Below are 58,038 nucleotides of genomic sequence, written 5' to 3'. Positions count from 1 at the left end.
CAACCCGGCCTTGCCCCTTGCTTTCACAGATACTCACCACTTGAGCTGGATTGCTAACCCTTCTCTAAGCTCACAAGAGGCAGAATTTTTACCCTCCGAAAACAAAGGAGACAAAAACAAGAACAAAACCAAACTGAGATGACACATGTAGCAGGCTGGGCAAGGGCTTGCATTCAGTCATTTTCACTAGTGTGCTAATCCCGATACTCCGGTAAAAAAGAGTCCCTGGAGTGAAAGAAGGAACATGTAGTCTTTCCCCTAGAGAATCCTAAGGGAATTTTTCTGCCTCTTTAGAGTTTTGAAATCAGCATACCAACCTCAGGCACAAAGTAGTTTTTACCATCTTCTCTGAAGTGTTGCTGACAGGGCAAGTGTTCTCAGGGGAAGGAGGCTGGCTGGTGGTGGAGGGAGAGGATGGGGTGCCATCTCCATTTCTGCAAAATCTTGTCAGGCTTCAGCTATCTGGTGCGCTCTCTCAGGAGGAGTCATCAATCTTGTTTCCTTGGCACTTGTCATCTGTCATCAACTTCTCTTCTGTTGGCCATGCCTAAATGTGTGGGTCTGAATGAGTGTACCATTCCAACAATCCTGTCCAATTCCAGAGCCAGGAGACATGATGGGAGCCTTGCCAAGAGTGTTGTTTGCCTCAAGTGATGTTGTTGGCCACTTTCAAACCTTTGATCTTTATTCCATGCTGTAGTGTCACATCTGCAGGCTTTACAGTGGCAATACCACCAAGGGTATCAGCTTCTGCTCGATACAGGACTGTCTGCATTGTCACTTTACCCCAGGAGCAGGCATCAGTTGGAGTATGATGCCCACAACTAGCTGAAAAACATCATATGCATTTGCCAGGGTGTGCCTGTTGAGTCCTAGATTGTGCAAGTGCAGCAAGATAGAAACTTGGCTGTACCAGAACATTAAGGTGGAACAGTAGCATCTGTTCACTTTGACCCCAGGAGTAGTATCATCCTTCACATTTCTCTCTCCCTGTCTTGTTCCTCCCATGGAGCACAGCAGCAACAGGCACTGTCATGCCCTGAGGCAAGAGCAGCCCCTTGCAAACTGGCTAGCCAGAACTTGACTACCCTACTGTGATTGCCCCTATGGATGGGGCAAGTTAGCATATCCCTCTGAGGCAAGAGATCATCTTGGGCAGCAGTTGGACTCCAGTCCTGGATGCTTAGACAGGGGCATAATCAGACAAGAGGTTGAAGCTGGCTCCCTCTGTCTTCATAAGAGCTGGAAAACTACATCAGGATCATTGCCAGTCACTGTGGTGTGAGAAGCTCATCTACCATTCACTAAGATTCTGCTGGTTAAAGTTTTCTTGCACTGTCTTTCCTCAGGATTTCTCTTTAGATCTCCTCTATGCGTCACATTTTGCAAATGGAGAGTCTTTGCTCGCTTTTGAGTGCTCAGATGTGCAGATAAATTTTCCTGGTTTGGGGGTGAGAAGATCAAGGCATCTCTCTTAAGCATCTTGGTATGTATGCCTGGAAATTGAATCCAGTCCCTTTTACAGTTAATCATTGTCTGGCAAAAAGGCTTATATAAAAAGTTGGTTGGTGATGCAGAACTTAATACTGCAGTCACAGATTTATACCAGTGGTGAGAAGCATGCAGCAATGCTATTTTTGCAAACTAGATTGTTAGTTTTGAACTTGCGGAACTTTTGCTTATGCTGTTCTTTGCCTGCACTCGAGAGGCTCATCCTGTAGGTTTAAGGACAGAAGGCCACATGCAGGCTCTGGTTTTGGTTTAGGCTCCTAGTGAAAGAAGCTAGTACTAGGAGAAGATCACTCTAAGTGGTTACAATATTGTCACAGTGACTTATGCTTTTCATGTATTCTAAGCAATTGAACAAGGAGAAATAGATTTCTGACTAATGGGTAAAATGATATGGTGCATCCCATTTCCTTCTTCCTCTCCTACTTCAGCACAATCTGCTATTCACATTCTTGTAACTTTTGAAGACAGATATAGTTAGTGAGGGGTAGTGAAAAAATTGGCTTTAATCTTTGTTCTAGTCTTTGTCTTATAAGGCTATTCTGTGTGACTCTTGGGGGAAATGTGCTCCCAGAAAATTCAGTATAAGTCATTTGAGCAATATCATTTGAGATTCCTATTTTTTGACCAACACTTAGAATGACAAATGGATTTCCACAGTTCACCAATAAAGTATGGTATCAGAGTGATCTTTCATCCCTGAAAGCTCAGAAGTGCTGATATGTATTAACACAGAGGGAATATATATATACAAATATTAGAAAGAACTCCAATCTGCCAAACAACTTCTTGCCTGCTGTTGAAAGGAGAAAGTGGCACCCCTTGTATCTATCAGTTGTTCCCCAACAGATACTCCAGCTAGGAAAGGGAGATACTCCTCATCTCCTTTTCCTCCAGCATTAATTGACCAGGGAAAGAAATGAGCCATGCCCTCCTTCCTTTGCATTCCTTTTTCTGGGAAAAATGATCTGTGGTGGGGAGACAGATGTAGCAGGCACACAACTATCAAAGCCTCACAGACAGAAGTAGGAATACTCTACAGATCTGAAAAGAGCAATTCATGACTGTGTCATTTCATGTGTCATGCTTGTTTTGTTCAGCTGTGAATGACAGTGAAGAGACGGCTTCATTTCACACTTGAACCTCCTCTGCTGCAGATGGAAGTGTGCAACCGCCTTCTAAAGTCCTGGTCCATAACATGCATCACTTACTTCTGCCTGCAGATGGTACTTACTGTACTTACATTTCACCATCTTTCTTCTTTCCTGGGTGGCCAGGGAAAAGAAATATTAAAACAGTGAAAGCCTGGAGAAGAGTAAGAGAGAATGCATTAGGCAGAAAGCGATCAAAGGTGTTTAGAAGACAAGTGATCAGAGCCATTTTCTTTAAGGTCATCCTGTATCACTATGCCTCTACTGTGGATTGGCCTATCCACTCTATACAGGTGACGTGCAGGGTCTAAAGACATTCTCTTCTCTAGGTCAAATCTCTGCAATGAGACATTTCCAGCTATATGTAGACCACAGGCAGACAACAGACTGATGTTGAACTGAAGAATACAAAATTCCCAGTGAGATTCCAGAAATTCCTTTGGTATCCTGTTCAAGTGCTTCAATATCCTATTAAAAACTTTCCTGTTATTATTTTCTGCAAAACAAGTCCACTTATTCTTGTCCTTTTCCCAGCAGAGTCTAGGAATAAGTAATCACCATTCCATTCTAATATGTTTAATAAGTTTCTTCTAGAAAAGAGAGGAAACCAGAAAAAAGTCAGTCTCCTCCTGTCTTTTGCCAGACATCACTATTTCTAAAACTCTGATCACTCTTGTTGCCCTACTTGTGTTCCCTTTTCGGGGTCTTTTTTACTTGAAGTATTGCATTTAAGACTAGGCACTGCTTCAGTTAGCTAGTAGCCTCTTGTCCGAAACCAGGACTCTCACATGACAAGATGGGCTGAATGATCTTTGTCCATGAAACCTCAGTTCTTCAGCGGAAAAGCAGATAAAACAGGAGCAATAAAGCAGTTTAATTATGTTTCCCTGGAGGAAATGTGAGCCGGGGAACATGAAGATTCCAAAAATCTAATCAATACAGAAATTAATTGCTCAGATCTACCTTTAATAAAGGGTTATAAAGTTATCCAAAGGATACTTTGCAGACTTCCAAAACATCCGTTTCTGCTACACTCAAATTTTTGGAGAGAAGGCAAAGTACATGTTTGTCCCAAAGCAGAGCTCAACTCTGCATGTCATTTCTCTCCCTTCAGAATAACTTAACCACAATTTTTTCCATAAAAAGGCTCTTCAGGATAAGATATAGCACCCTCTTTAGAATTAGACAGCCCCAATCTGCTCATTGCTCTGTGTTAATTTCTGTTCATTCATTATATTAGTGGCTAGTACACCAAAGAGTGACAAGATTAATTAAAACAGCCTGGCAAAACTATCTAGGGTAGGGGAGCTGCAGTAGAATATCCTGAGCCATATTTCAGTGAAGAGCTCTACAGATTGTGCCAATGGCAGCCGTCATGGTCAGGAAATTTTCTTGCCTTAGCAGTGCCAGTCTTGTGCAATAGCACTCCCCAAAGCTTTAAGGATGACAAGTCTCAGCAGGAAGAAAAAATGAAGCAATGGTGATTTCTGGTGGTGTTCTGCAGCAGTTTGGAAGCTTTCCACATTCAAGACTTCATTTCCCAGTATGGAGAAAGACTGTGGCTGGAACTGGCACTGGTAGTCTTACCTTCACTAATGATGTTTGGGAGGGGGGAAGCAGGAGAGGGATGCATTCACTGTGCATTGCAAAAGGTGGACCTGTAAGATTTTTACCATTATCTTATCCCCTGTTTTCAAAATGTAGCTACACCATGAGATCTGTCTCTAGGCAGACTGCAAATATACATTAATCAGCTATTAAAACCTGCAGACTTCTACCAGCATCTCTAAGTGTGTCTTGCCCCTCAGCTGACCTCTAACTTCTTCGGGTGTTTTGGTAGTTTTCCTCTACAGCATCTGCTGTCTTTCCTAACCTCTTCACAAATGCTTGTGCCATGTAGAAACTGAAGTCTTACGTAGCAAAGAGCTCTTTCCCCTTCCACTAGCTGACTTCTTGCTTGTGATCATCTCTGGAGCAAGGACAGATGGCTCCAATCTTTGCCTAGGAAAAGGAGTGGATTGTTCCTCTGCCAGTCCCAGTGCAGGTCTCCTCCCACTCCAGTGAGACAACAAAATGAGGAATCATCTCAAGCAATCCCTCTCACATGCCAACTGGAACACTGTCGTTTCTGAGTCACCACTGGGGCTTTAAGTATTCTCTTCACATGCCTCTTATCCACTTACCCTGGCAGACAGTGTGGGAAGAATGCAAGTAGTGTCATTCCAGAAGTCACCCCCCTGCTGTCCTGAGAGAGGTGATCTATGATTCTGTGAAAAAGACACAATAAAATTTATGTAAAAATTAGAATACTCTGTCTGTGTAAGTCAAATGTTTCTGTCACTACAATAAAATATTTGCAAAATCATGTCTTTTCATTTCAGTTAAGTATAGCTTGGTATTCCTTTGTGTTATCATTTGAGGAACCCACAACGATTTATTGTCGTTTAGACAATTATTCTATCACCCAATGATGCCTCCCCACATGAGAAGGGGAATCGGGAAAAAACAAGGAAACCCAAGGGTGGAAATATAAACAGATTTAATAGAATACGACTAAATAATTAACATTAATAATACTAAAGAACCAGTATTGATCCTGATACCAATATAAAATATACAAGGATTATACTCACCCAATTCTATCAGTAGGAAACTGTGCACTCCCAGCAGTGGACAGCAAATGTGGGACACTGCCAGCGCTGTGGCTTCGGGAGGAAGGGAAGGGCTCAGGGGTCCAGCACTGGGACAAGGAGTTCTCAGGATCACAGCCATCAAGGGGGAGAACTTCTTAGCAAACTTTCTAATTTATATTGAATGGGACATTCACAGTATGAAATAATCCTGTTGGCCAGCTTGGGTCAAGTGCCCAGGTCTTGCTGCTCCTCGTCCCCGCACCTGGCAAGGCTTGAAAACACTGAGACCTTGAAACCCATGTGCCATAGCTGGCTCTAAAGTAAATATTTTCACAAATTCAGACACTAGTCTTCTAAAAGTGCAGTTTTCCCAAGCATTAAAAGAGAAATTAGTCCTGTGTCACTCAAACCAGAACACCTTGTTTTCTTAAGGAAAAATTAGGTACTAATTAACTTCCTGTCAAAATATAGAATTTCTACCCATTTTCTACCCATACTGTCTGGGTTTTCCTCAGTCCCCCAGAATCTGATGAGACAGGTCAAACCAATTCTTTGATTACTCAGCCTGCTTATTTTTCTGTCCAAGTTCAAAGTCAATGAAGCCTGGCTGTCTTTGCACTCAGAAGGAATGGAGATGACGAGACAGAGATATGTAGGGTATTCCTGTGACAAGTGTGTCAGCCTTTCCCTTAGTACATTTCTCCTGTGGTTTTTGTGGTATCCAGTATGATACACATTATTCTCATTGCTGAGTGCATTCATTTCATCTGATGCCTGATGTCTGTCTCTTGTTTATTAGTTGCACTGTTGACACACTCCATAAACCTAAAAGCAAGGAATTTATCATGAAAACATAGGTATTACCAACAACACAACAGTAAATCTGTGTACAGTGGTCAAAGAGTCAAATATTCCCAGCGGGTTTTTTTGCAATAGCTTTGCTGCTCTATCAAAAAGGGTGGAAAAGAGAGTGGAGCCTGGTGGTATTGCAGAGATGAGTCCTTCACAGTCTTTCCTCCAGAAATCACTCCAAGTCCCCAGCGCAAAAGAGAAGCTCCTTAGCTACGTCTGTAGGTTTGATACCCCTGTGCATCTCACAAACCTCTTGGGTGCAGGAATGGCTCTCAGGCCTCAGGGACAGACATCTTCTGCAAAAATCGTATCAAGGAAGAAAGTCCAGAGACAGTAGTTTCAGAAGTGGACACTGGGGATGCCAGCAGAGCAGTGAAGCTACAGGGATATCTGGTGGAAGGGAGAACTTGGACAATCCTGTGAGGTATATTGTTTATGTAGGGTTTGAACATCCTGACCCCAGTTTTCTTGGTGGAACAGGAAGTGCTCTCATGCTTCCTGCTTAGACAATTGGTATGTTCTTTGGGTGAGGGTACTGACACATGGCAAGCGAAGTAAGGCAGTGCAGAGCTGATTTGGACCTGCCTCTAGTGGTCATGGCTGTAACATTTCTAGGACAGAGCTGATCTGTCATTAGCATTGGTGCTTTAATAAAGCACGGAGCTCAGACTCACAAATCCTGCAGGACCGCTGACTGTTGGCATGGACTATGTTTCCCACAACTGCGGGTTCTCAGGAAGGTTTGTCAACTTGGGCACGATGTCAGCCTCAAACCACCTCTGGGTACTTATGAGGGTCTGCACGCTGACAAGTAAGCTTCCTGGACAGTGGGGCACCTGGGAGCAGGAGGGAGATACCTAAGGAGTTCTCCTGGTGACAGCATGGGTCCAGTGGGACAGCCACTGATCCTGAGCTAATGGGCTCCAGCTGAACAGACCTGATTATGCCATTGGGCATCTGCACCTGATATACTCACCAGCATGTTTCAGCTGTAGGGCATTTTTCTGAAGCTACTACATGTTGTGAGACAAAAGCTGACACAGGCTTTGTCCCCACCTCTTACCTTCCTTATCTACTCTACCGATCGCTGTGTTCCCCATAGTTCCCTTATTCTGCTATCACAGTAACCCTGGAGTACTTCACGTCCAGGAAGTGCTGCATGCTGTCTGCCTGGTTGAGCAGTGAGCTAGTAAGCCTTCCTGGACTCCAAAGCAGTGGATATCGGCATAAGATGCTCAGAAAGCATTGGGACTTTGCCAGAGGTAACCAGCCCAGATTGACTCAAGCTTATAGATGTTGATCAGATTACTTAATGTAGCCCAGAAACAGCTTGGCTATTCTGCTGACAAGGGCAGTGCAAAATTGGTGGAAAGCGGTAACTTTACTGGCTAGCAGGAGTGCTCCAGACTTATCCAGACAGGCAGTGATCTTTAGTTACTTGTTTACATTCTGTTTCTTCAGTAATACAATAAATATCAAGTAACTCTTCTGGAACTTGAGATAGGGATCTGTCGCATTTTTCCGTCTTGGCACAAATACTCTTTATTAAACACAAAAATTGGGGGAGGAGGGGGAGCTGAAACCAGAAAACTTATCATAGATGATGCTTCTGTTAGAGTGAAGGAAACTGATAATATTTGTAGATTTGACTTCATTGTAGTTTGCACAAGTGCCCAGATAGCAGTAGTCCACAGGTTCCTCTTTTCTGCCCATTGCAGTCTTCAGATTTTCCTCAAAGTGACTTGAAGCAGAGAACAGTTTATTACTTATTTAGTTTAATCTACTATAAAATACATGGCTTATTACTTCTTACTCTTTGAACAGCCTCACTCATGTTTAGAAAAGTCCTTGGTGTTTTTGTATATTGCAAATATATTGGCAAATGCAAAAGTTATTTCTGTGCTTAGCTTATGTCCTCTGTGGGTTTGGCTGTGCCATTTCTAACAAGATCCCAGTGGTTGGAGAGCACAGAAGGGGCTCACTTGAGGTGGCCACCTGCAATGGGGGGACAAGCCCCTCTCGGGCCTCCTCTCTCTGGCAGAAAGGCCGTGTGAGCAGCTGACCAGAGTGGTGTGCATCTCAGCTGATGCCCATTAGTGGCTTTTGGTTTACAGCTATCCCATTAAAACAAAGGTCTTGTGGCAGTAGGGCTATATTGGTATTTATTGATTGAGGGCCAAGAGATATGTGCCTATGCGGCTTTGATGCTTGAGAGGAAGGAGCCCCAGGCAAGCCAGACAAGAGAGAGGGAGAAAAAAATTAAAATGTGGATCCTGTTCACCATTCATTTCTCTGCTAAGAAAATAGACTTGTGGTACCTTTGGACCTGTAATGTCCCAAAAGAGTCCAAGAAGCTGGGGAGGCAGAGGAGGGAGTGGGCTGCCAGGACTGCAGTGGCCGGGGCGGGCAGCAGAGCTGTAGGCAGCGGCGGTGGCTGCTCTACTGGCCAGCGCCGAGATCACTACCTGGAGCGGGAGCACTGCCATGGCCTAAATACCAACCCCTGGAGCACCCGGATGCATCCAGGCCAGAAGGATAAGCTGGGAGCGGGTGCAGCTACTGGCTGGGGCAGGGTGGCTGTTCTACCAGCCGCACAGTGCTGGGAGTCAGGATTGGGTCAGGACAGCTATTGGGTCAGCAGATGGCTATTTTTCCTATTAGTTAAGCAGGTTTTCCAAGTTTATATGTTGATGTATTTTTTTCTCTTCTGTGGCCCCTCTCCTGGGGTCAGAAAATGTGTACGTCTAGAGCCCTTTTGTTTAGCTCTCAGCTTGGGGGCGGGAAAAAGTTACTCAGGGCTGAGCTCTCAGGGTATAATTTAATTTCCTGGGTCTGGGGCTAGTGATTTAAACTGATGTAATTTAGGAGTTTTTTAGCAAGAGCACCTAGAAGCTGAATTGGCGGAAATGATATGGTAAGTTACAGGTATGTTTTCTTTGAAAATGAGTAACAAATGTGAATGCCACCAAGAACCAGGAACTTCAGTTATTTTGTGTGTACTTTAGTGTTATCTGCGCTGATCAGTCTCCCCAGTCTTTGGTTGTCTTTGTTTTCATTTTCGCATGAACACAATGATGGTGCTTTTAGACTGAGGTATTTCAGGCACTATGTCTTACGCAATTTGCTCTTAAACAGCTGAGACATGGGTGCCTATCTGTGTATGACAAGGATTAGTTTATTGCTTATTTAATAGAGATCTTGAAAACTTGTTTATATCTGTTTACATACAATTTCTTCAACAATTCGGATTGCCTAAGGCTACGGCATGTTCCCCGTGCTTATGTGCAGTGTGTAACCCCCATGTGGCCTCAGGCAAATGGAGTGGTTAAAAGATTTATGCACTGTGTGGATAAACAAAATCTGGGAGAATTTCCCTGAGGCTTTGCCTGGATTGGCAAAATGGTGTGATTTTAAAACATGGTAGTACCTGGCATTTCTCAAATAAGCTGGTTTGATGAGGAAAAACCTGTATGAGAGAACCAGGGTTTTTAAAGAAAAACCCCTCTTAGGTATAGTATATGTTCACAGCTTGCCCTCTCTAACTTTTTATAAGACAGAGACTACTATCACTGAAATACAACCCTTTTTCCTAGTGCAGATGTAACCTGAGAAAATAAATACCTTGAAGACTTTCAAGAATTTCTCTGACCGGAGGATCCAAAGGACACGCCAGACTGAGACGGAGATTTGGGGAATTTCTCTTTCCGGTGGAAGGAACAAAGAGGAGGCTGGCAAAATCCCCTGAGGGTTTGGATCCTGCCCTGACCCTTATCGAGGATTTCCTGGAGCCCGGTATCAATGGGAAAAACTTCCACAGGCTGAAAAATGTGAGGATTTCACCTGCAATGTGATCCCCTTCTTCTGGTTTTGTGTTGAAGCCACAAAACTCTTATTATTTTTTTTTGGGGGGTTTGGGGATTGGAATGGGGACGGATGTCGCCAAGGGGTTCGGAAAGACTTGCTCACTCTAACTCAGCTTTTAAGCAAAGTACAAGGGGCTATATATAGGCCATATGTAATTATAATTTCTCTAGGAAAGTGATTGATTTTTCTTTCAGTATAAACCAGTCCCTCACTGGCACAGGCCAACACGAAATAAAGATGTTGGCTTAGCTTCCAACAGCCAGTGAGGAAATTAATTGTAAAACAGCACTGCCCGTTACACCAGGCCAGCATTCCTCTGGGCCCCAGACCACCAGGAGAAGTCATGGGCGCCGGCCATTTTCCTCACATCTCCGCTGCAGGCCCCCGGCCCCTGCGGGGAAAGTGCCTCCGGGTGGAGGTGGGCGACGACAGAGGGGGCCACCGCCGACCCCCACCCCACCATCCCGCTCGCTGAGCGCCGCCGGGTGCCGGGGGATGGCCCGGGGGGACTTCCATAGCTCCCTCCTCGGGAGACGATCTGCGAGGCGGGCGCAACCAGCCGCCTGAAAGCAGCAGGTTTGCCGCTGGGCCCCTGCAGCCTCCCGGCACTTCCCGTCAGACCGGCGGGCCCGAGGATCCTCCAGCTCCTCGGGGAGGAGCCGCTTTCCCCACTGGGAAGCCAGCCGAGGAGAGCCCCGACGCCGGGCCGCCCGCGGCCCGCGGCTGCCGCCCGCTGGAGGGAGCGGGCAGGGCCCGGGGAGGAGGCGCGGGGCGGGGAGGGGGGGCGGCCTGGGGTGTCCCGTCGCCCCGCTTGTCCCCCCGGGCCTCGTGTTTCGCCTTCGGCCAGCCGCTGGCTCTGAAGCAAGCCCAGAACTGACTTGTCGCACCCCGCTAGGGTGGCACCTGCTCTCGGCGGGGGGCATCGAGACGAGAAGCGGCCCCAGTTACGGGTGGCGGTTCTCCTCCCGGCGGCTGACCGACTGCCCATCGCCGTTAGGACTGGTAAGTCTCAGGCTTACGCTGCTACAGCACTTTTCCCTCACTATTAAAAAGCCCTTCGACAATCTTTTTTTTTTATTCCTGAGAAGAATTCTTATGCAGTCAGATCACGCCGCTTAAGCGAATTCTTGTTTATAAGCCCCAAAGGCTGCTCTCATTAAGACAGCTGGTGTAAGGAAACCTCTCAGACCCGTCACTCAGAACCCTCTGTGGCTCGTATCCACACCTCACCTGCTCAGTTTTAACATCGGTGTACAGCCTAGGTCCAACAATATTTTGGTGTTGGATTCCCTGGGGCTACCTAGGGAGGTATCACTTCTATCTCTTACCACCATCACTCCTTTATATTTCCCTTTAATCCTCTTTGCGGGTACATGCCCTCAGGAGCCCAGGTCCGGTGCCTGCCCCGGTGATCCAGAAATGCCACTCGCTCCCTTTCTCACTCGAGTCTTTCCCTTCTTCAGGCACAGCCTCTGCACATCAGTTCTAAACAAACAGTTTTGTGTTCTCGTCTGCATTGAGATGCTCTCGTGAACAAGCCCATCTCACAGAACAAGCCAGGCCATATCATATCTCTGCCTTGCCTTATCACTACTCTTTTGGCAAACTCGGTGCTAACTGCAAATGAGAGCGATGACTTGCACATTTCCTTCAAGATCATTCTTGTTACCAATGCCCGTGGAATGTCTCTAGAGAAAGCTTTGACCAACAACTGCTTTTCAAGCGGTTTTATGCCTGTCAGTTAAACAGGTTTTGGGCTGTTTAATTTGGATCATTTCTTTTTCATAAATTGTGTTAGACTGAAACAAAGAGTTTATCATTGTTCATGTGTTTTTTATCAGTGCAGTTACCTTTTTATCACAATTCTGACTTTGTCTAAGAACAAAACCAGATGCATTTGATAAGGAGTTGTTTGTGGGTTTCTTTTCTATAGAAAGGTTGCTAGTTGCATTCAGATTTCCCTACATGACCCTTTCCTCAACTGGTGATCATGAGTACTCCTCCAGGTTTCTGAATTTTCCCAGTCTTCTGAAATGTGTATCAGTTGAGTAGTAACAGTCAATCATAATTTCTGGGACTCTTGGTACAAGTTTCCTGCACATTTTAATAAAGAAACCCCAACTCCCCAAACACGGTCTTTGCCACTAGTAGAAATCTGGTGTTCTCTTTCTGTAGAACCTTTCATGAGGTTCTTTGTCATCCTCATATGAAAAATCAACTGTCACCTATAAGCCGATATCTTGCTGCTTTCTAAATACAGAAGAGACTATTGATTTTAACATTTGCCTTTTTTTGTATCAATAACAGTTTACCATTGGCAAATAGTAACAGGAGTATATACTTAGTAGTAGTATATGCTGCCTTTTCTTTTTCTTTCAGATTTCCTGAAAGTATTTGTTGTCTTCTGATCAAGTGCACTGGAAGAGATTTGCTGATACTTTTCTGTATTGATTAAAACCTAGCCTTGTGTTGATGTAAGATAAACCAACTCAATGAGGTATTCTAACCCTTATCTGATTTGAACCAGTCTTAAGACCTATGAGTTTCTAACTCAAGGTTCTACACAGGATCTATAGGGCAGCAAGCTAAAATAGCAGGAATTGGCTTCAGAACAAATAAAGGAAGGTACATGAGCTAGCAATGTGTACTCACAGCCCAAAAGCACAACTGTATCCTGGGCTGTATAAAAAGAAGCGTGGCCAGCAGGTCGAGGGAGGTGATTCTGCCCCTCTGCTCTGGTGAGACCCCACCTGGAGTACTGTGTCCAGCTCTGGAGCCCCCAGCACAGGAGAGACATGGACCTGTTGGAGCAGATCCAGAGGAAGCCACAAAAATGACTAGAGGTCTGGAGCACCTCTCCTATGAGGTCAGGCTGAGAGAGTTGGGGTGGTTCAGCCTGGAGAAGAGAAGGCTCCGGGAAGACCTTATTGGGGCCTTCCAGTATTTAAAAGGGGCCTATAGGAAAGATGGGGATAAACTTTTTTACCAGGGCCTGGTGCTATAGGACAAGGGGTAATGGCTTTAAACTAAAAGAGGGAAGATTTGGACTAGATATAAGGAAGAAATTTTTTGCAATGGAACATGTTGTTCAGAGAGGTGGTAGATGCACCACCAATAGAAACATTCAAGGTCAGGCTGGATGGGGGGTCTGGGCAACTTCATCTAGTTGAAGATGTCTGTGCTCATTGCAGTGGGCTTGGACTAGATGAGCTTTAAAGGTCCCTTCCAGCCCAAACCGTTCTATGATTCTACTTCTTCACTCTATATATATTTCAGCTGTGGAACACATGGTTATTGATAGCTTACATAGGTTCAGAAATCATTATATGCAAAGATACAAGTTCTTGAATTTCATGAAGTATCTGCCTCACAAAGAAGTACATACTATGGAAGTATTGTACACTTGCTTTTATTTTTGCTTTTTTGCTGGGCATATGCTATTAGCCTATTTGTAGGCAGGGTACTGGATTAGATGGAGCTGTGACCTGATCAGAACAGGTTTTGCATGGTCTTATGTACATGAACCCATCCACCTCTGAGGTCTTGCCCCAGTTTCTCTGGATATCATACTAGTCACCACAAAGTTCTATATGTGGTATAGGCAGGCAAGACACTGGTGGGAAATTGCCCCTTGGCAACATGGCTTTCAGTTTGATGGGCCTGCATACCAAATCCTAGAGAAGCAGGGGGAAAGCTCAGGCTGTCCTTATCCACTCCTTGTTCTCCCTCTCCTCCAGTTGCTTCTGAACACCCAACCTGGTGGGTTTTCAGCCCCCCCTGTTCATCTTGCTGCTTGCGAGCAGGACAGACTTTCACTTTCTTGAATGTGTCATGGCATGGTTTAGTTTCCTAGTTTTCTATGTGGGCTCCGAACTGATATCGTTAAGATGCTCTTAATAGGAACTCAGTTATTTTTATTGCCCATCAGTGCCTGACAGAAGCTGCCCAGAAGCAAAGTGCTAGTGCTTAACTCAGGTTCAAATCTGATCTACTCAACAGACCTACAGGGTGAATGTTTCAGAGTAATCTATGACTGTATCAGCATTTAATCAAACAAAATGTAAAGTTCAGTGGAGAAAACCATCCTCACAAATAACACTTTCTCCCACAAAATTTGACAGTGCAAATGAGAAAGTTTCTCTGTTCCGTGTGGTTGAGTGGAGTTCAGTTTAAAAGACAGAAATAGCGCGGTTGTGTGTAAATTAAATGACAGTATTTGAAAACAACTCTGAAAGAATGGAGACTAAAAACCTCATCTATTTAATGCATAACAATAGTTGATGATTTATTGACTCTTCTGTGAATATACAGTTTCTATTAACAATATTTAGATACATTTTCTCAGAAATTCTTAATTATTTATGTTTAGTAATTTATGATTAAACATTTTACAAGAAACAAGGCACTAAAATGTACAGTTAGTCATCCTTATTACACAGTGTGAGTTTCAGACATACAGTAGATTCCCCTCACTTAGACAGTTATTGGATCTCTTCCTCCAATGGTACTTTTCATTGCATTTCAAACATACCCAACCTTTAGAAAGCATACATTTTAGGGCCCTACTTTTGTCTCCTTTTACTCACTGTTTCTGTAGGAAAAACAAAGAATTTGCTATGAAAATTAGCTACACAATAAAGATAATGAAAACCCCATTCCTCACATTTCTAAGGACTCGGACATATTGTGAGGTCCTTAGAGATTCAAACTATAATGTGGGCATTATTTATCAATTAGAAACAACAGTAACAAAAAAAAAAAAAAAAAAAGTAAGTTGTTTAAAGGTGCAATTCCAGAAGCTACTTCCATGCAGGACGGAACCAGCTTTGGTGGTGTTGGAGGCACTAAAATACTAAACCAACAACTTAAAACGGGTGAGATGTCGGAGGCTGACACCATGCTAGGAAAATCAAGATTAGCCTCGTGGCTCTCATTTGGCTAAAAAGGGGATCTTAAATAATGTATCATTTTTAGTGCAATTTAAAAAGCAAAACCCAGAAACTGTTGCTAATTAAAGGCAAAGACCACAAGAGTTACCATCTAATACTCCATTAAAATATTTAGTATCAGAAGGAGTGTATACATTTTCAAGTATCTTATGACAAATAGCCCAATACTCAAGTGCTAGTTCCATTTTAGATGCTCACTGACTAAAAGCACAAACACGGCACAATGTAATTTTATATACTGTTAAAATACAACAGAATCTAATGTCACATAATAAATACAACACGATGTAGAGAAAGAGGGGTTTCCTAATTATTTGACCACTTCTACAAAAATGACAGAGGAGCACCTAGATTCAAGTTTCTCCTTGAGATTCTCAGGCACTATTTCAGAATTCTGATTTTCAGTGCCTCTGCATTTAGACTGCAGTGATCCTGAACCCCCTGAGCACATGTGGAAAGATTACCACTTTCAGAGATTTTCAGAGGATCCTCACAGTTTCTTTGACCAAAGGAATTCAGGTGCAATTCCACTGCTGGTGGAATATACATGCAAAATAGGGGAAGCTTCTTCAGGAAAAGAAAAAGTGATGGTGGAGAGAGAAACCCTCACAACAAGCTCAAGTAATACCCTGGGTCATTGTCAAATTAAAGTGAAAGTTACTTTTTCCTCTGGGAAAGAGAAGATTTCTAAAAACCTGGCCAGTAAGACTTCTCAAAACATGGCCACCATAATGTACCATCACAAGATGGCAGTAGACATTTGGCAGAGATGGCAATAACACATTTGGAAACAAATTATCTCGTAGTGAGTTTTTGCTTCTTGGGTATTGTAAAAATATTTCTGTTAAACGGCATGAATTTTTGGAAAAGAGAGGTTCTTACTTACTTAGCAGTATGAGTCACCCAAAAAGCACAGGAGGAAAAAATGTTAAAGATGACCATTATGTGTTTGCTTTTGATAAGCAAAAACTACATTTTTTTCCCTTGTAGTCACGTAGGTTCGAAATTCCAGAAGAAGCCCAGGTGAAGTGGGGCTCCAATGCTCCCTGGAAATTGGTACGATCTGAAAGTGTAACCAACAATCTCTACTGAAAATCCCACACATGCTTTCTAGAGCCCATTTTGCCCGGAAGTTCTGACTTGCCATGATCCCTGATGAAGACAATGGGTCAGCACCTCTGGAAAACAGGCCCTGTAACTACGCTAGCACTGCTGGATGGTAGTTGGTGGCAAAACAGCTTGTACACCTTGTGACTGGAAGTTTGGAAACACAACCACAAAAAGAAAGGTATTCTTAGGGCTGAGGCTTCTACTTCTCTGGGAAGAAAGACAACAGGAATATCTCTATATTTGCATTTATGGACTACCAGAATGTTTTTCTGGTACAGATCTAAAATGTCAGGACATCTGCATCTTGAGAAGCTGAAGATCAGATCTCTCATTATTTAACCTTAGACTCTTCAGAAAAAAAAAAAAGTGGAAAGTATAAATAAACACAAAAGCTCACATATAGCTGAAAATACAAAATAACAGAAAGAGATTTGATACATTGTTCATTTGGTTGAATTCATCTATATATCTGACTGGGGATGGATTAACATAGTTGGCTTTATTTTTTTAATTAAGAATGCACACTGATTTGATGGAAGTAGTGAAGATTGTACAAGGAAGAAAGGTGAGAACATGCCTGTGTGATCTATTAACCATACCAGTTAACCAAAACCTAACAGGACACTGAATCTGTCAGACTGAAGCTGTGTTAATTTATTGCTCTAAGTAGTTGAACATTTACAGGGCATAATTTTAACCTGTCCCATGATTTGGAAGATTTTAATACGTAACAATTTAAAAAACCCATTGCTTACCACCCAAAGCCATTTTTACAGATCACCAAAATGACCCACTGCTGCTACTATGTCCCTACTTGTGTTTTAAGTTGTGATGGGATGTGGGCTTGACTTTGCAGTGCTGTGGGGCTTGAGCTGCTTACGTCCATGCTGTGTGTAAGAAAAGGGCTTTAGTTTAAGCCAGTCTTTTCCTGCGCCTGATTTTCCCAGCCTGGCTCCCTGACAGTGCACTCGGGCTGGATTTACAGAAGCGGCGTTGGTAGCTGTGGCATTTGGACCAGAATGAAAATGGAGATCTACAGTTATCAAGACAGTGGCAACAAGTAGAGAAATGTATTGGCTTCAGTGGATCTATGGAAGTGTAAACTGGAAGCAAGCAACTAATTTACGAGTTTATAAGAGGAGTAAAAGCAAGATTTACCCCAGAAGACAGTGTTGTAATTGGCTGAGAGAAAATACCATTGTGATCATTTGTTGATTATACCTCTAAATTTGCCACCTTATCAGTGTGACAAGCACCTCAGTGACACCGTCAGCAATGATGATTGTTCCTGCTGGCCGAAGCCCCTCATTTTTTATTCAAATTCATCCACCACTGCTGATTTGGAAATCGGAAAAGATGCAGGGAGTCAGTGACAGACAACTTGAGAATGTGAGCCCCTTGCCATGGTCCAACTGGCACCACCGCATGGCTAAATGCATCCAAGTAGGAGTATTGCATTCAAGAGGAACAGGACAAAATCAGCATGAGAAGTCTTCCTCAAATGCTATCAGCCACCAATGACGTGCAAGGTAAAGCCCAGTCTAGCCTCAGAGCCCTCATGCGAGCCAGTAATTGAAAGCAAAACAAGTGGATTTTGGAAACTAATGTTGCTTTATTTGGCAAGGACTTCATATTACACCTCATTTTAGACAGAAAGTTGGAGGTAAGGCAGTATTTGGATTGGACATTATTGTTCCTTAAGCAGAGGTTTAACCTCTCTATTAGGTCAGCACTGATAACTCCCAGCCTGCCAAAATTTCTGCCCTGGTTTAAATACCAAATCCATCACATCACCTCCCTAATTTGTACTTTTCAGAGTCTCAGTATGTGAGAGCATTTACAAGATCTTTTTCAGACAAATGGAATTCACCATGCGTGTGTCAATTCAGACTTTGCACAGTCCATAGGCTTGCTATTAAAGAGCTATGAAGCCACGTGGCTCCTTGTGTTGAAGGATGGTTCTGTGGGAATACGCAGGTGTCTAATAAAACAACTTTTAGTAAAGCCTTCAGTGAGAGTAACGGGGCAAAATTTCAAAACTCCACAATTAAACAGAAGCAGGAGGGTTTTTTCCACTCATTATACTGTGATACAGAATACGTGGCAGGAATTTATATGGGTGATTCAGCTGATCCATTTGTGGCTTAGTCCATAATTTCAGGGCATAATTCTAAGAAAAGGGAAAGGGTTTGTACGTGACCAAATAATGGACAGAGCTTGAGCAGCTTATACGTCACCTCGTTAGTGACATGTAAATAATAAATTACTACTAAATTTGTGTATAATGCCAGTTTCAGATTCAGGGCTGTCCAAGAACAGCCTCTTATATCTGAGAAGAAATATCTGAAGACTAGTGGAATATAATCAATCTCAAGTTGTGCTGAATGCAAACCTAATTCTATTCTCTTGCCAAACAAATTTGATTAATTAGGTGCTCTAGCATTTGGTCAGAAACTGAAGCACACAACTATTCTGCAGCTGGACTGAATAACAAAAGGAAAACAAACAATCTCAAACAACATTTTTTAAAAAGCCCAGATAAATTAAATAAGGACTATCTAAAAAATCTATCTTGCTTTATTTCCGTTACATTAGAGAGCTCTTTCCCTAAATAGACATATATATATAGTGTAGCTTTTTATCTAGCCAGCTCTTCATCAGGAAGGCAACAGATTGTTTCTAGCTATTTTGACTGCTTAATTCTGTTTTTTTCCTTTTTTTTTTTTTTTTTTTTTTTTCTGGTCCTGTGGCTCTTTTGGCAGATTGGGAAACCTAGACTAGGATAAATTAGAAAATTGGCAAAAATACTTCTTGATTCTTAATGTTAAAGACGTTGACCATCCAGTGAGATGCATCCACATGCCCTCACAAATATAACAGTTTTATAACCCACATGCGGTGGACAACCTTTTCTTTTTCCTTGCTGTATAGCCTGTGCCATTTGGCAGACTATGTGCTGGACAAATTTCAGGTGCCTTTCCGCAGTCTGAGAAAATTGTCCAACTTCAGTTTAGTAGAGAGTGAGGTCTAATAACTCTGGTTGGATTCCTACTTGATGTGGTTACTTTTTTTATTGTCAGGCACTTGGAGCTGGGAATGGTATGATGGACATGTCCCGAGTCTCAGAGGAAAGAGTGATCAGGGAAGATGAAGACCATGCAGGGGAATTGTTCAACATACATGACGGTGTTACCTCTTAGGACAGCTAAAAGCTGTCTTCACTTCTGACTCACTCTAAAAGACATTCCAGCCCATTTTTTTTGCCTTTTCAAGTTTTTAATTTGTTCAGTGCTATTAACATAACTGATGGTGTTGTGGGATGCCTAAAACCTTCACCAACAGAATAGTAAAATATTCAGAGCCACAGCTAGTACTTTTCTATTTTATTGCTCTTGTTTTAGGCCAGAAATCTGTGCACGTTTCTATATGCACCTTCCTTACAGGTAATGGAATCAAGCTGTTTCATGTAATACCATGGAAAAAAAATTTAAAAAAAAAATTACCTAAGAAGCAAAGTCACTTTTAAATCAGCAGCACAGAAGTTAATCTCTGATACTGGAAACAGAGATCACTACTTGTTTTTACTGTAAAAATATATTATTATCCTATTCTTATAGATGGCAAGAAATTGTCTTCTTTCTTTTTATCAAATGTAAAGAGCTGTCCTCCGTAATGTTTTTAAAATTATATTAACAGACGCTGCATATTATCCTATCATCTTGTTACTTGGTTTATTTTATTAGCCTAAATGTATTAATTTTAGCACACATTAGTACTTACTTTGCATAGAAACATTTCTGAATATCTAACTAGAGACAAAGGTCAGGAAGAGTGATGATGTGTGAGTTTCCAGTCAGCTGCTTTGAGAAGAAACAGAAAAATAATGCAAAAAGACAGGCAATTATCTTAGGAAAACAACTAAGATGCATCAGTGATAAAAATAGCTTTGAACAAGCTAGCTCAAAATATGAAATCATGGGACTACTTGCAAGTGACTTTACTTGCCTGGAAAAAAATACAATTAAAATGTTTTTTTAAGATTTACGTGTAATTCACCTGCCCCCAAAGTAACAATATATAGATGTGTAGCAGTTTACCATTTCAATGACATCGTGAGAAAAATACCTGAAAATATGATACTGCATGGATTTTGGGTTGTACAGACTGTAACCACAGAGATTCAGAATGAAACTGGAAGCGTTATAATGCAAGTGAGGGAAACGGAGGAGGACAGATCATAAAAGCCACCGTAGCTACAACCAGTAAATAAAAAAATCTGCAAAACATCATTGAAAAACATCTTTGTAATCATACAAATCCTTGGGACACTGCTAAGATTTGGTATTGGAAACATGCAAAGATAAATGCCCATTAAACAAAATTCAGGACAACATCCTCAGCTGCACCAGATGTGGTATAACTCAGAAAAGGGTAGCCCCGAAGCACCCTTCCTTTCTGTGCTCACAGGGCTGCAATGGGACTACTTCAGCCCTGTGGTCTGAGCACTGAGCCCAGCCACACCAGCCGCCCCTGCCCCAGTAAGGACTGCTTCTCTGAGCAGTGGCTAGCCAGGAGGGCTGCGTCTTTCAGCCCTGCCTAAATACATCTCTGCACTGGAAGAAAAAGCATCACAGAGAGGATTTGTGGCAGGCAGCGAGATCCCTTGCTCCTGTGACACAGCAGCCTGGGCGTTGAGAGAAGTAGTGTAATAGATTGCAGGATGGGTTATTTCTTTGTCAAGGTAAGAGCCTAAATTTGAGAAAGTATCTGTGAAAATCTTCCCCTGAGACTCTTCAACTACCTAGAAAGAAGGAACTTTTTGTTATCAGAAAGCCTCAAACGTAACCTCTGCAGAACACCAAAGATTTATGAAGAATCAGAACCACTTACACAGCTTCAGCATCCTGCATTAGCTCTAATCCCGATGAATGACTTTGTAGTCACAGACTGTCCTCCCAGAATTACATGGAGCTGGAATGGAGAAAGTGCTCTTCTCTATTCAGCCCTTTCTCTACACTACCCTCTCTTCAAAATCCTCTAATATGTTTCCCAGTCTCTGTGCAGAGTCCAGAACGCTTGAGCAGCTGTGTAGAACAGGCTTACTAAACATGCTTCCCATGGAAGGGGAAGATGACGACTGTGAGGAGCACCCATTTCATGCTCAGATGTTGTGATAACAGGCAATCTGGGCAAGAGAAAGGAAAGAGCGAAACACAGACCTCTGGATGAAATCCCCTACTCATATTGCTAGTTAAAAAAAAGAAGGGGGAACACAGACATAAGGAAGAAATACAGGAAAAAAATATCAACAAATAAAAAAGATTGTATAAGATAACAAGCTCTCCACAGAGCGACAGCACTTGGAGCCAGGCTAGTGTCATTTTTGGGACCATAAAGGAATTCAACACATCTTGGCTGGAAGGTCATAGTTTCTCTTCATAAGAACATAGAGGCTGAGAACAATGGCCACAACATGTCTGCTATATATTTTTTCTTACGAAGTTAAGTAGGGATAATTTTTTCCCCGTATATCTTTTAATTTTATTCCTGCCAACAACTTGTATAACAAATCCAGAGAAGAACAGGCGTGGTGTTGTTCTTAAAATACTGCTGTGTTTTATACATGAAAAAAACCTTGTGAAAATAACCCATATAGCTTGGCCAAATGGTTAACAGGAAAACACAGTTACGTGCAAGTATCTGAATGATGTAAGCTAGAAGAAAGGGAGAAGAACAAATGGACATACAGTCTGAGATGCCTATGGTAAATAGAAGAAAAATCAAACAAAAGAAAAGATAAATCTAACAGCAGAGGAAGTAATTGCAAAAAAATTGTAAAAGCCACACTTCTCAAGTTGTTTAAACTCCCCCCCACCAATCACTTTTTATAAAGCCTTTAGATGGAGAAGCCAAAGCCTGGCAAGGAGACACATTACTTCATTTTGTTGATGTTTTACATTTTTCTGTGTCTATCACCCAACAGTCAACCACAGCTGGGAAAGCAAGAGCCTGTGTCGCCAGTAAGACATCTATTACCTGTACCACAAAAGCCTCTTGTATCATTTGTGTTAGGCTGACATTTCCGTTCTTCCTCTATGCGTGTACTGAGCATTCTTTCTTTCATATCTTCATCTTTACTCTTTCTAATTTTTCTCCTCTGATATTCTTTCTTCTAAATGGAAGCTGAATTAAAAGGGTCTACTGCTCAGCCTACGAACTGTAACTTTTGGTGTCAGAATACGTATATATACCAAAATGCAAGGCATTGCCCACTTAGTACAGTCTGAAAACATGCATATTTTAAATGATATTTTAATATAAAAATAAAACAATCTTTCATAAGCAATGGTATAACTTTCAGGAGTCAAATCTACGTTTATCTCACATATAATGAGATTCTCCCTGGCCTATTTTGTATCTTCTCACAGGGCTCTCTACACCTGGATTGTCTCTCCATTCTTGCTCTCTTCACAGTGCTGAAATTGTCTCCATCCATTACCTTTTGACACCTTAATATACATCGTTTCAATTTCATAGTTTCAAATTACTTTCACTTAGAAGCAGTGTAGAAGGAATCCCATCACTGGTTAAGAGAAATGTCTTTACTATCCTTTTTTTTGGATGGTGACTGAACAACTGTCATAACCACTCAAATAACTGACTCATCTTCCAGACCACAGAACGCAACCTCAGAACAAAAAGGTCCTCACTCCTGTTTACTTCATTCTTTTGCCTCTACTGCTGTTGTACAGGATTGCCCTGCCCTCCAAAAGTGTTGCCATTCAGCAGAAAAAGCGTCCATAATGACGTCCTTCTTTGGAAGTCCTGTGCTTCATTCATACAGCCAATTTATAAGAAAATTGAATTTGCTGTCAAAAAGATCTGTCTTTGGACTTCATACGTGGCCTGTTTTTTTTTGATCTTGCAACAGCTCTGCAATTTTTTTTCTGTGTCATATAAAATAAATTGCAATAAATCACTGCCATTGCATTTGCTGGTGTTAGCACATCGAAGGGAGCACTGCACGTACCACAGCATTAACCACAGTGAGGACTGTGGTTGATAATGGCAGCACTTGCAAAGATGAATCACCAGCAGGGAAAGCCCTTCTAGAAAAAAACACAACCCCACGACCACCTCCCAAACAAACCCAAAAGAAACTGCATCAGAAAGAACACGAAGGGAAGAGATGGGAGCGTAATGGGGAAGAACAGTATGTTTTGTAACGTACCCTAACTTGAATATGTTGCTCACTGTATGGACTTGCCCTCACGAATCATGATCTGAAAATACTTTATTGAATAATGGGATGCTCAGGTTTTTCAGTGAAAATGTTGTTCATTTTTCTCACTGCTTCAAATGATGGTTGTACACCTTCCTGTAAAACAGTTTTTCACACATCAGAAGTTCTTAGGAATCTTTACGGAGTTCTGTATTTCACATTTTCTTAACCCTTGCCCCACTAGATTAAATGATTGCCTGGGGAAGGATTACCTTTATTTGTGCTCTGCTACTATCTACTATTCCAGGCCCCCAAACTCTGTGGGGACCTCCATGTGAATGCTTTCTTACAAATCATGTCCATCACCCCTTATTGACAACAAAGGCAAGAAACATACCACTGTAACACACAGGACAGAACAAAAGAGAACAGTGCTCCAAGACAGGAACGATTTCCTTGAACTGCTTCCCACCCTATGTGCAGGTAAAGAGGACGAGCCTTATTTTTTTCTTGTAGCGAGGGAGAGGCTGAAATACTCCTGCTACACCATCAAGTACAGCCAACGGATTGGCTGGCTCGCTACATTTTAAGAGCTTTATTAATTGTTGAAAAGCTCTTCCCCTCAGAATGACTCCAAGTGAACAGTAGACAGTGTTGGCAGCAGCACACGACCCTCCTGTTTTGGTATTCTAGTTGAATACAAGATGGGCCTGGAGAGGACAAGCACAATGGCTTTTGAGGAAGAAGTCACCTTCTTTCCAACTTCTTAATGGTCAAGGCTCAGACAACTGGAGGGCCAGTCCACAACCACTTGCTCAAACAGCCAGTCAGCTGGAAAATACCGCTGTTCTTCACAAGCAAAGGGATCAGTTACTACAGTGGTCCTTGTGCAACTTCCTTAATTTTCACATCTTCTGTGAAGAGTAAGTTATGAACTATATTAACCACAGACAAGGTCTTTTCCCTAAGCCCCAGCATAACAATCCAAACAATACCTGTCAGTCGCCTTTTGTCTCAATAGCAGGGAGCAACTCCAACCCTTGCCTTCATTCGGGAAATGGTAAATAGGAAGAGATGGAAATAAAAATAAACACTGTAACCTTATGTTTAAAGCTGTTTCCTTATAAGTACCCAATGTAAGAATACCCAGAGTACCTTAAATTTCAAAAGAATGTTAGGGTATTCTGAGAGGGGAAAATATATTCATATTTTAGAATACTGTGCATGTCTGAAAGTTAAACAAATCAGAACCACCTACAAATGAACAATACGATTTTCCCCTTGGTGGACTCAACTACTGTTTCCCTAAACGTGAAGAGTCAAAGTGTGTTCACTCCCAGCTGGGCACCTATCCCGTACCTGAACATTCACATTAAAAAACCCTCTTCCCAGTGCGCATTACTCATAAATGTGCTTAGTCAGACTGATTCTCTGCCCCTTTGAATTAGGGTGAGTTAGGAAAGGGTCTGTTAAAGGATGATACAGGCCATTCTTTTGTGATGGTCTGCAGTTTTCTCTCCCAATACATTTTCTTTTTATTTAGCACTTCCATTTTTATCCTGTGTTCCTCTTCGGCCATCTCACACTCTCTTTCTATTTGCTGTATTTTTGCCACATGAACTTCATTCATTTGGATTAACTGCAGTTGCAAAATTGACATTTGCTGATGATGTTCTTCCTCATGCATCTTTTTCAGAGCACTTTCCTGAGATGCTTTACTTCTGTAGTTCTTATCTGCTGCTATTCTGACATCAGAACATGAAGGCTCAGGTTGGGAGGTACCTTCACACACTGGGAAATGTACCAGCTCTTTCTCTTCATCACAAAGTTCTCTATTTGAGACAACAAATGACTCTGCAAAACATAAGAGGAAAAAGCATTATAGTATTCCCTTCTCCCTCAAGAAACACGAACTTGTGATAATATAGTTATTCATGTATGCATCTAAACCTTGTGCTTCTGTACCATAGTACAGGAGGCACTACATAATGCAGTCCTATTACAGAATACTAAGGGTATAATGGTCTGAACTGAACCACTTTGGGGTCTGTTGACAGACCTCCATGGCAATAATGGGAGCTCAGAATACTAAAGTGGAGACATTTATAAGTGGACACCTAAATATAGATGAAGCCTAACCTTAGGAGCTGAACCTTAATGCAGCTCTTTAAGCCAAATCCGCATGTGACTTGCAATGTTTCCATGAAAGATTTGAGGGTCAGGTAAAGAGCTGTATCAACATGAATACCAAGAGACTGAGGGAATACTAGGAAGAATACTACTTATTCTTTCCTTATCTCTACTGTACATGTCATAAACACACTGGTGCACATTTTTAGGAAAAAAGTTTACATTATTCTAACTTTGAGAAAGGTATTCTGAAACAAAAGAAGCTACTCATGAAATAAAATAGTTACCACTGCAAATAAGGGTCTCAAAATACATTCCTTTACAAATCCTAAGCACTACTTACGGTAAATACATTTATGAAAGAGACAATGTAAGAATGTTATCTAGCAATGTAGTTACTGTTGTCTTTTGAGCAAGGACAGTCTCCTCTGTGTGATCCTGACATAATAAAGTTTGCGAGAAACCACTGTAGCCACCCTCCCTTCTGGTTTTGGATGATTCCTTCTGTGTATGCTTGCCAAACCAAGAAGAATGTAGTGCTGAACTTTTTCAGAAAGGCCATTCTCCAATGTGGACTGCAGTGTGAAATATGGCTCTACGTACTCTTTTTGGTCCTTGAAAACAAAGGAGGAAAGACCTACAGGGAACTCTTGCAGCAGACAATTGTGTATCAATTTGCTGTTGGTATCTCTCCCTTTTTTTTTTTTTTTAAACGCTCAGACAACCTTTTCCCAGCAAAGTGATACTTTATAAAGGATCAAAATATCCTTGGGACTGTTGTCTGGTAAACCAGCATGATAGCTACTGTGATGCTTGCCACAAAGCAGCAGATATGTCAAGAAGTGATGGGAAAAAAAAATTGAGTAAACCTCAGTTTAATTCCTGGGGGCCTAGGGAAATACATGCAGTCTTGTAATATCATAGCTCTGAAATTACTTTTCTATAACCAGCAGTCACAACTAAGTGGAGAGATTTAGACTGCTGAAAGAGAACCACTGGCAAAATCACACAGAAATGAATACTACTTGCATCATTACAGTAACATGTATACCTTGACTAGAAGCATCAGGCTGATATTCAGGATCTTCTTCTGGTGGGCTCTGCAAAAAGTACATTTGCTCAGGCATTATGCTGGCAATCTTCTCTTTCCCTATGATGTGAGTATTTATAAGTGGACTAATACTTCTTTTTACCTTCTCCCGCCTTTCATGTGCCATTATCTTTTTTGTCCGTGCCTTGATATTTTCCCAGCATTTCTTTAACTGCTTGAAGTCTCGCAGTGATACACTGGGCTGTGAATTATATTCATGGGCTAGTGCTTGCCAGGTACGTTGTTTCAGAGCAATAGTTCTTGCATCACTTTTTTTACATTCAAGCACATATTTGTATTTTTCAACTAATGCAAGCAGCACACTCTTCTCCACTTCTGAGAAGTATTTAGCAGGCTTTATTATTTCGTTTTGCATTTTCTATTGTTGTTCCAAGAAGCCAAAAAATCCTATGAAAACAAGGTTGAAAGCAAAAAAACAAAGACAAATTAGAACTAGTTACAGTATTGAGAAACTCTGTTTCAGCAAATAACTCCTAAGCATAGCTGATTCTAACACACTTCATTTTCTAGAATAGCTTCTGAATAGTTCTGGAGTACATAATGAAACATTCAGGTAAAACATAGTATAATTATATGCTGTTTTCTATTGCCACTTTAGAGGCTACACAGTTACAGAATTAGTATAACATAATGAGGAGAAGCTTCTTGTCTTTGTTACAATTTGTCTTGATAGAAAATACTCAGTATTCAATTTACTTAGTAACTTGTTTTTAATAACTTGTTTTCCTATTCATTGCACTTCGTTACACCTGGAGAGTTTTCGAAGCACTCAACTGTGGAACGAGCTCTGAAACCCGGCCCTTGATAGCTTCAGGTTTAAGACTAAAGCCACCTTCAGCAGATTTGGGTTTCCTCTCGTACACAAAAGACCCTCTTCTGCCCTTGCAGACCACATATAACTAATTTCTCCTGTCTCTCTGCAATATCTGAAAGTTGTATGGGAAATGATAGTAAGTTATCTTTTAAAAGACTTCTGTCTGTTTGGTTCTCCCCCACGCTCAGCCCTCCTTGACTGGCATCCAACAGGCAGCAGCATCCTGACCAGTATTACAATACTGAGAAGAGGGAAGGGTTGCAAGAAGACACAAATTAATTACAGAACCTAACTGCTCTGAAGGTATAGGGCCTTCCCCCTTTACTGCCAACTCTGCATTTGTGGCACTTTTCCTTACGCTTGCACTGCTGGTCACTCTCAGGAGCAGGAGCAGGACCAGGCTAAAAAGAGTTTTGGACTCACTCAAGACAGCCACTGATATATACTTATACCATGTTAATGACTGCCTCTCTTCTCAAGCCTAGGACTTACTTACAAACTACCAGGGATATATGATATATATCATATGATATGATATATTCCCTGATACCAGGGAATTCTTAGCCATAAAAAAAAAATGAATAAAGCAGTGTCTCCTTGAATTATTAATACATGACTGTGCTGCAAAATATGTTTTTTTCTTTTTATCTTTCCACCTTCCCTCTCCCCCTTCTCTCCCCCTTCTCTCCCCCTTCCCTCCCACTACAACTGCATAGACCCAATTACTTTAACATTTTGGGTGGAAACTTCTGGAAGAAAAAGGGGAGCAACATTGTCTTAGCTCACATTTCTTCTGGCTTTAATCACGAAACCCAAAGACAAAATATATAAAGTAACTGGTTCTTATTCCTAACAGTCTAGGACTCTTCCAAAATGAATTTTCTAGTATTTTGCCCATTATTTTCACTACTTCCCCTCATACATTACTTGAAGATCAGATTTCCTCTTTCCAATATTTTTTTCCTTGACACCACTGCACTAGCTCTCTCTTTGTACCATTGTTGTAATTCCTTTCCTCCAAATGTCTTAATACTTAGAGTTATTCTCACCTTTTTCAGTGAAGGTAACCACTTATATTTACAAAGAAAGCTAACAGACAAGATAATGTCAAAATGAGAAACCAACTCTGACATAAGAACGGGAGCTTTCTCAAGTAGCCTATAAAATATGACAAAACCCAGCAAAACAAAGGTGAATCAAAGAATAGAGGAGGCAGTAGAACAAAGCCTAGAATAGTAAAACAGAAACAAAGTGAACAGAAATAAGCATCAGTCTGAGTTTAAGTTAAGTTGGGGGTTGGTCCCTTCCAACCCAAACTATTCTATGTTGTCAGTAGCTAAGTTGTACCCCTACTGAAAAAAGAGGCAATAAACACTCAGTTTGTATGTTGTGTCACTGCTCAACTGGACATGTACTGACTAGACAGCAAGCAGCTACATGGTTCCGGGTGAGTCACAGTTCTGCTGTCTCCTACCAAATGCTGGTGTCAGGAGGACGTGGGAGAGCTGGAGTTTTTGCAGCAGATAGGATTTAGGGGACAAAGGGAAAGATCCATAGGAAACCAGACTTTATTAGTTCTGCTGCTTGCAGAACAGTTTGTTTATTTTGCAAGAAAAAAAAAAAGATGGAAGAAGGAATAGAGCTGGATGGCTGAGCGTAAGAAAGACAGTTCCCTGATCCAGCATTTCCTCCATCACACTATATCCAGTTATTTATTACTCTCTGTGAAAACTTAAGACACTCCATGTGTTGGTGACAGTAATTCTTGAACACCTGTAATCCTACAGAACAAAGTGTATGTAAACAAACTTGAAAGTGTCACATATCAATCACTATAATGTCTAGTTCTAACAGAGGAGAATATCTGCTTCAGAAGTTCCCTAAATAAAAGAGAAATTAAAAAAAATAAGCAAAAAGTCAGGAAATGGGCATCCTAACAAAGAGATACTGAAAACTGGCAATTTTGCTCCATGAAACAGCTCCCAAAACATGTAAAATAAGAGAGACCTATAGTGAAACAGACTCTATCTACCAGTCTATTTTACTTACGTGCTTGTTATACCATCATAAACCATTGAGCTGCTTTGGACAGCTGCTGAAATTAAATTCTTGAGACTAAATACTGATGCTTTAACTTGTCTTAGCCTCAGTTTCACTGAGGAACAGGACAAAAAGCAGCCCCACCAGCAAATCAGAAGATCCAACAGCTTATGACCATGAAAAACCAGGATCAGAGACTCCATGTGATCAGAAATGGCTGATTCTACCTTTCAGTCACTTTGTAAATCTTATTTTTAGCTTTGAAAAGGTGTGAGAATCTCAAGCCAAAAATCATGACAGGTTTGTGTATAGAAAATCTCTTTAGTTAGAAAAACAGTGGATTTTCCAGAACTTTGGAGAATAAGTTCAAAAAGTTAAACAATGATACAGGCACTTCTGGATTCCAGGTGCTAAATATTTAGCTACAGAGATTGGCAGAGATCAACTAATATCAGTAAATGTTTAAAACATTTCCAAAAATGACTTCATATATATTAACAACCTGTGTACTAGGATAAAAGCTCATCTTTCATGAATGCAGCCACAGCAAACTCTTAAGTATCACTTTCATACCACACTATCATTTATTACTATTATTTTTACTGTGGTAGCATCTGAGATCCCCAGTCATAAACTCAAATAGTGTACATTTAAGAATGGAAACGTAGGTCCCACTCTGAGAAGAATACAATATATTAGTCTTCCCTTCCTCCATACATATTCCTAACTATTTTTTCCTACAGATACACACTGTACTTGTGTCCCTTCCATGAAAAAGCCGGGATCACGATCTAGGATGCATAAAAGAACTTAAGAACTGCTGAAAGCAGTTTAATGCATTTACTACACCAAAGAGTTCTTGAAGATTCTTTACAAGCTCTTACACACTTAGCCTGCTTGCTCCAATATATTAAAGCCCACTTTCAATTAGGTGAACAGAAAGCATTCTGAGACGTCAGAGAACTTAGAATACTGAGAAGGTGCAGTAAAACACCAGCACATATTTATATTCACCTCTTTTTCTTTATGCATATCAATCACGCTCTGACAGTCCACTAGCTACTCTGTGGAATATAAGAAAGGACTCTCACAAGCCCAAACAATTTCCATTTTGAGGCTGAAAGATCCTTCCAGGACATACGCCCAGGATATAATTTAGTGTGTAGGAATTTGTGCTGAAATGGAAGTAGTTCACTGTGTGTAGCTCAACAGGATTGATTTGGCCATGTGTAGGCACATGAGGACAGTTGCACAGTCAATTCTAAGAAACAAAGAACGGAAGGCTTTTCTCACTCGTACAGGTGCCCAGGCCCTAAGACGTGCAGCAAGGAAGTACTTTATCCTAAATATCTTCTCCTAACATGGCTAAACTCACAACTTGCCTTAAACAAATCAGTGTCTTAAGTACTGGTCCTGTCATACAAACCTTTATCACTGTAAAAAACCAAACATATCTCTCAACTCCTCATTTTCACTTGGAAATGTTGCGTGGGGTTCTTCTTTTAAAGACTATAAGGAATGTGCTATGATCTGCTGGAAGAATATCTTGAGAAAAAATTGTGAAGAAGTGCACATATGTTCATAAATATGTATATATGTATTATTTTGCTTGCACACACCTAAACATACACCCAAACTCCAACCAGTTGCAAAGAAGCCCATTAAAAAAAAAAAAGAACCCCCAAAGCTTCAGGTTGGCATGTGTGAGCATTTGCAGTCCCTGAAATATTTTTTTAGGCCTAAGAAAACAAAAAGAGAAATTTATGGTGGAAGATTTAACCCAAATGTTAGGGTTACACTAACCAAACCCAAAGAAAATAGTTTGCCAGCAAACTGTGGTCACTTATGGTGTGAAAATGGTATTAATTCACCAATGCCAACAGGATTACTACCAGAAATAGTTAAGGATTGAAAAAAAAGAAAATTTATTTATCCAACTTAAACTGCAGGTAAAGCTTTAAGCATAGTCAGTAATTAACAGCATTGGAAACCAATAATAATACTGTCATTTTCATCCAGTGTTTGAGGGTGAAAGAAAGGAACAGAAGTGCAATGACCCAAGCGAGTCACAACAGGTTCGTATTTCATTTGAATAACAGAACCAGCAATAAACAGTGTCCTTCTTCCTCAAGTGTTAGGTTTTCCTCACAGAGCTTCCATCAGAGTGTTCCAGGCCTGACCCGGTCTACCTTGAGACTTGAAATCACTAGGTAATTAGACGCATCAAACAAATATGAATGAGATCCATATAGAAATTGTGTTACATGTAATCAGATTTAAAACAAAACAACCCCTTTGGGTGCTTTTTTCCCCATCTGTTTTAATACAAAGTAATAGTTAGCATGGATCATCCAGCTAATGAACATAATCTATTAGCAAAAATTCTCAGTGCTTTGCCTAAATTTCTCCTGGCAGATTTTATATACATATACACAGTCATGTATTTTTTAAATAGATATATAAATATTACATTATATATACGAACATATATTTTAAGCGGGTCATTCTGCTGCCTATGGAGGACATCCAAAGCAGTTTGTGCAAAGAAAGGTAATGGACGCAGGTTGTTATTTCGAACGACTGCCTGAAATTCATCAAAAATAGGCATAAACAGGAATCCTACCAGACTCTCCCGCACCCGAACTTCTCAAACACTAACTCGGGCTTGTTTTTATTTCCTCGCTATAGCTCCTCTTCTGCTGGAACGAGAACGGAGAGCAGGTCCCGGCTCGACAAAGAAGACCGCTCCACCCAGGGCGGGCATGCAGGCTGCGGCGGAGGGCGCGGATCCAGGGACATCTACGGCGGCGGGAGGGAGGGCGGACGGCCACGCTGTCACCCAGCGCCCGCCGAGACCGCGCTCAGCCCTGCCGGCGGGGACAACCCCACCCTGCAGCCCCCCGCTTTCTCCCTTCTCCTAACAAAGCGCCGACGACGACGACGACTTCCCTCCCCTCTCCTCCTCCTCCGCCTCCTCTTCTTCTTCTCCTCCTCCTCCTCCCCCGCGCTGGGCGGCCGGGCCTGCCTCCCTCACCGCCTCCCTCACCTCCTCGCCGGCAGGTCGCCGGCACTCCTTCAGCTCCCCGCAAACCCCGCGCTGGATTTCCGCCTCTCCAGAGCGCAGGCGGCGGCGGCCTCAACAGCCGGCGGCCTCTCCTGCTGTGCCGCAGAGAGGAATCGTCCCGGGGGACCCTGAGCCTTCAGGTGCGGCGGGGCTGCGGGGTGTGTTTGTGGTGTTTTGGGGAGCAAACACCCACCGGCCGCCGGGAAGGGGGTGAGCGGCCCCGTCTGCTTCTGACGCGGCCTCACGGCGCTAGCTATGTCGAGCGGGGTGGGGGGGATCCCCATCCCCGCTCGCCCGCCCGTCCCAGTGCGGCGGTAGGAGACGCCAGCTCGGGCTTTACCTCCGACATCGCCCGGCCGAGAGACGCGCCTGTGCGCCAGCGCCCCCAGCGGTGGCCGGGGGGAGGCATGCCGGGGTGGAGGGGGTTGCGGTTGCCGCCGCTCCTCCGCCGCGACCCGTCCCCTCCCGCCCGGCGCGGGGCTCTCACTCCTCGCTCCCGTCCCGTCCCGTCCCGTCCCCCGGGCTGCCGGCGCCCCTTCCGTGCCTGGCGTGACGCAGTTCCTGCCCGCCCGGTGCGCCCCGGGCCCCGCCGGCGGCGGCGGTTGGGTGTGTAACGGCTGGCGGGCGGCGCGCGGCTCGGCCCTCCTTCAGTCCCCTGAGGAGCAGCGGGCAGCCGCCGCGGCGGCTCCCGACCCCGGCAGCCGGGTGGGTGGGACTGAGAAGCCGGTCGGGCAGCGGGGAGCGCCGGTGGCCGCCGGGTGCCGGCTTCCCCGGGTGCCTGCCCGCTGCCTGGCTGGGGTAAGTTGGGTGCCCGGCGGTTTCCCCGACTCCTTGCGGAAGCAGGTGTCCGTCCGTCCGCTCTCCCGCGGCGGGCGGCCCCGGGGCTGGCTGGCTGGCTGGCTGGCTTTCTCGGGGGGGCCTCTGTTCGCGGTGGGGTTTGTAGCCTCCCCCCGCCGCCGTCCGGCGTGGGAGCGTGGTTTTGTTCCCCAAACCCCGTGGTGCTCTCGTTACAAAGGCATATTTCAGGCTCTGCACGCCTGGCTGTCGCCGCTGCGTGTCATCTGTCCCAGCCCATGCGCTTATTTCAATTCAAGGAGACGGAAGCTTGAAATAGTTCGGATTCGTTTTGTTTCGGGGTGTGCCTAATCTCCTGGTGGCTTCGTGTTTCCAGAGGGAAACTCTTGGAGAAGAACTGTTTCTTTCCACGCTGCGCTTTGCTCTCAAGTTAAAAACGTAATCGCTACCCTGGAGGTTTGAAGGTTGAATGTAACTGAAGATGAGGCAAAAATTAAAATTGGGATATGCATGGCCCTTAAATAGGTGGAACAAGAATATGAATGATTTTGTGAAGTTAAATAATAGTTTGCAATCTTTTTGTAATTTGCCCAGGGTTTCCTTATCATCTAAAGATCGAATATGGACCCTGAAGCTGAGATCAAGAAGCAAGTAAACCCTTTCTACTGCAATGTAAGTATTCCTTACTGAAAACTGTAACTAATGCAAAATAATTTTGGTAGAACCAAGTGTGAACTTTTTTTCTTCTCTTGAGCAAAATTGATAAATAGCACTGGAGTTGAACTTACTTTGCTGTCTTTGTCATGTTTGTGTCAGGAACCAACTTATTAAAATGAACAATTTTAATAACATTATGTTTCTAAATAAAGGCATTATTTTAAAGTGGAAGGTTAAACTGCAGCTCCTTTTCAGAAAAAAAAAAATCCTAATTTATCTTGTTCTCAGGTTTATTGCTGTTGGGTTTAAGCATCTTGTTTTTTTTAGAGGAGGAGAAAATATCTAGACTGCGTTTGTTCATTCACATGAGTTTAAACCTAATCTGCTCCTGTTCTGAACCAACCCAGGCATAAACCAGCTGTAATTGGAAAACTTCAGGTGCATGTGAGTGAGGCAGGCCCCAGACTAGTGAGAGTAAGTGTGTTAGTCTGGATGCAGCACTGAGGACCACTGGCTCATCTTAGGCAGGTGTACTGGCTTGTTACAGTTATGCCTTGCCTCTGGTTCAGACTTGGTTAATAGTTTGTGAGGAAGACCTTGGATCTGTCTTTACTTATCCAAACAAAAATGTGCTATGAGATAGCTGCAGGGTGCCTGAAACAAATGAAATTTTTATGTGACATGGAGATTCCTTTTCATTACACTGTCTTTGGGTGGTCTTGGAGCCTCACAAAGAGAAGTTCTAAAAGCTGCTTTAGTTTGTCTTTGGAGGAATAGTACTCGTGTAGAACTTACCTATACTGACATTTTGATAGCAGATTTGTTTTGTTTTGGTATCAATGGTATTTTTTTTCTGTTGGCTTACATGCAATGCTAGAAATACTTCTCTTTAACCTAGATTTGCAAAATCTGGTGCGCTTCTGCATTAAACTTGCAGACTCATTTCCTTGGATTCAAACACAAGACGGTAAGGTCTGTTTTCGAATGCACCTTTTGTCAGATTTTACAGATTTAATTAACAATAGAATATGGGTTTGAAATCTAATTTTTAATGTACTGCTAAAGCATGCAATTTCAGATATCTATCTAGTTTTGTTGCTTTACTGTTTTGCAATAAGGTAGACCTTAGTTTCGTACATTGATCCTATCAGAAAATGTTGTTACAATTTGTTGTTACAATTCTTTATCTGGGTTAGTAAAGACAATACATGAGAATGTATGACTGTTAATAAATATAGAACGGAATTATATAAATCATGGACAATTTAGGAAAAAAGATGTATGTCGCTTTCACATTTCATGTAACTATCTAATTAACAGAGATAATTTGTGGTGTTAGTGTTAATCTAATTTATTTTATAAATAATAAAATGTTTGCACTTTTATTTTTTGAATCTTAAGTGTCTTTCATTCTTCCTTGTTGATTGATGACTTGGTAACTTAGGTTGAAGAAGCACTGAAAGCTCATGGCATTGGTAAGTGCAAGATTTTTTACTTTCTACTCTGTTCTATACATGCACATTTCTCCCCACCCCAATGTAGTTGTTTATGAAACAAACAAGAAAAAGACTTTCTCAGGACTTGTTCTTTAAGACTTGTCTTGTGTTCTTTAATGACATAGTTATCTAATCCTACAGAAATCAATCAATAATATCAGCAAGAGGTTTGCAAAGTTTATTAAAAAGCGCTAGCTAGAATACTACAAACCAACTACATTAAAGTTTTAAAAACCTTAATTCAAGGCCTTAGAGACTTTCAAGATTTAAAATATGTTTTAAAAAACTATGCTTCTTAAAGCATGTAGAAGTATGTTTTTCTGTATTTACTTTATATGTTTTTTAAAAGAGCTTGTTAAAAATATCTTAATTAGCTGAGGCAAAGTACTTTTAATATGTTTAATATATCATTAAACCTTCACATGGTCTTTATGAACTGGTCTAGTTCCAGAAGGAATGAAGGTATAACTATGTTCATAACTGTTTTCCTAGTTCCATTTCATGATGCACCAAAATGTATTTACAGGTTTCTACGGTGCACCACTTCTAGAGTTTGGTTTGAAAGTTGTGGTCCATGTTATGCGTAGTCATTGCACCTACCCAATCTGGGAATTTTTGTATGGACTGTAAAGGAAATTTAAGTGATTAAATATTTAGAGGCTGGATGCTGCTGAAATGAATGCCCTGAAATGTTTAGCGGCGAATCGGCAGACAGTCATCATGTCTTTTTATTTCTTCTTTTTTTTTTTTTTTATTAAAAGGATCAGTTGGCCACTAAAAACTTGATGAGTTCTAGTGACCAGAATATGATTTGTGTTATTAGTCTTTGTAGGTTTATCTTCATAATGCTTTATTCCTTTTCTTTTACTCTTCTGATCTTTTCATTAAGATCATTTCAGAAGGTTGGTGGCAATGCAGGCAGGAATGAGGTGGCAGCTTCATCAGTTGTCAACACAATATAGTTTGTAACTTAAAATACTCAAGAAGAGTTTTCATGAAGATTACCTCTGTAATCGAAGCATATGTGACTCTTTCTGATGCAGTAGTATATGTTGAAGCCTTCTGACTCCCACCTTCTGTATAGAGTTTTTTGTAAGCCTTATGCTCAACTTCTTAGCAATATCTGATGTTTTAGTAAGAGAATACTGCAACAGGAGAGTAACAGGCTTGAGGGGCATTTATTTAAGAGATGAAAAAATACAAATTTGCCCTTAGCTGGAGTTGTTTCAGGCACTGCTACTGATTTATTTATTTATTTCCATGTAGTAAAATGCTGAGCTTTCCGAATTTCTGAAATCCTACTCTTGTTGTTTTCTTATAGTGAGTTTATTAAGCTGTTCAGGGAACAGCAACTTGCTTCCTTTGCGTGCTTGGCATTCCACTCCCAAACAGACAGAATCTCTCTCATACAGATGTCTGTCTCTCTCCAGGTTCCTCAGCAGCAGATAATGTTGTGTAGTCATCTCTGTTTTACCTTTCTTAAGGTTCTGCAGCCCCAGCTGTATCACATGCCATATGTGGATAGAAAAAAATATTTGACTGGGGAGAGGATAACTGCAGACCTTTTGAAAAAGACAGCAGGGTTATGGGCTGAGTCAAGTGCCCTGGCAGGCAGCGCGTGGACTGGTAGTTTAAGCACCTCAGAGGATTTAAACTGAATTGCTGTGACATACAGGATTAAAGTAGCCCTGAAATTTATGAAATGAAGCTTTGTTCGTTATAAAATAAAAGCTATTTGCATTGTAGTCCATCAGTCAGGCTTTTCCATTGTTGCAGGTTGTCTTCTATATAAACTAAATTACAGCCATAATTACTTACAATTTAAACCAGTGTTTAATAATTTTGTGATGTGTATTTGAACCCATGTTGTGTGCTAAGTAATGGCTTGATTGGTCTTTCTTTCTGCCTGCTTAATTGAATTGCTTGATATTAAATAACTTTGTTCTTATTTAGTGTAAATGTTTTTTGTCTATTTTTTGCCGAAAAAGATTCATAGCATATTCAAAACTAAACATAGCTTATTTTTCCTCATGTCAACAAAAAGCTCAAAGAGTTCTCTTTAAAAAAAAAACCCAAAAACATTATTATACCATATTGGTTTCTGTACTTATAATTTTGTTTCCCCTTCTGGTTTGTTTTTTTTATTTAGTTAAAACAGCAAGTGGCTCAGGGGAGCAAGTGAAAACACCTGTAAAACTTCCTGATTATGGTAAGAATGTTTAATTAAGAAAAAAAGTGGAAGGAATAAAATATTTGAGGTATAGTGTTGCAAGTGATGTCTAGACCTTCGCAGGTCATTGGTTCATTATATTTTCCATCTGCAGTAACATTTTGTAATAATACTTAAAACAATATTTGCAAACAAAGTGCTTTAAAAAGAGTGAAAATAGAATTGGGGGCATAACGGTTGTCAGTAACTGATTTAATTTGTGATGTAGGGCCATGTATGAGCAGGGATTCACTTGAATGTGAATTTCTCAGCATATTTTCTCTAGGCCAAAGGTTAAACTCAGGAGTTTGTTTCATATTGGAGGGCTTTTATGATATGACTTGAGACTGTGAAGACTGATTGATAGATGGATGATATGGGATTATATAAAATTGATTTTATCTACAGTGCAAACTGAGCCAGAGAAGTTTCATGGACAGACCTTGGAAGAACAGCTTAATACATGTAAAGATTCAGAACCTGCACTTGGTGAGGGCTTTTAATACTCTAATTGTTTGCTTGTGTGATGTTTACCTTGTTTAGCTTTAAAGAGAATTGATTAATTTTTTAAAATGTAAAATTGGGTAATATGTAATAAAATCTTACTATGTTTACACTGAATACTCAGTAGTATGGTATGAAAGTGACTGATCTTAGTGTCAAAATCATTAGATTTGGCCTGGAATATTTTTGATAAGGTTGGATACCACATGTTGAAAATATTCTCTAGAAACAATCTAAGGGGATATGACAGAAATGTAACTGCACATCCTGTGGAAGGAAGGGAGAGTGGAGTGGACAGGAAAATAACTACAGGGGCACATGTTAAAATACATTCCTTTCTAAATAGTTACAAAATAATTGTTGCTATTTTTTTTTTAGGTGAATTTTTAAAATAAAATTCTTAAGTCCTATGTGGTAAACATAAGACATTCAGTTAAGGCATAAACATTCAGTTTTGTACCTTTGGTGTTGAGGAAGTCTAGACACCCAAAAGATAAAAGTTAATGATGGTTCTAAGAATCTTGATTCACGTGTTCAGCATGTGGTAGCAATCATTTCTTTTAATGTCTCTTTTGTAACTTGCACTGATTATTTGTTCCAGCAAACATCAAATTTCCTAACTTTATTTTTTTTTTTATTAATACAGGACTTAATTATATAGTTGAATACCGATCAAAAGATGATTTCGCTTTTCTCTATGAATGTCAACTGTGTCACTGTAAAACAGGACTGAGTAACATGTTCATGCATGTTTGTGGTTCCAAGCATAGACTGGCATACCTGGTAAGTTTTTCGAGTAAAGGTTTTTTGGGTTTTTTTGAATGTAATGGTTTAAGTAGAGAATTTGCTGGTCGTATTATGAATTTAAAAAAAATTAACTTTGATAAATGGGTTTAAAATTCTTCCATCAATCAGGTGTATGCCTGTCCGCTGCAGACACTCGTTTTTTAGTTTATTCTGTTTTGCTTGACCAGTAATACCAATAATGAAATCTACAGATAAAATTGGCTAGAAATAGGTTTTTGACTAAAGTTTGTATTATCTTAAAGAACTGGATCAATGAAGAAATTGTTCCATCTTTCAGATGCTTTAGATTAAAAGGAACACAATTATAAATGAACATGGTATGTATTGGATAGAGGCTGTGACTTGGAATCGGGGAAAAAAACTATTCCCAGTTTTGTGGCTGGACAAGCCATGTAAGTTCTGTGCCTCTTTTATGGAAATTTGCAAAGCTTTTAAGGTTCATGTTGGCCCATAAACGCTTAAACACATTTTTTTTTCATTATGTTTAGAGAAATAAGACTGTCCAGTCTTTGAATGTTTACTTGAATATATTTGTTTAGGACAGGCTTTAACAAAACTGAGAGAGAAATATTCTGAAAAGTATTTTGATATCTGCTCAAAGTCGGTACTATATTCCATGTATCTTAAAGTCATAGAAAGTTGAGTCCATATACTGTTTTGAGGCAGTTTTAGAGCTAATATTGTTATCAGGTGTACTGCGATGGATCTGCAATGTCGTCCTTTGTAAATATCATGCTGTTTCTGGTCATTAATTCAGATGTATATGCTGAGTTTCGATGTTCTCAGTTCTTGTATTTCTTGTTTAATTTGAACTGTTTTCTGCAATTCTGAATCTTATGCTTGTTAACTGAATCTCTGCTATATTTTTAAATACTTTAAAATATAAGAATTCACCATTGATAGCTTTTAAGTCATGCACCTAGGGTGGATTAACCCTAGGCATTAGGAAAGGCAGGAGACTAAATGCTGAAAAGGAGCTGGAGGTCCTGGTGGATAACAAGCTAAAAATAAGTGGTGTACCTTGGCATCAATGAAGGCTAACGGCAAACTCAGCTATACTGACAAGGGTACAGCCAATAGATCAAAGGAAGTGATTATTCCTCTGTTCTTCATACTTGTTAGGCCATATCTAGAATATCCTGTCCAGTTTTGTGCTACTGCAGACAAGAAAGCTATTGATGAAATTGTCCAGTGGAGAGCTGCCAAGATGGTCAGGGGGCTGAAGCGCTTGCACTGTGAGGAGAGGCTAAGGTAATTGGGCTTGTTCAGGCTGGAGAAGAAAAAGTGTCAGGGGGGTCTAATAGTAGCCCTCTGATACCTCAGGGGAGGTTACTAAGAAGGCAGAATTAGGCCCTTTATGGAGATGGTTGGCAGGAACATAAATTCAAACAGGGGAGTTTCCTACTTGACCTAAGGAAGAAGTTTTTCACTGTGAGGGCAGTCAAGCATTGGAGCAGGTTGCCCAGAGAGATGGGGGAATCTATTAGAGTTTTTTTAAGACCCGAGTGGGCAAGGCCCTGTGCAACTGGTTCAGTGTTCACTGAGCAGAAGATTTGCCTTCAGTCCCCTAAATTTTTTTGTGATTCTGTACATAATCATTTTAGTAAGTTCTGCTTTGTATATGTAAAAATTAATTATCTCCCATAATTAATTGTGCTGTGCTAAATCTGGAAAGAGTTGTGTAGGATAAAGTGTGACTTGAGGATTTGCATTTCCTTATTTTCTAGAAACAACATTATCCTGAGATAGCAGAATCTGATGAAGTTAAGGGTAAAGGCTCTGAACTGAACAGAAAAGTTAGGCAAGTTGCATTAACAATTGAGAAGAAAGAAGGAAGAAAACAAATAAAGGTACATTTCTTTAAGAATTCCGGAAGTTTTATATTTATTAAAAAAAACCAAAGTAAGTGATTTCTGTTATGGTGGACAGATCTGCTTTGGATGGTAGGAAATTCTTGCTTTTTTAATCTTTATTACAAGTGCTTTTTGTCATCTTAAGAGTTCTTCCAGGATTATTCTGGACACAGTTTCCCATTGGTCGCTCCCATCATAAGTATTTCTCGTTTGAAATAATAGCCATGCTACCTGAGTCTACAGAAATATGATTCTAGAATGGAAAAATAATACAAAATATCTATATTAATATTTAATCAACCCTCATCTCTGTGTGTGTGTTTGTGTGTAAAATATCTTGTTTCATTGTTGCTAGGAAATTACCTTTATGACTTTTCTGAATTAGTTTCTGCGTTTTTAGCACCTTGTGGCAATTCTCGGAGGAGCCAGGTAAAAATTCTAGTAGTACAGAGGGAAATTTGGGATATGAGGTGGATATGAGGTTCTCAGCAACGCCATGGGATTGCAGGAGCACCAGAAGCCTAAATTCTTGGGGAGCTGCAAGTTCTTAGAAGCATGTTCTTATAAAGATATCTTCATATTGCTTTCTGTTGATGTTTACATTACAACAGTATTTAGACACGTTTACCATCTTATCTGGGCAGGATATTGGCAAAGTTTCTTCTTGAGGTGTACCTTACCGCTCTGATTCATGACAAGCTTAGTCAGGTGCTTAGTGTTCTTTACGGTGTACATTAAATTTGCTTTCTCCATCAGTTTCAATGTCTGTCAACATCCTGCTTGTTAAAGCAGTGTTTCTTGGCAAGATCTCTTGCTGGTGCTACTTAATGTGCATAGGCTACGTCTGATTTCAAAGTGGAGTTCACAATGTCACTGTGTTGAAGTTCCTGCCCATCTGAAAAAAGACCCCTGTTTGTTTCTGTGTGGTGCTAGGTTCAAGGATGAGAGCCTGTACTGATCCTACTCTTTTTTGGCTAAGAAAAAAGGTATGGGAATATTGGAAGATCAAGACTTTCTTCTAGAATGAATGCTCTAGAAGGGAGAGATTTCAGATCATCAAATTCATTCTTTTGACCAACTTAACTAATTCAGATTTCTTCTTAACTCAAGACTGTATACTTTACTTGAGATTTATGTTCATGGGTGTAGTATATATATTTTGTAGACCGTTTTGTTCTAGGAAGTTTCACTACACCTATAGCAAATCCATTCTCGATTTAAGGAACTTTTAAATAGAGCGTCCATAGGCTGATTTAATTTTGCTGCTGTATTTCCTGAAACCAGCTATTTGATTGGTCTTTTAGCTCTAACAAAAATTTAATTGTGGTAAATGAGTGTCCAGGTAACTGACTTACTGATTTTGAATTCAGGGATTTACACCTATGTGTTTAATACTACTGGTCATATGTCCTTAAAAAATTAAATATTTAACTCTGATGAAATACCTATGAAATAATTGTATCCTCAAAATAGCTAACATAAATGGGTTTTATTTTTAGGTTGTTAGAGGTGCTCCAGTAATGAGGAGGAGATGGCAAGAATGTAAGTGTGTTGTGGGATGTAAAGTGTACATTTCCAATTTGGGTAAACTCCCTTTGATCTAAATCAGCTTGATTTAAGGGCAAATTGAAAAAAAATGGACAGTAATTGTAGTGTGCTCGTATGTACAAAGCTGCATTTTTATGGCTTATATTGAAAATTTGATGGATGAACAAGTTCTTCCATGGGTGACATAACTAGAGACCTGTTTTATATGGTTTTGTTCTCTCTCCCTCTTTCCGTCCCAGTCCCCCTCCCTTCCCAGGATCCTTTACCTATGATTTCTTTTTACCTGGTAACTGCTGTAGTCGCTGCAGTGCCAGCTACTCACAAGTATTCTGGTGAGCTGGGCAAAAGGAGCAGGTTGGAGCTCCACGCATGTATTTAATTTGCAGTCCAGAAAGCCAGACAGAATTCTTAAAGCACAGCTATAGCTCTTATCTGTGGAAGAAAACTTTCTGTTTTACTAGCCATTGATACAAAATTGTAGGAACGTGGTGTCTATGAGACTTCTCCACTCAGTTTTATCTTTCAAAACTAATTGTAGTACGATGTCATCCAGATGGACAGACAGTACAATTGCATGCCACTTTAGAAAATGGCTAAAAACTGATCTATATTAGCAGTGTCTCATACTCTGAAGAGGAAAGATATCCATTTTGAATCTAGGAAAGTGTTTTGAAATAAGTTGAATCCTATTCAAATTAAGTTTCTTGACTGTAACCAATTTATTGGTTAATGTATCTAATTTTGCATGTGGCTATGTGGAATTCTACTGTATTTACAATATTTTCATCTTTTAAAAGATCTATGCATGTAATTATAACAGGGTATAATGTACTTAAGATTTTGTTATTTATTTGTGGTTCATATTTAATATGCTGTCATATAATAATGCTTATAAAATTATTCTTAATGTTTGTAACTAATAGTGCACAGAAACAGAGCTAGTTGAAATTGAAGTGCAATTTTAGAACCCTCCTCTATCAAGATAATGTCCATTGTGCTACATTTCAAGCGTGTTTGTTTAGATCCTAATGCAGATGACAGCCCTTCAAAAGCTAAAATTCAGCATGTGGATACGTCACTTAGTAATGATGAAAAAACAGGTTGTAAAAATAAGGATGGAAAAATGTCAGACCCTATTCAAGGTAAAAGAAAAATTATTTTTTTAATTAGATTTTTTTTAACTTTCACCAATGCATGAATTACTCTGTATGTGCCTGTTTATAGCTTCTATGGTTATGTTCTGCTACAGAGGGTGAATTTGCACAGTGTCTGGATGGGGTTTGTGGCAGAGGAAAGATAATCCCAGTGTTTGCAAAGAAAACTGTCCCATTTCACTTAACGTCACTGGACACTTCAGAACAGAAACAAGACAAGATTCATAATTAGAAGTTTTTACTATGTGTATTTTTGGGGGAAGGGGCACAGACTCTTTTTGGGCATATAAGCTGTTCTTTGGTGTCACGAAAAAAAATGGCAATAGCTGCCTGCCAGACTTTGTTTAGAGCACAAGAGGAGTAAAAAGGAAATAGATTGGGTAGATTTTTTTTTAACAACATCTAAAATATTGGACTAATGCTTGCTTTCTTGAAAACACAGCCAGAATTAAATCTAAAAATCAGTGAATACCATGTAACTGAAGAAATATTAGAAATTGCTGCTTTGTTGTAGGCTACTAAGTTGTAGACAATGTCAAAGATGAAATTAGGGTTTTGTCTAAATGCATTATAATTATTCTCATTCAGAATATTTCTGAGCAGAAATACAAACTTGTGCTTCATGGCTAAACCAAATCTTTGATTTTTAGGTACAGTTTTTATTTTATTTCTACACAAGATAATTTATTTACACATTCAGGTTTTATTGATGCTATATTTTAAAAAAAATCTAAGCAAAGAATACTTTTAAATTAAAATATCAGAAACCTGTTACTAAATATACTGGTTTTATTGTTTTAGATGAAAAGAATGTTCAAGAGGAGCAGGAAAAAAGTCAGAAAGAACAGGCAAAACCAGATGACAAGGCTGAACCTAATAAGGTTATTGAAAGCAGCAAAAGCAACAAGACTGAAGGTGGCAGCAAAGGCAACAACTCAGAAAAGTAAAACAAACAAGGAAAATCCACCACTCCCAAAACCCTTTACATTTATTCAAAGGAAAATGTTGTAGATGATAACTGTCTACATTTGCTGTGCATAGAGTATGCTGTGAGAAAGAAAGGCATGCTATGATAGTGAAATGCTTCTCTTCTGAAATTGTGCTCAGTCGTAAACTACTCTCATCAGCAGGAAACCTGGTGTGCGTAAAGTGACCTCACATTTTGCTCTAGATGCAACTAGTTTTTATATTTAACTGTGTTATCCTTAAGGCATAATCCTCATGTATTACAAATTCAAAAAGAATGTTCCCTCATGGTTTAAAAAACCTTCTGTTATGGGTTCATGTCAGACAGTTAGGGTGAACTGATATGAACTGATTTTAGAAGGAAAAGTTAATCAGTAAATAGCTGTAACAATTGGGGTTCATCTTTACAAAAGATTTCATGGAGGAACAATAAGAAGTATTGTGTGGGGTTCTAAAATGGTAAAACTGTGCTTGCTGTTTGTAAACATCTTTATTAATAACAGTATTGTTGAGTTTAGTTTGAACTATCAGCCTTTGTGTGAGGGGGATATCTCCAACATCAATCATCTTTGTGCAACACCAGGAACCACAGGAAAGCATTTCATAAGGGATATACACACATCAACCCAAACATAAGACTTTTGTTCTAACAATTAATTCTTTGGTTTTGCTCTAATCACATTCTCTTAGAATGTTTCTTAGTTTTAAACCAGTAGTATCTCTCCTAGACACAGAGGGCTAACACCTTTTGCTTGTTTACTGTTAACCAGTAAAAGGGAAATTTTCTTGTTCCTGAAATATCTTTTTGCACAAATTTTGCCTCTCTGTGGGGCAATCATTAATGAGAGAGACTAACTGAAACCAGATTCAAGTCCAGGTTTATGAATCTTTGTGTTCATTTGTCTGGTTTTCAAGTAACTGTAACGCTTCTTAATCTGGAGAGGGAACTACTTTGTGAAAATGGCAAAAATAGTTAGATATGGAATTAGTTCCCTATTTCCACATCTGGAAATGCTGCTGTCTATTTCTACCTGACACATCCTCATTGTGCAGTCCTGTACTTTAAATTTTAAGAACAGCATCCTTTGGAAAATCACTTATTGTTGTTCTTTTAATCCAGTTGTTCAGAGAGATCCTGGGTAACTATCAGCAGCCAGGTGTTTCAGCGAGAGACTGATTTAGAAGTTAAGTTTCTAAATTGGGACTTCAGCTTGTTCCTTTACTGCTTATTTTTGTGAGACTTCTGAGAGATGTGAACTCAACTTCTGTGAATAAGATCAGATTCTCTTTGACAGCAAGCAGTCAAATGATGTTTCCACATGATTTTGATGATGATCACAAATGATGATCATCATCACAAATAATGATTCTGCAGTATCAGTTTGAGAATTTCTATTAATTCTAATTTATTTGTAGTGAAGTTCTGCACAGTCATCTGAAGATGTAAATTATCTTATTTTGAGTTCATTATTATTACTATTTTATTTTGAAAAATTCAAGGTATCATCTGCTTTTACTACACTTTTGATTCCTAAGAAAGATTTCAAGAAAGAGGAGGGCTTTGGCTTGGCAGTCATATGGTTTTGGTTAATTTAAAAAAAAAAAAAGGCGCTCTCAGCCCTGGTTCCTGGGCTTGCAAAGGGTTGGAATATACCTATAGTAATTGTAGTGGCAGAACAGTAAAAATATGGCTTAGTAATTTTTAGCCACGTGAATCTTTGTATGCCCAGTATCTTTATTGCTATGTTGTAAAATACTTTTTATAGCTGAATTTTTGTAAAGGCAAGTTTGTGAGGTGCTGATAAAAAATCTTGCTGTAATTAGGGGCCTTGTCTTTCTGCAATGCATACAAAAAGCTTACAGCTTTTCCTACAAATGTCAAACTTTTTTCTTAATTCTGGGGTCTAGAACTTACATACTAGCTAATCACAGTAAAAAAACCCTCATTAATAATTTTTACGATGATATCTGGGACCACTGGGATTTCTGCAAGGAAATAATATGTGACCTGTCAGAATGTATCAGAACTACTGTAGTAGGAATTTAAACTGATTACAAGTTATTGACTGGTTACACATTTTGATAGATCAACCAACTGTATACTGTTTTATTTGTTTACTTATTCATTTATTCTATCTTAAGGTGTGATACCAATAAGGAATCACAGGAAGACAACAAGGAAGTTGAGGTGAATATTTTTCCATTAATGAGTTACAAATAGTTGGGGAAATAATTACTTTCATATATGATTGGCAATGGTGTTTGCTTTTGCTTATTCAAATTAATAATATTATTGACAATAAATTAGATACAAGTTATGAAGCAAAACTAGTAAGAACAAGTTTTTTTCCTACTTTGCCATGAAAACACATGTACATGTTTCATGCAAGCACCCACAATTTAATTAGAGCAAGAATCTAGAATAACCATAATAATAATTACTGTTTAATTTTAATTATAATTACTGCACATAATAGATCTCTGGACTTTTTTTTTCATATTAAACAGCAAGAATTTACAGCAAACCCTGAAGAATTCACTAGTCAAGAAGAACTGTTGGGTTATTTGGTGAGTGTTAAATCTTACCTTGCCATGTAATTTTGGGGGAAACAAAATAAATTAATGGAATTACTAAGTTCAAAAAGTAGCAAATAACATGAAAGCCAAAACATAGGCAACCTGCTGAACTAACAACATATTTTATCAGAAGGTAGGATTCAGAATGAAATTAATATCACTGAATTTATAATATATGTATACATTCTAACGTTTCTAGACAGGGTTTTTTACTGAAGTACTGGTTTACTGTCAGAGGAATGACTTGCATTGAAAATTAATGCATTTTTCTCAACTATAGCTTAACTCCATTCCTGAATTACATGCCTAACTGAAATGACCTTTTGAATTTTTTTTCTTTTATAACTGATCTATCATTTTCAAATGAGGAATTTCGTAATTCAATAATGGAAGGAAGCAGAATGAAGAAAAATATCTGAGGTATGCAGAAAGGAAAGGAGCAATTTTTAAGAAATAAAATACAAGTTGTATGCTGAAACAAAAAACCCCCAAGCCCCCATAAACTGAGAAAACCTACTTAATCCCTTTGTAAAGTAATGGCAGAACACCTGAGTTTTGTTCAGTTGTTCAAAATATGTATTATGTACACATTCACAGCAGAGTTGCAATCAAGGGTGAGAAACTAGCAGTTGCTAGTTGTTATTTATTAACAACAATATTTATTAATATTTGTGGTCTTGTATACAGAAGTGGTGATTTTATTAAAAGCCTCAGTAGACAAACTGTACAAAAATCTTTACCATTACTTGCTGTGACTCAGTTACTGCATGGTGATTTAGGCACTATTGACTATCATAAAATCCTTTTTACCCTTTTTAATAGGGAATTATTAGGTATAAAGATTGCATCTTGCTAATAAAACTTGAATTTGTTTTGAGACATCCTCTTGCTTAGTATGATTGTCCTCCAAGAACAAAAGAGGACTGCTGGGAATGGGATTGGAACGGTGTTCTGTTTTGGAAAGTTTGAAAATTGTTTAATATTAGCATCTACAGTCTTTTTTTTTTTTAAAGCTGCATTATGTGTTTCTATTGTTGTTGGATTCCAAAGGTTTTTTAGATAGTGGAAAGTAATTTTATGAGTATCTTTTTTGGACTTGCTGTTCCTATCATGGAATAATTCCAGTTGTTCAATGATTATCCATACTTTATACTCTTTTTTTTAATTGTGAAAATCAGTATGCTAAGCATTGGCATTAAAATAATTATATTTCTTTTATTACCTGATATCCAGAGATATTCCAAGTTTAATCTTCTTTTTCTACCTATATTTTCACAAGATCTTCTTTAAATATACCTTGTGCAAACTGGGAGAGATAAATACTTTTAGCGTTAAAAATATGACTTAATCCTATTATGCGGCCACATATGAACTTAATGCTAGTATTTTATTACTTTTTTCCATTGTCTGGAATGTTTAAAGGTGTTTGTTTCTAATCCAGAAGACTTTGAATTGTTAGGACAGAGCTGCAGTTCTGTTACATTGTGAGCAGTAGAAGTGTTTTCAGCACGACTTTATTAGAACAGACAAGGGGGTGACGCATGTAGCACGCTCTGTGATGGCTGTTGGTGCTAGAACTTGCTCTCTTACTAGAGCTTCAGAGTTTCAAAGAATGCTTTTTCCTTAGACTTTTTGAGAAGAAGGTTAATATAAGGCAAGGTGGCATATATTTTTAAATTCAGCATTGTTCTGGCTTTTTGCTACTTTCTAGAGAAATGGTTTATGACTATATTGTCTCAGGGAAGTTGTACCCATTTGTTTGTGTGCAGGTATCTTGGGAAGACATCAAAACACTTAAGGAAAAGCATTTTTGTGTATGTATTTCCAGGCATATTCTTGGGTTGTTCCTTTCAAAGGATTGTTTCGGGTAGCTGAAGCTTCCTTCTATTAGCTTCCTCTTCAATTCCACCTCTCCACCCCCAGTTTATGGGATTAAAAGTAAAAACTGTATTTGCTTTGTAACTTCAGCCATGTCTGACAGAAGGATAGAGACATAAAAATGAGGTTCCTGCAGGTTTTGTTTATACATGGTGATACTTTAGTCTTTCAGGAGGAAAATTTTTGTGTGTTGTTTTGTTTTGTTTTTTTCCTAGCAAAGTTTTGAGATACTGAATGAAGATGATGCTTCATTTATCCTAAAAGTTACACAGACTCTTACAGATGCACTGGTGGAATATCGTCAGCAGGCTGCGTCAAACAAAGTAATGTGGATTTTGTGTTGGTTTTGTTCTACTAATCTGTACAGTCCTGTGATTATGCATTTTTATTATTACAGTTTAATTAAACAAAATTGCTGTGAAGACTGTATTGTAAGTTTTGCCCATTAAATACTTGAATTTTTGTAGTGATGATAGGATAAAATTACAGCTTTTCTGTTGAGGAGTCTTAATACTTTCTGTTCAAAGATGCTTGCTTTTGTTTTTTTAATAGCAGCTAAGAATCATCTTGTCTCTTATTTCCCATGCTTTTCCTTACATCTAGGTTTTTCTGCTTTTTTTGCCCCTTTTCAATTCTAATTTAAGCTTTTCTCATCTCTGCTGACCTCCCTGACACTCTTGTTCTGTATCCCATTTCCATTTTCAGCCTTCACTTTGTTCACCATGTAATCAAGCATTATTGACATCAGTTTTCTTTCTTACACAACTTTTGGTCCTGCTCTTTGGACTGTTCCCTTTGAGGTCTCTTTTCTTCCTCCACTATTAGAAACCCAGTTTTTCCACCTCTCTGCTATTAACTTTTGACTGACTTGTCTTTACACAGGCATATTATTGGGGAGAACTTCTTTGAGGCTGCTGTGGTTGCCACTTGCGTTCCCTATACCTTGAGTTTACATTCCGTTACACCATAATCTCCACAGTTTCCACTCTTGGGATGACTTTTTTTTCATTGCCCCATTGTCAACAGGGATGGTAGAAACATTCCTCTTGTTGGTGATCCATTCAACATCTTTGCCATAGGAAAGTATGCCAGTATTTATTCCTTATCCCTCCCAGAGTTTCTTGCAGGATTGTCAGTGCTGAACAGACTTCTCATGCACCACAACAGCTACTCCTATTACTACAGCTACTTAACTACTTTTTTATTTAAAGAGTGAGCTTAATTGGAAAATGCCAAATGAGGGTAAATACCAGGCAACAAGCTGGAGAGAATCACAGAGGTGACACTTCAAGAAAAAATGTTTTGTTTTTTTTTCCTTCTGTCTTCAAAAACCCCTCTTAATTCTGGACTTTATTATAAAGTTTGTCTTTGTTACCTATATTCCATCTTCCCTCTATTGCTTTCTTTCTGCCCCAAATGCAGTACTTTTCCATAATAAATTCCATGCCTTGAGTTTTCATTAATTATTTATTGCTTTCTACTTCCTCGTTAAGCTTACTTTCACCTTATTCCTGCTGGTTTTTTCCATATAGAATTTTGTTATTTTATTCATATGGAAAGAGGGCAAAATCTGACATGTTACAAAAAAATTCAAGCTGTAACTGAAGTAACTTCTAACCTACTAATTTTAGAAAAATAGAATGTTTTCCTACATTAGGGTTTTTTAGTATCCTGAACTGATCTTTCAACTGGTATTTTTTAACTAAATCTTTTACTCTGAGTGTAAAATGCTTCCTTTTTTGACCTGATAGGTTGAGAATTAGGCTCTATAAGTATCACTTCTTGGCCTAATACAGTGCTTTTCAAATGTAGAGAGATACCACGAGCAGTGTATACATACATAGAAGTTCATTACCAGTTGCATGATTTTCAAATTGATTTTTCAGATTTGGTAGCAGAAATACTGGTCATTTATTTGGTTTGGGATAATCAAAAATGTAGTAGTTCGTAATTTCAGGAGATTGTCGTGATGAAATTCTGAACACAACTTTTTCCAAACTTGTAGGACCTCTTAGATACTGAATATAATGGAGAAGCAGCATTGGAATATTCCACAGAACAGTCCGACCTGACTTCAGCAGATATTAGTGACTCTGATACAGGTAATGTTACCTTTGCAATCTTGATTGTGCTTAAATCTTAATACTGAACCTTGCATAAATTTTAGTAAGCCTTTTTTTCCTGCTTCTGTAAAAGCAGAGCTTAAGCGAGAATAAAGCCAGGATCAAGTAGCATAAATTAATAGTTTGGGGGTTTCTTTCTATCCTCAAGAAATGTCAGAAAGGGCAGACTATTCAAAAACATTCATCTTACTTAACTGTAGGATTTGGGGAGGAATCGAATTAGTATCAACTCTGACTTCTTTCTGTCCAGAGGCAACAGTTCCTAAGGAGGCTTTCAAAGTTTAACTCTGACCTCCCTGCTCCATTTCCCCATTTCTTTCCCTTCTTGGTGGAGAAGAGGATTAGTGCAGGTGTAGTCCAATCAAGATGTTGCTGGAAACAAAATTATGTTGTATAGAATGGATAATTGTTTAATACTCAAATATTGCAGCTACTTGACCTTGGTACTTCTAATTAACTTTATCAAAGAATCTTGGATTTCTTTGAGGTCATTTTCTTCTTGATATAAGCAAATGGTTATTTTCTCAAGCATGGGAAGTACAACCATATGCTTGGAGAGGCAATATAACCAGAATACTAGTGAAGCTATCTTGTATGATTTTTATTTTTTTTCTGTGCTGTGTCAATTTTCTTTTCTTCTAGGAAGTTTAGCTTTTGAAAACCTCAATTAATACAATGCTAATAACAAAAATTGCAATGACTTACAATATATGAGACTTGGGATTTCCAGTTCCTTTTTGTAAGCATAATGAAAATAGCTTTCATTTCAATACCTCCCCACTGTTGTTTCTACAGGATTTTCTGTAAATGGAAAGCATTCTGGATTCTCAGTTGTATGAAAAAGTAGCAAAGTCAGATGTGAACCTTAACAGCAATGCTGCTGTGCCAGACTGGGAATCCTTGTTTTGAAAAGCCCTATTTAGAGAAGTAGGTAATGAAGACTCTACAGAATCTCCTCTCGCTGAAAAACAATATTTCTCTTCTTTAAGACTATTCGAGCAACAGGTCAGCTAAGCAGTCCTTATCAGTAAATGAAGAAGATGAACCCCAAAACTTCTCAACTGGTTCTTCAGAAACCGCATATGAGAACAACATCACTGCTGAATTTTTGAACAGTGTAAGAAATATGAATGTCGAGGAAGTTACTGCTACTCTACACAAAATAGCAGCAGCAAATCCAGCTTTCAGAGGTAATTCATGTATACATGCATACACACGCACAAACACACATATAAAAATATACATAACATAATTTTGTTAGCTCTGTGAAATATGAAGGACTATACGGGTCAAAGAACTTTGAGGTATTAAGAAGCGCCGAAGAGACTTTTTTTTTTCCCTTTAACTTTTGCAGGATCCAGTTTAGGAATGGTAATTCAAAATGTCAGCCTTCCCATGAAGGTGTTAATAATTGCTGAGTTTCTTTTTAAATTCTGTTCTCATTTGTGCATAGTAACATTTACATGGTGAGAGATAGCTAACTAAAATCAAGCACATTGTTATTAGAAAAAAGCGTAATCTCTTGTCTGTGATATAACTGGTGAAACACTGGTTTGTGGAGATTTTTACTTAGTGATTCCTGAAGGAACTGTACTTGCACGGTAACATAGAAATAATAATGAATCAGAGACAAGTAATCTTTTGCTTATAAGTTTCTAATAACGTTTAGGTACTAAACCTTCCCACATCTCCAGTCAACTGCTGCCCTTTCTTCAGAAGCTTCCTGTGTACCTTTCTAAGCTTCTCAGAGTGTGTTTAGGATCATGAGGGTAAAAAAAAAAAACAAAAAACACTGAAGATGAGTACATAGTAGAGGAGCTTAAGATATTCTTTGTGTGAGTGCTCACTGTAGAACTGGAGAGACTGCAATCCATGCCATAACCTCTCCTTGGGCGTGTGTGTGCACATGACTGGGCAGAATATCTGTTTGGGATGGAAGTTCTGGAACAAATTGACAACATACAACAATTTGCTATTTTCATGGTTTTCACTCTTCCATGAGTATCACCTGGTCCTAGGGAGCTCCAGAACATAGTGGTTAAGTTAATGATAGTAGTGATTTCTCCCATAAAGCTTCTTTTGGAACCTGAAAATTTATGAGTGGCAAATGTGGTTCTCTTTTATGCGTATTTCTCTTTTTTTAAGGTTTTGTTGTGTGTTGAACACATCTGCTTTCTCACTGCTGCCTCCTCCTCCCCCCCACTCCACAGCTGACAGGGAAGAGAATAGGAAGAACAAAAGTGAGAAAACTTGTGGGTCATGATAAAGACAGTTTAATAAGTGAAGGGAAGGGGTGGGGGGGAACAAGTGATGCAAAGACAATCGCTCAGCAGTTCCCACAGGCAGACTGAAGCCTAGCCAGTCTCCAGGCGACAGCCACCCCCTTGTCTCCACAGTTTTTATTGCTGAGCATGATGTATGGAATATCCCTTTGGGCAGCTTGGATCAGCTGTCCCAGCTGTGTCCCTTAGCAGTCTTTTTCCCGTCCTCTGCCTAATCTCTGTGAGGGTGCAGTGTGGGAAAGAGAGAAAGCCTTGAAGCTGTGCAAGCACCCCTTGGCAACAGCCAAAACACTGCTGTGTTATCAACACTGTTTTGGCTAATGAAAAGTTTGCCATATCAGACTTGGAACTTTTCCTGAGCTGAAGATGATCAGAGATTGGGAGAACATAGTATTCCCACATGCCACCATGTATCGGGCACACTTGCCCTGCTCTTACTCTTCCCTTAACATTTGGTTATGGGTGCTGAATGCTCATTATTACCACTTAAGCTGTCCTTGTGTTTCTTCTACTTCTCCTCTCCCCCTCCTAAAGTTATAGACGTTAGTTCCATTAAAGCAACATGGCTTTCTTGCTTGTGTTCAGAAGAGGACACTTTGACTTACTGTTACAGTGATAAAATCAAGCACTTCTGGTCATGCTTTCCTGATTACCAGCTACAGATCTTTGAAAGTCAGAGATAGTAGAGGGGCAAGACAGAACTTTGAACCAATAGAGCTGTCCACAGCAATATATAGTTATAGCTTCCACGCATATCCTGATTTTTAACAGTTATGGTATTTTTCATTTAATAAGAAAGATCCAAACTCACGTCAGCATCTAAATGTTTCAGTATAATTTGTGGTTTTAAATGTACTCTATCATCAAACCACTTATTTTCTCTGTTTGTTTGTTTGTTTGCCTTTAACTAAGGAATTGATATTCCGAATGTTATAAGGATCCTGACTGAAAGTGGAACTCTGAGAAGACCAAGCAATGGCAGCACACAGTGACACGGTAGTTAATAGAGCTAATATAGCAATGCTTACTTTCTGTAAGTTTGAGATTTCTGTTTCACTTAATATGAACTCAACGTAGCTGATTATTCTATGTTTGAATTTTGTACAGTGTTATTTTAATTAAATTAATAACTTGGTTTTGAGATTCTTGTTATTTATTTCTCCAATTAGCCAAAATTTCTATATTTGTGGAAAGGTTGTAAAGCTCATGTTCTTTCTTTCCATGTTAAAACATACTTTTAAAATAGGTAACTGCTGTTCTTCTCACTGTCATTAAATACTGTATGTTGACAGTCTGATCTTATTGTTGGCTCTTTTACAAAGAGTTACCAGCAGAAGGAACTACTGCAGTCAGCAGTACAAATTCATCCTATGACCAATACTCAGAAGTTATTCCCTGTGGGCCTGACTCAAAAGCTTTTGTAATCAGAAATCCACTCCCATATAAGGATTATGAATAGGTCTCCATATATTTTTTTAAAATAAAGATTAAAAATAATAATAAAAACTCAGTGCTGTCAATCTAGTTCTGAGTTGAGAAGTGCCTGGACTATAGCCAATTTAGGAAGCCTGGATAATTGGAAGCTGTAGCAAAGTCAACAGAGGCTGGCTTTGCTTGCAAACTCAGAGGTATGTCCCAAGAGATCTAACCAGACTATGGTTAGGACGCACTGATGTGGTAATGAAAGGATCTTTTTGGCTTCTCTTATCCCACCAGTATGAGAATGAAATGGGAGCTGGCTTATACTGTCCTCTTAACGTGAACTTTTTTCCAACTAAAGTAGTAGTGGTTTTGACTGAATGTAAGGTCTGTATATTAATGACTACTACTTTTACAGGATGATGAAAAATGTTTTGGGATGGTTATAAGTTAGTGTGCTTGGGGAAAAAAATATTAAAAATTAAATTGTGTAATTAATATTTGCTTCCTGCTTCTGATGTTGGGTAGCATTCAGTGGTTCTAATTAAAGCTCTTCAGCTTTGCAGCCAAATGCTGGTGTAACATAGACATGCTGGGGCCAGATGGTAAATGAACATTTTAATGTTAACTTACATTTTTTTGGAGATCTGGATGGAATTGAGAATCCTCATCCTGATGGTTTCACATCTTCATATCATGGAATGCAAGACGCCATAAAAATAAGGTAATAAAGAAAGCAGCAACAACATTGGTTAGTTTTGTTCTACAAACAGACACAGGAATGAAAACAGTTCAATGACAGTTAAAGAAATTAAAACACAAACTGCTGCTTTAAAGAAATTGTGAAGAATTTCTACAGCATCTCTAAATATGTTCTTGTTCAGTAAAAACATCTTTTAGTTGATATGAAATTCTGAATTCTGTTCCTTTAATACAGAAAATAAAAATAGAAACATCATTTTGTTTGTTTATTTGTTTTCAAAGTACTGAACATTCTATTAATTAAAATAATAAACACAGAATGTTCAGCTGTTGTAAATGGCCATCTCTGGGACAGCTTCTTTTCTTCTCTTACTGTGGAATCATTCTTCTGTAAATAAAGTTAAAATTAAGTTGAAATTACTTGGATTTGAGTATTTTTTTCCTTGGGTGCAGGAGGACCATGCTGGAAATGGACAGACCTCTGAATCTATGGCACGCTGATATAAAATGCTTTGAATGGCATGCTGCAGAGTGCTGCTGCACTTGTCAAAGACAGCTGAGAAAACTGAACTGCACAAAAATCATAAAGTGTATGCTTCTGGAAATGTTTTTTGAGAACATGGTCTAGCATTGTCTATTTCTATTCAGTTATACAATTATTTTCCCCTTAAAACTTTCTCTGGTGCAAATACAAGCTGGAAAAGAATTATATTATTTTCTTCTTGTATCTGCCTGTGTTTTGTGATGCCTTGGTATATTCTTATAGTAATGCAAAATTGTGTTTGTTCCAAAACAGTTTTTAAGGATAATATCTTGTGTCAGCATTGCAAAGTAAGGAAAAAGGGCATTTTCATTCCTAATGATGCTTAAACAATGTTTCTGACTGTATTCAGTATTACACACTTTGATATTTTTTTCCCCACAGTAACAGCAAACCAGACATCTAGGGTAACTGGAGAATTAATGCTTAAGCAAGAGGAATCAATCTCTAACAAAAAAAAAAAAAGTGGAACTTGTACTCCTCTTAGAAGGCAGAGAGTGGAAAGGAGAAGGGTTTTCCCAGGTGACTGGGTAGGAAATGAAGAGCTCTGCATGTGCAACAGAGGAGTCACTGTCTGGTGTCAGTTGTGATGATCTCTGTTCTAGGCAGGTACGGAAACATCCTACTCTTGTGTTGCTTCCTGTGTCTTCTGTCTTAGGAATTCGTTACCCCTTTTGAAGCAGCAGGCCCCGTACTGTCAATGTGGTTATACAGCGTGCCCAATGGTCTGATACTGCATGTGAAACCCAGAATGCTAATGCTGACTCTGTGTTGCCTTCACCAAAATTATGATCTCTTCTAAATGTTTTCCGAGTCTATAAACACAAATCTTGGTATTTGTTATTATTCATGCATTCTTGTTGGAGGAAATGAGATACAAATCAAGAGTTAAAGTTGCTGGGCTCAAAGAAAGCACGAAGGCGATCCTATTACTACAAGTGAGAAGCTTGAGCCTAGACATCTCCGATTCCAGTAATTAAAATGATGTAATGTCTCCTCTGATGGGACGCTGACATCTTAAAAAAGGCTGTTGAACTTTCAGCAGTCATCCATGCTGCTTCACATCAAAGTAGCACAGCGTAATTACTTCTGTGACCTGACTGAATTTCCTCCTGGCTGATGCGTTGAGGCAGGACCTCCTGACGGGGCCTGAGGAGAGAGGGGCGGAGCAAGACCTGGAGGTCACCTCACAACTACTCCTACCTCCTGCCACAAAAGCATCTCCCTTCATATGGAAACTTTGTCAGGCTGCAAAGTGTATCTCTGACTGTCTTATGATGCTGGCGTAAGGAAAAAAAACTCCTGCAGCTGTCACTGCCCACCTGTTCAATAACAGACCGCTCCACTGTATATACAAAAACCGAAGATCGTTTGCCTTCCCTTGTTTAACAGATTGCTTTGCCCGCGAAGAACATCCACGAAGATGCTCAGAGGGCTGGAGCAGCTCTCCTATGAGGACAGGCTGAGAGAGGTGGGGTTGTTCAGCCTGGAGAAGAGAAGGCTCCGGGGAGAACCTCACAGCAGCCTTCCGGTACCTAAGGGGGCCTACAAGAAAGTGATAGGACGAGAGGTAATGGCTTCAAACGGGAAGATTTAGATACTAGGAAAAACTTTTTCACTGTCAGGGTAGTGACACGCTGGAACAGGTTGCCCAGAGAAGTTGTGGATGCCCCATCCCTGGAAGCATTCAAGGGGCTTTGAGCAGCCTGGTCCAGTGGGCAGGGGGTTGGAAGTAGGTGATCTTTAAAGTCCCTTCCAACCCAAACCACTCTGTGATTTTTACACAGAAAAGGGACAGACCTCCTGCACCCCCTTTACCAGAACAGCACTAGAGAGTGCACCGCTTCGGGGGAACGAATGTAAACCTTTCCAATAGTCTCCCGCAGCTGTAGGATGCCCCCGAGCTCGTTACCGCTCCCTCTCCCCGCCGCCCCTGCAGGTGGCGCCATCGCCCCGCCCGGCGGAGCGGGCCGGAAGCGCTCTCCTTCCGGCGGGTGGCGGCGGTGGTGGGGGCGCTCGCTGGTTGCGGCCGCTCACGTGGGCGGCCGTTTCCGGGCAGGTTCTCGGGGGCGGAAGGG

The 58,038-nt window shown here is 39.9% G+C and overlaps 2 protein-coding genes across 2 annotated transcripts; one reads left to right on the top strand and one right to left on the bottom strand.

The window, feature by feature from the left end:
- Nucleotides 1-23,346: 23,346 nt before the first annotated feature.
- On the bottom strand, nucleotides 23,347-32,342 carry MSANTD3 (Myb/SANT DNA binding domain containing 3). The gene is made up of 3 exons (XM_074146445.1): nucleotides 32,009-32,342; nucleotides 26,472-26,918; nucleotides 23,347-25,144 (listed from the first exon to the last, which is right to left on the bottom strand). Exons 2-3 carry the CDS (start codon nucleotides 26,884-26,886, stop codon nucleotides 24,735-24,737), a joined length of 825 nt encoding a protein of 274 aa, XP_074002546.1. The 5' UTR covers nucleotides 26,887-26,918; nucleotides 32,009-32,342; the 3' UTR covers nucleotides 23,347-24,734.
- Nucleotides 32,343-32,839: 497 nt separating this feature from the next.
- LOC141463817 (uncharacterized) lies at nucleotides 32,840-55,744 on the top strand. The gene is made up of 18 exons (XM_074146444.1): nucleotides 32,840-33,247; nucleotides 33,839-33,916; nucleotides 34,800-34,868; nucleotides 35,346-35,376; nucleotides 37,547-37,606; nucleotides 38,015-38,095; nucleotides 38,757-38,893; nucleotides 40,645-40,767; nucleotides 42,270-42,312; nucleotides 43,341-43,460; nucleotides 44,274-44,415; nucleotides 46,581-46,626; nucleotides 46,947-47,006; nucleotides 49,109-49,216; nucleotides 50,899-50,995; nucleotides 52,006-52,206; nucleotides 54,211-54,331; nucleotides 55,276-55,744. The coding sequence occupies exons 2-17, from the start codon at nucleotides 33,866-33,868 to the stop codon at nucleotides 54,288-54,290; spliced, it is 1,449 nt and encodes a 482-aa protein (XP_074002545.1). The 5' UTR covers nucleotides 32,840-33,247; nucleotides 33,839-33,865; the 3' UTR covers nucleotides 54,291-54,331; nucleotides 55,276-55,744.
- The last annotated feature ends 2,294 nt before the right edge of the window (nucleotides 55,745-58,038 follow it).

The sequence above is a fragment of the Numenius arquata genome, chromosome 4 (genome assembly GCF_964106895.1).
Source record: "Numenius arquata chromosome 4, bNumArq3.hap1.1, whole genome shotgun sequence".
Classification (NCBI taxonomy): Eukaryota; Metazoa; Chordata; class Aves; order Charadriiformes; family Scolopacidae; genus Numenius; species Numenius arquata.
Note: the sequence above shows the minus strand (reverse complement) of the source record. Positions and strands in the feature narration are given on the sequence as shown.

Coding starts and splice junctions, on each gene's coding strand:
- LOC141463817 (XM_074146444.1), top strand. CDS start 33,866: ATGGACCCTGAAGCTGAGATCAAGAAGCAAGTAAACCCTTTCTACTGC. Junction 46,627..46,946: donor AAGACAACAAGGAAGTTGAG/GTGAATATTTTT, acceptor CATATTAAACAG/CAAGAATTTACAGCAAACCC. Junction 47,007..49,108: donor AAGAACTGTTGGGTTATTTG/GTGAGTGTTAAA, acceptor TTTTTTTCCTAG/CAAAGTTTTGAGATACTGAA.
- MSANTD3 (XM_074146445.1), bottom strand. CDS start 26,886: ATGCAAAACGAAATAATAAAGCCTGCTAAATACTTCTCAGAAGTGGAG. Junction 25,145..26,471: donor GCCTGATGCTTCTAGTCAAG/GTATACATGTTA, acceptor TATGTTTTGCAG/AGTCATTTGTTGTCTCAAAT.